Source organism: Parasteatoda tepidariorum, chromosome 9 (assembly GCF_982258835.1).
Source record: "Parasteatoda tepidariorum strain Cologne lab strain chromosome 9, Ptep-v5.0, whole genome shotgun sequence".
NCBI lineage: Eukaryota > Metazoa > Arthropoda > Arachnida > Araneae > Theridiidae > Parasteatoda > Parasteatoda tepidariorum.
The window spans coordinates 17,986,555-18,058,643 of NC_141763.1; the positions used below are offsets into that span (position 1 = coordinate 17,986,555).

At 31.0% G+C, this 72,089-nt stretch overlaps 1 protein-coding gene across 1 annotated transcript; it reads left to right on the forward strand.

Moving 5' to 3' along the window:
- The first annotated feature begins 1,131 nt into the window (after positions 1-1,131).
- Positions 1,132-8,389, forward strand: LOC139426661 (uncharacterized). Its single transcript, XM_087151262.1, has 4 exons — positions 1,132-1,226; positions 5,879-5,953; positions 6,418-6,525; positions 8,076-8,389. Exons 1-4 carry the CDS (start codon positions 1,132-1,134, stop codon positions 8,191-8,193), a joined length of 396 nt encoding a protein of 131 aa, XP_087007388.1. The 3' UTR covers positions 8,194-8,389.
- The last annotated feature ends 63,700 nt before the right edge of the window (positions 8,390-72,089 follow it).

Sequence of the window (72,089 nt, forward strand, 5' to 3'; positions counted from 1 at the left end):
CGTATTGCTTTTATATCTTTTTCCGGCAAATCTTAAAACGCTGTGCTTATAATGTTGGTGAAAATTTACTGCTCTTAAGAATCTATCTAGAATTTGTTCAGATATAATATTAAAAAAATGTTTTCATGTTAGTTGTAATAAAGTTATAAGTAAGGAAAATAATTTTTAATGTTATTAGAATTGACGGAAGATTTAAAATGCTGAGGAAAAAAACAAAAATTAAAATTTAGAAATTAAATATGATTTAGAATTATAGATCAGTTGTCATACTTTATATTAACACTTAAAATATTTAGTTAATCCGAGTATTGATCACGTATTAGTGTGTTATTGTGTAATTATGTGTGACTCTTAATGTATTTATGTTATGTGTTATTGTGTAATATGTAATTGATCATTAATGCATTACATATTCTAATTTTTTTATTAACAGTGAGTAGAATTTTGTGCTCAAAAAATATTTTTGAGTCCCTTATTTTTACTATTTTATTATTCCTGACTCTTTGCTTATGAAATTGATATCTCATCTGATTAACATAAAAAAAATATCAATATAAACAATTATTTATTGAATTCTATACCAAATTAAAAATTTAAAAAAATGTTCGTTTATAATTTCAGATATGATTCCCAGTATTGGGAGGATGAAACTGGTAACAGTGCTGAGCACATGAGGTAATTTACCTTGTAATTTAATAAATTAAATTTATTGTGTAAGAGATATATACTAATCTAAATACTGTTTATTATCAAATACAAAAAATCGCTCTTTCAAACTTAATTCCAATTAAAAAATTAGATAGACTGACAACTTTATGAATTTATGAAATTGTTTATGGCATAGTGGAGAGATCAATTACAGAGTTTTTTTTTTCGTTTTGGGTCGATAAATCATTTTTAAAAATTTTTTGTTGTTGTTGCATGAATTGAAAAAAATATTTTAAATAAAGCTAACTGACTTTAACTATAATGTATTCTAACATTAAATATTCTTAACTTTTAATTTAATAAATAAATTCCTTTATGGATGACATATTTAGAAAAAACTTAAATAATACAATTTATTTCATGAAACCTTTACTGAATAGTAAATTAAAAATGCTCTTTCATGATTTTAGCTTTGATCAAGTAATGTTGGATGATGAACTAGTGGATAATTTTGAGTATGATTATGATGGATATTTGGATTACCCCAACATCAGTAACGAGTTGGATGTTTTGCAAAGGTATTTTAGTTTTAAGCTAAAGTTCAACTTTACGTTTAAATTATTGAAATATATCGTGCAAATGATTCAAAATATTATTATAGATATACACAGGTGTGCAAAACTTAAGCAACAAGTGGTTTTTCGGCTACAGCTCCCCAACAAAGTATAAGATAGCCGTGAAATTGCAGTATAATATGCACGTAATTCAGTAGAAAGTTTATTTGCATGCAAATTTTAGAAATAAAACGTCGTAGGTGTACGTAAACCTTGTGGGTCGGCGCGCGCAGGTCAAAGCTGTGATAAAAGGATGAAGAGCACCGTAGTTAAAGATATTCGCTGAAAGTGCAAGTGATTTCTTTTGTGAAACATGTCTTCAAGAAATCATTTAGACGACTTTACTCGAGGAAGAATGATTGGGAAGCTTGAGGAGGGGTGTAGTGTGACCAGCATATATGGCAGTACTTTTACTTTCGTTACTTGTACCGCCGGTACAAGTAAAAAGTACGTACTTTTACTTGTACTTCGTTACTTTTGAAATTTAGTACTTTTACTTGTACTTTCGTTACTTTTTTAGGGAAAAAGTACAAGTATTTGTAACGAAAATATCGAATGAAATCGTTACTTTTTTCTAAAACTCGGTAAATTCGGTAAGCTTTGAAAAAAAAATATATTTAAAAATAATATTTATGTTTTTTTTTAATTTATAAAATTAATGTGCAATATATATGCATTAACAGCCAACTTCGTGTTTAAATACCTTCTGTTTCAACTTATACTGCACATTCAATTATTTTTTACTAGCTCAAAGGTCACAAAGCTAACTGAAACCCCGTGTTTGCTTTGTTTACGTTTGTGCTTTTAAAACGCGTTTCTAAAGAGTAAAACAATTTTAAATCAATGGTAATTTAAATAAATAAAAATAATAAACTAAAAATTAAAATCAATAGATAAAATTTCTTTTTCGTGCAAATCCATAAAAAGTTTGATATTAAAATTATATTTGATTTTAAAATTATATTATACGATTATATTATAAAATTATATTATAATATTCTTCCGAATTTAGAAATAAATTAATATCCATAACTTTCAAAATTAAAAATAATTAAATACATAACAACAATTTCGCAAAAACATTAAAGAACATAAGAATATTATGCAATAAAAGTTTAGGTTACTTTGAATTTTCGATTTCCTAGAAATGTACTTTTAAGTCGTTACTTTTTTTGTTCAGTACTTGTACTTTTACTTGTACTTTTTACTCGTTACTTTTTAAAATAAGAACTTTTTACTTTTTACTCGTTACTTTTTTTAAAAGTACTTGTACTTTTACTCGTTACTTTTTAAAAGTAACGTTGCCATATATGGTGGCCAGTGTCGCCGAAGAGTTCGGGATCAGCAAAAGTGTTGTTTCTCGTCCTTGGAATGCCTTTAAAACTACTGGTACAGCTGTTCGGAAGGTTGGTGGTGGCCGTCCAAGGAAAACAACACCAAGAGATGACCGTTACATTGTCCACCAGGCGAAAAGAAACCGTTTTCAGTCAGCGAGCGCCATATCTCAGCAACTGTGCACAGCCACAGGACGACAAGTATCAAGATTTACAGTGGCCAGACGCCTCCACAAAGGTGGCTTATTTGCTAAACGTCCTGAACACTGCATACCTTTAAAAGTTAGCCATCGGCGGCACCGTTTAGAGTGGTGCAGAGAACACGAAACCTGGACACCTCATCAATGGAGTCGCGTCCTCTTCACAGATGAGAGTCGTTTTAGTGCCACAAGCGATTCTCAACGTCAGTTGATCTGGAGAGAGGTTGGAGCTCGATTTCATCCCAATAACATCGCGGAAAGAGATCGTTACGGTGGTCCTGGAGGCATTATATTGAACGGGCGGACTGAGCTTCAGATCTTCGACCGAGGTTCTGTAACTGGAGACCGCTACTGCGATGAAGTAATCCTACCCCATGTGCGTCTGTTCCGAGGGACCATTGAACCAGACTTTATTTTTATGGATGACAATGCCCGGCAACACTGTACTGCTAATGTTCAAGAGCTACTGGAAAGTGAAGATATCACACGAATGGATTGGCCAGCTTACTCTCCAGATCTAAATCCCTTAGAGCATGTGTGGGATGCATTAGGGAGACGTCTTGCGACACGACAGTATCCTCCTGGTAACACCCATCAGCTGAAAGATGCATTAAAGGAGGAATGGAGACGTATACCCCAAGAACTCCTGGATAATCTGGAGCTTAGCATGGAGAGAAGATGCCAAGCAACAATTACAGTAAGGGGAGGGTATATCCCATACTAGGGAACATCTGCCAGTTGTACTTACGCTTCTTCAGGCAATCATGTGTAACGCCACTATATGTCAAATAAAGCCTTTTTTTGTTCCATACCCTACTTTAAGCTTTGTATTCATTTCTGCGCCATTATTCTTTTACCATCGTTTAAGTACAAAATAATGTACATCATATTCAAATTTCATGTCAATCGGATGATTTCTTGTAGAGTTATGACAAAAAACACACTTGTTGCTTAAGTTTTGCTCACCAGTGTAATATATTCAATCCAAATCGATTCTCATTTTTAACATTCGAAATTTTTTAATGTCATTATTAGGTAATGCTTCTTAAAAAAAATTAAAAAGTTGTGATTGTCATATTGCGATCACTGGTTACCCATTTGTTACCTATTGTTTTTTCTTTCTTAAATGACTCCGCTAAACGCCACAACATTTCAAATCATGGGTTGCAAAAACTGCCTCAATTGATGTTTGTCGTCGGATTGGTTTTCAAATCCTGCCCATGTACGTGTTTCAAGACGTCACAAAATACTTTTCCTTCTTCAACATTCATATTTATATTGAAAACACAGCGAAGCCAGTCATTATAAGTTAATAATGAAAGAATATAAAAATACTTTAAATTATTATTTTGTAAATACATTAAAAAGGCCTGCTAGTGGAAATAAAAAGGAATACAGCAGCGGTTGCCATAGTAGCGCATGAAATGACGACGCATGCGCAATGTTTACTATTACTCTTGAACGCAGTTGAAAAATGTGTGGACGCCATCAGATCCAAACCAAGACTCATTTCGCCAGTGGATGAAATTTAATTCTGTTTTATCTTATTTATCTTATAGCGTATGTTGTAAGAAAAAAATTGAGACTTAAGGCCCGGTTTCTTAGGACAAGGGCCTTATGTGGGCGTCAGCGTTAAGTTGATGTTACCCTGATGCCAACAAAATATTGGTTTGTTAGCTCAATGCCTTGTTTCTTAGGAGAAGCGTCTTAACTTGGCGACAGCGTTGATATAATTTTGACGCCATAAAAATACCTTTTTGTTAGCTCAGCGTGAGCAGTCGGTCCAACACAGACATTATCTTGCTTTGCGCATGCGTTAGTAGCGTAAACAAATATTTATTTTGAATTTGTATTGATTTTGTGATTGTCGACCAGTGCTTTAAAGAACAAATAATGACTTTGTCCAAGAAAAAACACATTATAGCTGAGCTAAATGAAGAAGAAGAGGAAAAAGAAGTTATGTTTAATGTTAAAATTAAAATCTTGGCTGATTTCAATGCTCTGTTGTTGGCTGTTGTCCACCATTGCTTCTGTTGTTAACGTCACATTGAAATCCAACTGCAGTTGATTTGGACGGCAGTTGTCGTTCAAGCTGAGAGTTCGATGACGTATGCTGTCAAACACATAAATTGACCAATCAGAGGTAAACGTTCGTTTCAAGCTGACGCCGACGTTTCCTAAGAAACCAGGCCTTTACGATCATTTCGTCAATTCTAAAGCAGTGTATGATTGTATAAAGAGAAATAGGCTGTTTAAAGAGGTGTCTTAATTTAAATTCCACAAAAGCCCTATCAATCTAAACAAAATGACTATCAAAAATATTAAATATTAGATGAAACTTATGTCAGATTAATCTGATTTTTCATGACGAATATTTTTTATTCGTACAAAAATGAAAATTACATGAAAAAAAGATAGACCATACAAAAGGTCGTTGGATTGCGTCGAAAAATTTCAGACCTGAGGGAGAGATGGCGAATTCTTCTGTCGAACCATTCAGGTTGGAGGAAGCGAATTCAGATCGTCTTAGCCTTGCACTAGGTTGCAGTGTTGATGAAGAAGGTTTTTTAATCGAAATTATAACAAAAAGGAGAAAAAAAAATTTTTTATTTTTAAATGTGCTTTTTTTTCAGTCGAGAAAATTTTAGAACTTTGGGTGCAGAGAGATGACGAATTCTTCTGTTGAAACGCTCTGATTGGAGGAAACAAATTCAGAACGCCTTTGCCTGTACTAGGTTGTAGTTTTGACGCAGAAGGGTTTTAGTCGAAATTATAATAATAACAAAAAAGAATAAAAAATATACGCAAATTTTTTGTTCTTATTAAGTGAGGGGAAATAACTAAACTTGAATAATACCTTAACAGGATTGTTAAATGCAATATTTTTAATAGAGCAATTTAGCTATGTTAAATTTTTAAATATAATTTAATCCTTAGTTTTATGTAAGTAAAACCATTCCTTTTTTTTCTAGTGATATATTTGTTAGGAATGTTTAAATGACTTTTATTTATATCATTAAAATGCGATAAAGTATAGAATTGTTTCATTGAAAAAGAATTAATTGCTTTATTATAATTTCAGTTCGGTCCACATTATTTATGATGATCAAAGTGGATTTGATTTGCAACTTGGAGATGGATACAAGGAAAATAAAACGTAAATTACTTAGTAAATTTCTTTGCATTTCATTAAATTTATTTTTAATATTTAGTTAGTGATTTAAAATTTTCTTTTAAGAAAATTTCATTACAAATTTATTAATAATCCAAAACAATTATATTTTCAATGGAAAATAAATTTTCGATATGAATAAGTACATATGATTTTTCAGATGTGATAATACTATTTTAATCAATTTACTTCCTTACGTGATTATACTATGTCAATAAAAAAAAATTCAATCACACTGACTAACTTTGACAAAAAAGTAATTAGCGTGTTGATTGCAATAGTTTTCCCGAACAGTCTTTTGTGCTTAATTTTATTATTAGTTAAACTCAGTGTTCATAAATCATTTTCTCTTTTATATTTATTAAAGACTATTTCAGAAGTTACATTTTCATCTCAAACATTTCTTACAATAATTTTCTTTTTTAAAAAATACACTTTTATAATTTTAGATCTAACCAAATCGTATTGAATGATGAAATGTTGGATGATTTTTACTTCGATTTCAATGCACATGGTGCCTATCCAATCATCAGTAACGAATTGAATGATATGAAAAGGTATTATTCTTTATGCTTTAAAATAATAATATTTACTATGCATATTTTTAAAGTGAATAAGTTTTTAATTCTCATGAATATTTTGCGTTAGTTTGAAATGCAAATTTATACAAAATGGATGATAAAAATAATGAAACTTGCAAAAATAAATTAGTCCTAGTTTTATCGGTTTACCAGGGTGCCTGAGGCCGAAGTGGCCCTTTACCATTTCATCGTGAGGTTAGGATCATTGAGGTGGTAAGCCTTCCGGTCCTTGTAGCCTAGAAATAAAAGTATCCTAGAGTTTGTAAGTGAGCACATTATCCGAGTAGATATCATCAGAGATGATGCAGATTTTACTTGGTAAATACTCATAAAAAAGATATAGATAATAAAAATTATGCTTCCTGTACGAAGTTCGTCAGTATAACAAAACATATAACTACTACACGTCATCTAAAGCTTCTTCAACAGTACAAAGTTAAGTCTAGTGTCACTTCAAATCAAGAAATCAATCTAAGTGCCATTTCAAATCAAGCTGATTTGTGTCAACGCTTTATAAATATTTATATTATATTTCAATTGTGTATTCTTATCGAATATCGTCTTATATATTACCATATAAATTATCACTATATACGGACCATGAACTGCGATGGCTCAGGGGATAGAGTCTTCGCCTTCTTATGAGGTGACCCGGGTTCGAATCCCAGCGATGGCTGATCGATGCAAATTTCGCTTGCACCGACCACAGTGCTGACAGGAAATATCCTCAGTGGTAGACGGATCATGGGTTAGAGTTCCTTTGCCGTCAGGCTAACTCTGGTAAGTTCTCGTGGTCTTCCTCTCCATGCAACTCAATTGCTGGTCAGAAAATCCTCCCCGAAGGCAAATTTCTCCCATGATACAGGTGTCCCTTTGTTTTCCGGATTGGGTTCAAAATTACAAGGCTACGGAGTTAAACATTAGTAGTGGTAAACCCAAAGATTGGGTCGACTTTTCAACGATGATTATAAAATAATATAAAATATAAACGCACCATTGAGTTAAAACTCAAATTGTCAATTTTGCATCACTTGTGTAACGAAGTGTTCAATCTACCTCAGGGAGTCTTCCTCTATGAGATTCTCAATATCGAAGTCTGAATTAAAGTTTACTGCCTTACAGTTCAATGCTTTGTCAAAGAAGTTTCGATTCAGTTTGTGAAAGTGGTGATCGTAACTGTCATTCTCTAGATTCATGAGATTAGCATTATTCCTATGGTACCATCTCGCATTCGTGATTTTTCTCAGAATTTTATTCTGTAGTACAGTAAGTTTCCTAATCTCACGCTACGATATGTTACACCATACAAAAATAACTTATTTCGCATAATGATCAAAACCTTGCTTTTTATTCAAATAACAGTTTATAAATTTTCTGAAAATAAAAACGTTTTGTTTGAAAGCGTATCATATAAATTTTAAAAAAGTATTATTATTTACTTACTGTGATATATTTTTCTTCTATATTTGTACACTGATGTAATATGCAGGAAAATTTTAATTTATAAAATGTTAATTGCTTTTCAGAAGTGCAAATGGGGAAGAAGAGAGCTTTAATCGTGAAATGGAAAAGAAAACTTTTAGCTCATTTTTAAGGTCTATTTGCTGGGCTTTCTGCTGTTGCTTCAAGGGAAAAGCTGATTAATTAATAATTTTGGCTGAACTTTTGCGACCCACTTTGCACTTTTGCGACAACTTTTGGCACAACTTTTGCGACCCATTTGGTTTCTTTTCTGCTGTTGTTAACAAAAAGTGAAGAATGCTCACTGAATAATAATTAAAATTTCAAGAACTGTATCCTAAATAAAAACTGTACATTCAGGAATTGAAACTTTAATAACTATCGTACTTTTAAGAAATGTAGCATGAATAATACCAATAACTTCAAGAAATGCAACCTCAATAAAAGTCTACTTTCCAAAACTGTAACTTCAATAATTACCGTAACTACCGTTATATCCAAATAGCCATACCTTCAAAAATTCAATACTAACCATACATTCAAGAATCGTAGCTTCGCTAACAATCATAGCTTCAAAAAATGTAACTTCAATAATGATCGTACCTTCTATAAAGGAAACCTGATTAATAGCCGTACCCTCGAGAACTTTAACTTCAATAATAGACGTTTCTTCAAGAATTATGACGTCAATAATTATTTTAACTGAGAGAAATGTAACCTCAATAAAAACCGTACCTTTAAGAACTATAACTTCAATACTCACCGTAACTGCAAGAACTGTAACTTCAATATCTGTACCTTCAAGGACTGCACCCCCAATAATCGTTTCAACTTGAAGAAATAATAGTTTTACCTGAATAAAAGTCGAACACACAAAAACTGAAACTTCAGTAATACCCATAATTTCAATAATTGTAACTCCAATAGTTATCGTATCTGCAAGAATTGTAACACGAATAATAAAAACATAATTTCAAGAACTGTAAGTTCATTAAAAATAGTGCATTCAAGAACTGTAAGTTCATTAAAAATAGTGCATTCAAGAACTGCAAGTTCATTAAAAATAGTGCATTCAAGAACTGCAAGTTCATTAAAAATAGTGCATTCAGGAACTGTAACTTCAATAGTAATCACACCTTTCAGAACTGTAACTTCAATAATTACCGTATATTTCAAGAACTTAACTTCAAGAATAACCATACCATGCAAAACTATAACAGCAATGCTAAACGTACTTTCAAGAACTTTAACTGAAAGAAAGGCTGTACTTTCAACATCTGTAACTTTAATAATAACCGTACCTTAAACAACTGTAACTGTAATAAATTCTATAACATCAATAAATTTCATGTCATTTAAATTTGTTATTGCTATTAAAATTTAAATACGAAAAATAGAATTAGATCTGGCATAATTTACTGTGAATTTTTAAAAAAAAAATTCAGTTTCACTATTCAAACATATTTATATTTATTTTAAATATTCACATTTAAGTAACTATTTCGTTTCAAAGTTCCGTAAAAAAAGCATATTGCCAGAAACTTATATTAGGTACCTATATCAGTATACATTGAAAACTCCAGAGAAAACCAACCCTTTGTAACGACCACCTCTATTTACGACCACTTTCGGGAGGCTCACAATTTTCTCCATAGACTTTGTTTTGAAGAAAATCTTTAGGAGAGACCATTAAAACCTCTCCCTGCGACCAAGCAAACATCGGTACCAAATGTGGAAAAAGAATGCGGAAAATTTGTTTGAGGGTCTTATTTAGAGAGATCTTTTTGACGATTGAAATAGTTTACGAAAAATCATGTACTTTCTATAACAAGTGTTACGTCAATCAAAGTCACCTCTAAGAACGACCAACCTCCATTAACGGCCATTTTAGTGTGAATGGAGGGTGATCGCTCCCGAGAGGTTTCGCAATTAGGAACCTGTTTCTACGATAATAATAGTTACGATATTCGCAATTGCTTCAGAATTTCTTTTGCCAATAACGGTGTTCTGCCCCTGAATTACTCTATTTTACTTTTGGATGAAAAAAAATTAATGAAACCAATTAGCGACAAACTATATTATTTTAAAATAAATTTTAAAAGCCGTGATGGCTGAGTGGTTAAAGCACTGCACTGTCATTATGAAAAACTGGGGTTCGATCCCCAGTGCTAGCTTGGAGCACACCCAACTTACGGATCCATGGGTAACAGCTTGATCGTAAAATAAAGTTGGCCTTAGCGTGCTATTGTTCACGAAATTGTGGGGCCTTAACACGCATGAACCCGTGCCCACATGGAGATGTTGCGGTAATATTTTCAGATGATTGTGTCTACCCCCCCCCCCTCTTTCGACTGTCAAGAATCCAATTCCTAATAATAGTTCTGGTTATTCAGAAAATACTTTTCAGAGTAACCCTCAGGTCGTTTAGTTATTCAGAAAATACTTTTCAGAGAAACCCTCAGGTCGTTTAGTTATTCAGAAAATACTTTTCAGAGTAACCCTCAGGTCGTTTACTTATTCAGAAAATACTTTTCAGAGAAACCCTCAGGTCGTTTACTTATTCAGAAAATACTTTTCAGAGTAACCCTCATGTCGTTTAGTTATTCAGAAAATACTTTTCAGAGTAACCCTCAGGTCGTTTACTTATTCAGAAAATACTTTTCAGAGAAACCCTCAGGTCGTTTACTTATTCAGAAAATACTTTTCAGAGTAACCCTCAGGCCGTTTACTTATTCAGAAAATACTTTTCAGAGTAACCCTCAGGTCGTTTACTTATTCAGAAAATACTTTTCAGAGTAACCCTCAGATCGTTTACATTGGGAATCACGACCCGGGGTGCGCTAATGATATTTCCTCTCTTCGTTTCTCATTTCCCATTCTCCTACTTCTTTCTTCTCCTTTCGCCTGGAAGTTGCCAAATTTACTGGTGAGGGCACGGACGTATATAAGGGGGGTGTCCATGGGGTCCGGACCCCCCCCTAGCTTGAGTTTTTTTTTAATATCCATATTTCCAAATATCTCATAGAACTTCTTACGTCTTGCCTCGAAAAATAATTTTTTAAGAAATATGTGGAAAAAAAATTTCGTTTGCACCTTACAAAAGCTGAAGAATCCCTGGCTTTGCATGTTTCATTGAGCGAAAAAACGAAAGTTTCATCGAGATAGCACCCCATCCACTCTTTCCTTCTCCACCCGCTAGCAAAATGGAACGGCTCTCTCCCAAGGAAGGAAGAAAGAAGACGTGCTGATGGTGGTAATTTCGCCTTGCGCAGACAGATTGAAAGCGGTTCAAAACGAAACTCTTTCCTCGTGTACTTATACTCTACATGTAGATAAGGATAATTGATATTGAATAATTAAAAAGTATTCAAAAATATGAAACGTACTACTCAACAACCCAAAAAAAACCAAGATAGATCTCTTGTTTTTTTTCTGAAAACGAAAGGCCCCGTGAACTTCCAACAAATGACAGTGCATTGCTACTCGTAATGAAAATTCCCAGCATGAAGAAATACCGGAAGAGGATGAATCGACCGATGTTGATAAACCTAAAAAAGGTAGGAATTCTTTATCTCAGTAATCCTCCGGACGATGATGAAGAAAAGCTCAAAGCGTTTAAACAGTGTTGGATCCCCCCCGGATACTTTCTAGTTTCCAGTCAATGGCAAAAAAGACTCTCTTTTCAACGTCATTGGACTGCTAGACATTCATGGCTTGCATATTCAATATGCATGCAGGGAGCATTTTGCAAATTATGCATTCTTCTTGAAAAATGGAAGGTGGTCGTGGCAGTCAAGAACTTGGATCCTTTGTTAGTAAGCCCTTTATGAACCGCTTTAGAAGCCTTTGATCATCATGCAAACACAAAATATCATAAATTTGCTATCGAGCCGGCAGCAAATTTTGTAAAGGTAGCGGAAGGCAAAGTGCTTGATGTTGCCGAATCAATCAATGTGGAAAACAGCAAAATTGCTCAAGAGAACAGGAAAAGATTAAAAGCCATTGTAGAAACGATTCTTTTATGCGGAAGACAAGAACTCGCTTTAAAGGGAAGCTGTGACTCTTGTGAAATTGGAATAAATGACCCCGCTCATAATGATGGAAACTTTAGAGCACTGCTTCGTTTTCGTGCTCGCTCTGGCGATGAGGTACTTAAGAAGCATTTACTAACACAGTCGAGCCATGTATACCTCATCACAGATTCAAAATGAAATAATTGAACTATCCGGTAAGACAATTCAAGATAAACTTCTAGAAAGGGTAAAAAAAGCAGGCTATTTCAGGGTACTAGCTGATGAAACACAAGATATATCACGACGAGAACAAATAGCTTTGTGTGTGCGACTGTTCATCTGGAAAAGCAGTTATCCGTGAAGATTTTGTTGAATTTATAAGCGTAGAAGATGTTTCTGCTCAAGCATTAGCAACGACCATTATAACACATCTTGTATCCTATAATTTAGGTATGCATAAATTTATAGGTCAAGGATATGATGGCGCTGCAATGATGAGTGGTCGATTACGAAGTGTGAGAACAATAATCGCAGAGCAGTATCCAAAAGCGCAATTCGTACATTGCGTGGCTCGTGTACTGAACTTAGTATTAGCTCATTCATGTGAAGTACCTATGATAAGGAACTGCCTAGGAACTATAAAATCCGTAATCAACTTCTTCCGAAAATCTCCACTACGGGATGGTCAATTAAAGAAAATTGCCGATGAAAGCAACTTTGAACATTCCACCCTTATCGGTCTTTGTGAAACACGTTGGACTGAAAAACATGTGGCTGTCGAAAGGTTCGCAGAAATGCTACCCGTTGCACGTGCAACGCTTGAAACACTTCAAAGCACTGGTAGTTCAAACGTGGCCGCACAAGCTTTTCAGCTGGAGACAGCTGTGATCAATAGCCAATTTATAGTATCTTTGATCATACTCAGAAAAGTGTTTTCGTATACTGTAAATTTGATTAAGGTGATGCAGAAGGTGAATGTTGATTTAATCGCCACTTGCAGTTATGCGAAAATTGTCAGAACAACCATAGAAAGCATTAGAAACGAGACACAATTCTCCATACTTTTCGAGGAAGCAAAGAGAATGAGCTCGAACGAAATAGTTGTCCCAAGAATGGCCGCAAAGACCATCCCAACGCAGCAATGCACCTGGAGAAACTGCCGAAATTTACTACCGGCGAAATGTGTTTTATCCGTTTATAGACCATGTGGTAACCGAACTAGGCGCAAAAGATTAAATTTATTACTTTAAGCAATTAACATTTTTCTATACTCTTTGATCATTGTTTTCCTTACAATAAACAAATATTTTACACACCTGTATGATTACTGAAATATTAGTAGCTTATATTATATATATATATATATATATATATATATATATATATATATATATATATATATATATATATATATATATATATATATATATATATATATATATATATATATATATATATATATATATATATATATATATATATATATATATATATATATATATATATATATATATATATATATAGTGGCGTACGCTAAGGGAGGGATTTAGGGGTTTAAACACCCCCCTTGATCTCAGACAAAATTGCAAAAATAAAAATTTTAGTAGAAATTATACGAGCTATTATTTTTTAAGACTATATATTTTTATTTACCTTATGCGTACTTTTTTTTCCTCACGGTATTTCAATCTAGACGATATATTATCCAATCTAATTTGTCTTTATAAAACCTGATGACATGTTAATAACCAATCAAACAATAAGGATCACGCAACGTTTATAAACAAATGCGAATGCGCCATTGAACTTAGGCTTAACGTTATATATATATCTGTGTGTGTGTGTGTGTGTGTGTGTTTTTTTTTATGTTTTTTTCTTTTTATTTTATTTTATTTTCTGTTTTTACATGTTATTTTTACTTATTTTTGCTTTTTGTGTTCTATTTTATTTGTTGTAATTTATACAAAAAAAATTTTTGAGTGCTCCTCACACTATTGTATTAATATATTTTGCTTTCGCTTTGTTGATACAATATCAGAAAGCACTCTGTTTTGCGGATATAATCGTGTGGGCTGATGAAAAGATTATATCTCTTTTTTTCGGTTTTTTAAATAAAATTTCATTTTTTTTAAACTGTTGTTTGTTATTTTTTTAATTATTATTCCCCCCCCCCTCTTTTTCATATGTCTATAATTTAATTTTTCGTTGATTATTCTTCATTTTGAACTTATCTATTGAGTTCTGTTTACTTGCAGCTTAAGCGCAATAAATGAAACTTATTGTTTTTCTTAACTTTCTTCGTTTTTTCTTGTATTTATTTATTTATTTATTATATATATATATATATATATATATATATATATATATATATATATATATATATATATATATACTCATATTTCATAAAAAAAGACTCACCAATTCAAAATCTTCAAGAGGGAATCTTCATACGCAATAAGACACTCAAATACATCAAACATATCCACCAAAATAAAAAATTTACTTTAAAACTTGAAAACTTCAAATCCGATTTTAAAAAAAAGCGTCACGCACACGTGTTATTTGAGGAACCTCTTCAAAGTAACACTTGTAACGTTTTACTTTCGATTCATCATATTTTAATCATTTGCCCGTGTTATAATCGACGTCGTCCTACCTTTTTTTAATAGTTCTGTTTTTTTCTATGGAGCATTCGTTTGGTGATCCCCATTATTCTAACATTTCTGCTTCTATGCATGATTTTGGCATTTAAAATTCTATGTAAGTATTAATCTTTTTTCCCCCAATGACAGGCACTGAGTTGTTGCTCATTTTGCGTTACCCAGTGGGCACCTGTGAACCAAAGTCACGGAGGCGAGCAACATTGCCCACGCCACACTGCCACAAACCCGTTTATAGGGTGGGCCACATTCACACATCATACACACACAACAGAGAACAGCACAAAGAGAGAGAAAGAGAAACATCCATGCCCAGAGCGGGATTCGAACCTTCAGCCTATGGCTACGCAGTCAGGCACGCTAATCACTCGGCCACCAGGCCGACTGTAAGTTTTAATCTATTTATTATTTATTCACTATTAGAAGTATATTCGTAGCTTTGTACCATTTTTATCGATTCAAACATTTTTTTATTGTAATTTCATTAAAAGCTGACTTCATTTCATTATCAGCTTCGACTGTTTTTGTACAATTTTATAAAATTTTAATGTATTTTAAACGTTTTTTTTTTCTGACACAATGTGTCCGTATTTGTATCTTGTGATATAAAACCTTACATGAAATTAAATTTAAATTCTTGTCAGGGTATTGTGAGAATCATTTTGTCTGATTCAATGACGTAATTAAGAATTAGCATTAAGTGATTTTTATTATGGGATAAACCGATCACTAGAAACGAATGTTATTTAGAGTGATAATGTTTTCTCGCACTGTCTATTGGGGGTGCAAGGATTCCGTTACCCCCTACCTCCTACACCTGATGCATGTCTGCTGCTACTCACTTATAAACTTTCTGTAATCAAACTGTCCAAAATTCTTTTCGTAAACATACATTTGAAAAGTTCCAAAATTATTACTTTTCAACAATGTTGTAAGTTACGATTACAACATTTTTGTTTATATTTATGATGCGCATATTTTGACGTTTTTATAATCAACAGGTAAGTTATTCATAATTTTTAGTGACTTTTTGTCGCCATGAAAAGGATTCTATATCTTTCCCTTCCTCTTACAAACGTATGAGCTTTATAAAAAAGAATTTTTTTTTGCTGAGAACAAAACTATATAAAATATCTTCAATAATAATACATTTTGTCATTCTGTTTATTTATAAACAAATCCTTACTTTCTGAATTGTATCATCATTTTTTTTTAAACTTACTCGCAATTATCTCAATTACTAAGACAAGTGATGATATAACATAACCGAAAAGTAATATTATTAAAACACCAGATATATCATGTAGTCTTAATGGTTGGTTATCTTCCACGGAAGGTTTTTTCGGTTCTTTTATATACTTTTGAATCTGAATGTCTCTCGGTATTTTTTGATATATCCCACTTTGCCAAATCCGCGATATAAAAGTATTAATTTTATGCTTCAGGCAAAAGTTTTTACCCATGTATAATGCAATCATACTGGGTGAAATTCTGTCGTCTGACACGAAAAGGTCGGGGTTCGATCCGAACTTCAAGTCCAGGAAAATATCTTCTCTAAGAATTGCATTAACTTTAGAAAGCGTTTCATCGTAATCAAAGTTTGTATCCTGATAAAAAGTGTTTGCTTTCTCAATGTTTTTATATAGGGTCCGAACATAATCATAAGAGGAGTGCTTCAGTGCATTTCTGATAGCATATGAATTGAAAGCATAGCATTTGTGAGTACCTTTTTTTACGGCTTCGGACAATTCTTTGAAATTCCGCACTGGTGGGTTTTTTAAGGGATTCACCATAAAGGAGAAAAAAACTGCAGAAAAGCTGAAAGAGACCACCAACGAGAAGAAAAAGAATGCAGTGAAGAACAATCTGCTCTTGAAAGATATCATCGGAAACTGTAACCCTTGCTTTAATAGGCTGCTCAACATCTGCAAGCACATATTTACATAAGTTATTTTAATGTCCAGCATGAGTACAGCAACAATAGGAAGTAATAAAAATGCAAACAGGAGTCCCAACCACGTGTTAAGAGTAAATGGGTAGAGAAATGCAAATTTTGTCGATAATGGCACAGATCTTTTTACCACAAATGTAACATGAACAATGTTATAAGGAAAACTCATAGAGGCTTTTGTAAATCTGTCGTAATTCAAAAGAATTTGTCCAAATACCATATGTGATATGTTATAGTCAACGTATGCTAAGGGAGTATCGAAGCGTGGAAAATCATAGAAGTTTGTAATTTTCACTCTTAAACCCAGATAGTCTAATAAAATTTGTAGAAAAATTCCTTCATAGCCACTGCACACATATTTTCCATCCGAAATTTCAGTAGCATTCATTATATCTTTAGAGAATGCCGTTAAAACTATTAGATATTCAAAATCACACATTTTTTCTAATGTTTACTGGCAAAACGGCATATAGTTTAATTTATAATTATAATAAAATACGTATTCAGAAAATGCATATTACTAACGAAAACATTATAATTATACACATCATTAACACTTGTTAAAGTTATATAAATAATAATTTTTATAATTTTAAACAATATCCGCCAGAATAATATGTGTACCAGCATCAGTGTGTGAATTTGAAGAAATTTATATGATAAGGTTTTCTGTAACTCATTTTATATACCCAAAATATATATTTTATGTATGCATATAGACATACTTTTACACGCAATATTGACTGAATTGCGTAAATTCTGCTGATATTGTTCTTAAAACGTATTATCTTTAAATGGGGGAAAATATATTTTTTTAAGTATAGTGCACAGTTAATTGTAAACTTCTTAATATACTCTGCATTATTTCCCCCTCCCTAAATTATGCTTTAATGTTTTTCATAAATTAGTTTCGCTGCATTAAATAAATTGCGTGCTTGTCTACAATTGTTTTGCTCAAAATTTTCAGTGAATTCATTTCTATCATCTATACATAATAATAAACTCGGCTGTGTGTGTGTCTGTCTGTAATCACAATATATCCCCCCAGAAGCCTCGCCCAGGCACGAAACTCGACACATAATTGTGTTTTGACGTAATGAAGAAGTAATTTTTTTCTTTTTCAAAAATTTGGATTAGTTTTTTAGTTATCAGTCATTTTGTAAGAAAATCTATGCTTTTTCGTCTTCAAAGAGCCATATTCAAAAAACTATTAAGAAATGCATATACTTTTCTCCACTCTTATAAATGTATGCTAATGCGAACCTTACAATTGAAATATTAATTTTCGACAACTTAAACTAATAATTTACGAAGGTATTAATAATTTAATTGTAAGGTTCGCATTAGTTTACATTTATCAAAGTGGAGAAAAGTTTAACTTTTGTATTAAAAATGTGGCAACATATTTGATACGTAAATAGAACGCTTCGCTTTGATATATTTGTCGCTGTTCATAATTGTTATAATAAGTTTTTCTTCTTCTTTCCACGCTCTATTTTGTTTTCTTAAGCAAAGACGATAATTTTTGTAGCGATATAGAAATAGAAATTGATACCATAAAAAATTATCTAGAAATAGAAATCGATACCATAAAAAATTAATTCGTTTTCGTGTTCTTTTCATGTATTTAGCATTTTAGTTTTTTTTTTCTTAAGCGTTGTAGCTATATAATTTCAAACATCCTCAAGAGCTATAACACATCTGCAGCACAACTGGATATGAAGGCAAAATTGCAGGACAGGAACACTTTAATTGTCCACTAATCTTCAGATTTCCTGCTATGTTTTAAAAAACTTTATTTGTGAAAACCTTTAGTGTGGCGGACAGCTGGCCGCCTTAGGCGGCTAGTGAATAAATATTTCTTTTGGTAAATACCGATTTTGTTATTATGTCTGATTCTGTTTATTTAAATATAAAATAATACGTATCTCTGACTTCCAGTAGTGCTTGCACAGGCAATTCGTTTAATCCGCCGTTAATAGTAGTATTTTATTATTTGAAATTAGAAAGCAACTTTAAATATAATTATAAATTAACTGGTATAGAGAGAGAGAATTATGGATTAAAAACAATAAAAATGTTAAAATTTTCAGTAAAATTAAATTTTTTAACTGGAAGAGTTCTATTTATGCAGCTCTAATGGGACTACACGAAAATAATACTGCAAAAATGAATAAAAGTACCGTACTGAATTGAAATACATTGGAGTGCTTAATTTATTGCGTGGCATTCAGATGTAAATACAGAACATACTGAAAGCTATTCAGTCTCTGAGGCGCATGTAGTTAGAGATCTTTTAAAATAATGTTAAAATATGATTATCGTTCTGAATGATATCTGAAAATTAGTTTGTAAGTAGTAGCAGTTCCCGTTTCTGTCAAATGTTTGAATATATCCATAATTAAGAGAGGAACGACTTTCCAAAGTAGCCTTGAGTCAGTCGCAGAATTTTTTCTCATACTATTGTATTTATATATTTTGCTTCGGCTATATTGATGCAATGTTAGAAAGCACTCCTTTTTGCGGATATAACCGTGTGGGCTGATGAAAAGATTATATCTTTTATTTTCCGTTTCTTTTTTTTCTTTTTTTTATAAATTTTATCCTTTTTTTTTAAATCAGTTGTTTGTTATTTTTTTTCTCATTATTATTTCCCCCCCCCCCCTTTGCATATGTCTATAATTTTCCCTTATTTTATCTTCATAAGAGTTTAATACTATCTACTATTAACTTTCTTTCATTTTCCTTCTGTTTTCGTTTTTATTTCCTTTTTCTAATTTCCTGCCTTTAGGACGTTACGAGTGTATTGGACGTTGCTCTATGAGCCAATTTTTATGGATTTAAACAATTATAACAATTTAGCGCCTGGTAAAAAATGTGTTCAATATTTAAATTATTCTTCATGTTGTATCCAGTACGAAGAGCCTGAATAAGAACTTCGGATCGACATCCTGCTACTCTGAAAGTAAAAGCGAAAGCAAACGATTCTTTGAATTACATTCTATTCCCGAAACTTTTCTGTCCTATAAAGCGTGTGGTGACAAAAGATGCAAAACTTGCCCTAATATTGACAAAAAACATACATTACTTTATAACGTTAGCTCCAAATCTTTTTGTAAAATTAAAAATGTTATTTATATGTTAACTTGTGGTTTCTGTAATATGAAATATGTTGGACAAACCAGTAACTCACTTAACATTCGAATTAATCAACACCGTTCTGATATAAACAGTAATAAGGCTATCAATAACCTGTAATTGAATCATTTCAGAGTACATAAATTTAACAGTGTCAAAATTAATATTTTAGATATTGTAGAAGATTTAGATTTAAGACTACAGAAAGAAAATTACTACATGCTTATATACAAAACAATTTTGCCGTATGGGCTAAACGATACCTTCCAAAATTCCTTTAATAACTCCTCAACTTATTCACTTTTTCATATTAAAGAATAAGCGTAAACGGGGTTCAAGAAGTAACAGAAACTCTCTTAATAGTGACAAATTAAATATAAATTTTCTTTCTAATACGGAAAAAGATTTTAATAAACATTATAACTTTAAACCAATTAAAGATGTTGTCTTCTCTCTTACGAATTATGATGTATATAAGTTCTACGATCTTATTATTAACTTTTCTTTTATTAATTTACATTTCAAAATTCCTTGTTTCGATCTTATAACGCCAAAATGAGCAAAATTTTGCCTAATAAAAAGAAAAGTTTAGATAATTTATATTTCGTAATTAACTTTCGAAATCCTATTTTCGATAAGATCAAATTTCACAGCATTTTTGAAAATTTTAAAGCTTTTTTTCCATTAAAAGATTTTAACTTATTTAAAAGTTTTAAACATAACAGATCTCTTGGTAGAACCATATTTAACTATAATGATATTAGCAAAAATTTAGGGAGTATTAATATATCCAATTATGAATGTCACTGTGAGGAAGAGAAATATTTTGATTTTGTTGATAAACATCATAAACATATTATTACTGGTAATTTAAATATTTCAGAAAACTTGGAACTTAGGAATTTAATGATTAAAGGCACAAAATTTAGACCCATTTACCATACATCAATCAATAAAATTCTAAAATACTTTCCTAATGATCTCAGTAGTTTTTTCCATGTATAATTTTTCCATGTGCAATTATATAATTTTTCCATGTGCAAATCCATTTCGGGCAAATCCGTGGTCAAAATTATTTACTAAAAAATTCCCTTACTAAAAAATTTCCTTTGTTAATTTATATAATTTTTCCATGTGCAAATCCATTTCGGGCCAATCCGTGGCTAAAATTATCTACTAAAAATTATTTTCTTTGTTAATTTTTATAATTTTTCCATCATGTGCAAATCCATTTCGGGCAAATCCGTGGCTAAGATTTTCTACTAAAATAATTCTTCTTTGTTAATTATTATAATCTTTCCATGTGCAAATCCATTTCGGACAAATCCGTGGGTGAAAATTTTTACTAAAAATTTCTGTATTAATTTTTCCATGTTCAAATCCATTTCGGGCAAATCCGTGTTAAAATTATCTACAAAATTTTTTTTTCTTTGATAATTTATATAATTTTTCCATGTGCAAATCCATATCGGGCAAATTCGTGGTAAAAATTATTTACTAAAAAATTCCTTTACTAAAAAATTTCCTTTGTTAATTTATGTAATTTTTCCATGTGCAAATCCATTTCGGGCCAATCCGTGACTAAAATTATCTACTAAAATTTTTTTTCTTTGTTAATTTTTATAATTTTTCCATGTGCAAATCCATTTCGGGCAAATCCGTGGCTAAAATTTTCTACTAAAATAATTCTTCTTTGTTAATTATTATAATCTTTCCATGTGCAAATCCATTTCGGACAAATCCGTGGGTGAAATTTTTTACTAAAAATTTCTGTATTAATTTTCCTATGTTCAAATCCATTTCGGGCAAATCCGTGTTAAAGTTATCTACAAAAAATTTTTTTCTTTGATAATTTATATAATTTTTCCATGTGCAAATCCATTTCAGGCAAATTGGCGGAAAAATTATGTGAAAAACAGGCAATTCATATTTCTTTCTCTTTTCTATTTTATATTTTTTCTCTTAAATGGATATTTACTTTCTAATATTATTTATGGTCAACTATTTAAATTATCCAGTATAATATTACCTTGCGCACATCCATGTCGGACCCATCCTTGGTAACTAACAAGTCAATGCACAGCATAGCAAATCACTTCAGCAATGCAGTAAAAACGGCACTTTAAAATCCTCTAGTTACACTCAACTTGAGCTTTTGTTTTCATATTTTGCAATCTGATCATCTTGTTGCGAAAATATTTTTAAATCATTCTTGAAAAATTTCCCGTTCATGTAAGTACATCTGATTTCGCTACTCGCTTTAAAGTTTTTGTTTTTTTTCTATACTGTTTTTTCCTTGTATTTTATTTTATTTTCTGTTCTCACGTGTTATTTTTACTTATTGTGCTCTATTTTATTTGTTGTAATTTATGTAAAAAAAAATTTTCAGTGCTCCTCACACTATTGTATTAATATATTTTGCTTTGGCTATATTGATACAATATCAGAAAACACTCTTTTTTGCGGATATAATCGTGTGGGCTGATGAAAAAATTATATCTTTCGTTTCTTATTTTTTTCATTATTATTCCCCCCCCCTTTTGCATATGTCTATAATTTTCATTTGTTTTATCTTCATTTTGATATATATATATATATATATATATATATATATATATATATATATATATATATATATATATATATATATATATATATATATATATATATATATATATATATATATATATATATATATATATATATATATATATATATATATATATATATATATATATATATATATATATATATATATATATATATATATATATATATACAGAGCTATAAGCTAGGAAATTGTCACTCATGTATCTTTAAAATATGTGAAAATTGATTCGTTAAATTTAAAACAATGGCCTAGCACTTCAGAAAATTCCATTTCGTTTTTCACTCATCCTGCAAGAACGATTTGTCGTAGAATGTTCTAATGTTGACAGTGACCTTCCTCGTGCTTGAAACTATCTGTATGCCATCTGTATTTGTTTGGTCTGTATGCCAAATTTCATCACTTTCTGTCAGATGGTTTAGGTGTCTATAAAGGACATGCACACAGACATTCATTTATATGTATATATATAAATAGATAGTTTTGTGAAACTAAAAACGAAATTTTAACCATTGAATTTTTATTTAAATTCATACATACCTGGGTATTTATAAATTTTGAGTATTCCTTCAGAATCAAAAAAACCTTACTTTATTCTACATCTATTATTACATTATGGTCTAACCATAAGTGTTTTATGTGCACTTACACCAATACTTACAATGTTTCAAATTCAATCATGCCACTAAAAAGTGTCCCTTTCTGCTAACTAAATGTTACTAACGTAAATTTATAAAGCAACTAAAAATTAATCTTTAAGAAACACAAATTAATACTGTTATTAGAAGCTTATATTTAATTAATTACAAAATTACAATATTTTCTTTTTCTTTAAAACAGCAGTAAAAGTTAGAATAATGCTATTGCATATTATTAACGTACTAGTTATAAAATGAGATTTGAGAAAAGAGATCTTTATTCCATAAAATAGATCTGTTTTCTTATTTAAAATAAATAATATTTATAAACTAACAACTGGTATTCTTTTAAGCACAAGTAAACAGCTTTATTTATTTTTAAATGAAATCATTGTGAAACTTTCTTTGATGCAATTCGAAATTAGTATGCACCATAAAAAATATTTATTGCCATCTATAAGAAAGTAATTGTTATATTTAATAAACAACTTCTATTAGAGTAAATGAGCAATTCTACAAATAAACGCCAATTAGGCGGTCAAAAAAAAACTTTTTTTTTGGGAGGGGCACACTATTTCTACATGAATTTTCTTCTTTTTTACACCCTAAAAAGGCAAGAAGAAATCATGAACATGAAATTTTTTCTTTGTGACATACTTTAAATGTGATATACACTTTCTGACATACTCAGATAAATCTGAGCCATTTATTCAGATAAAACGATTTTTACATAAATATAACATTATTATAAAGTCTCTCTCTAAAATGTATTTATGGAGATTTCATACTAAAAGATTACATTTTATATAAAAATTGGCGTTTATTTGTAGAATTGCTCATATGAGCAATTCTACAATTAAACGCAAATTAGGCGGCCAAACAAAAATTAATTTTTTTTTTGAATGGGGGCACGCTATTTCTACTTGAATTTTCTTCTTTTTTACACCCTAAAAAAGCAAGGAAAAATATTGAACATGAAATTTTTCTTTGTGACATACTTTAAATGACAAAATACCAATTTTAAATTTTTCCCGATTTTTTCAATTTACGAACTTTGATTAAATTTTTTATTTTTGTTTTTTATACTAAAATATAATCTTATAGTATGAAATCTCAATAAATACATTTTAGAGAAACACTATAATAATATTATATATATGTAAAAATCGTTTTATCTGAATAAATGGTTCAGATTTATCTGAGTATGTCAGAAAGTGTATGTCACATTTAAAGTATGTCACAAAGAAAAAATTTCATGCTCACGATTTTTTCTTGCCTTTTTAGGATGTAAAATAGAAGAAAATTCATGTAGAAACAGTGTGCCCCTCCCCCCGAAAAAAATTTTCTTTGACCGCCTAATTGGCATTTATTTGTAGAATTGCTCATATTTATTTTATGAAAAGAGCCTGCCTCCTCACAAACTGAAATATCATTATGCACCAAAAGAAAGAAACTAATAATCATCACCATTAATTTATCATCAACACGCAATCCATTAAGTGCAATTGTTAATGCACCTTCATTTTTTATTCCATGCTATGACAAAAATTTTTATAAATAAACATGTTATTTCTTTTCAAGTTATTATATACTAATAAGAACACAATCCAAAAAACGTTAGGTATAAATATTTTCTAATATCTGCTTTGAACTGAAATTGGCTGAATTGAGCTTTGACTGAATTGAGCAGTATAATAATCATTTTTAGGCAATGTTTTGAAACGAGCGATTCAAACAGCCATTTAAATAAAACCATTATTTCTGAACAAGGTTATAACAGTTGAAAAAAGATTTATACAACAGATTTGTCGACTAGCCGTGACGTGCAAGTGGTAAAATCAGTCTAATAAGTGCTCTGTACGGTTGAAGGTATTGTTTATTCATATCTCGACCCGCCCTATTCAAGGGCACACGAGAGTAGAAGATACATTCTATATAAAAAACATACATTAAACATACATAAAACACAAATAATTACATCAACAGGAAGTATAATACGGTTGAAGGTATAAAAAAAAAACGCTTACCGGATTAGAAAAACTTTCTGAAATTCGCGATCGCAATGAACTATAGGGGGCGTTGTTGTATGAGACTAATACCTGGGATTTCTATATGAACAGTCATTCATTTACTCTAGAGACGTCGTTAATGTAGCACGTAGCATTGCAACGTTCTTTTTTTATCGTGGCTAATTAAATTTAAAAAAGAAAAATGTTTAATATCCTTTCTTATGCAAACGAAAACAAAATGGTATCTCCTTTTTTTTAGAGAAGGAACATCCAAAACACATCAGAAAAATATTTGCACATTAACAGAAAAAAATATGTATATTCTTATAAGAGTTAAAACCTAATGCCCGAGAAATATTTGTACTAAATTTAATGATATAACATGAAAGGCCTATTTAAACTTTACATTCCATAGTTTTATGAATCATATTACTTCAAAAATTAAAATGAACAAAAAGTATACATAAGCCTCATAATTTAATGAAATTTAATTTTGTAAGCAAAGCTTTTTGACAACAATTTTTATCAAAAAATTTCAAGTTTCAATAAAAATCCTTATTTAGATACTAAGAAACGTAAAATAAAGAATGCTGACGAAACAAAAACAAAAAATCAATTTTTTTTTTGTCGCCATTTTTAGTGCTACGAAAATTCGTCTTTGGGATTTGCCAAAAACAAAACAAGATGCAATTTTATTTTTTCAGGAGGGAAATATTTTATCGAAAAAACGAAAATGTACCAATTCCCACAACATGAAACTTTATCTTGGTAAACGTACGTTTTGGAAATGTTGTTTCATTTGGAATCTTATTTATCAGAGTTCATATGGCGATATGATTGTTTTGAATTTATGCTAAACTCTATATCGGCTCATTTTCCACCGAAATCCGATTGACTATTTTGATCTTAAATAAAGTGTTTTATTTTAAGGAGTTGTCGCAAAAATTTTAAGTGTAGATTGGCGGCACTTAAAAACCGCCAAATCTGTAGCGGCGGTGGCGTTAATACGTAAGTACCGAATTTTTATTCCATACTTTTCTGAATCATATCACTTCAAACATTGGAATATACAAGAAGTATACATAAACACATAATGTTATACCATTTAATTTTTCAAAAAAAGTATTTTGAGAACAATTTTTATCAAAAAATTATAAACTGAAAAACGGAAAATAAAGAATTCTTAGGATAAAAAAACGATTTTAAGAATTCATTACATTGAAATAAAACTTTCATATTGTTTCTTTTTTTATTATTCTTATAGTTCTTAATCAGACGTAAGAAACCATTCTGTAGAAAACCATCATCAAATGAAAAAAAAACATTTACAAGCAAATTTTTTATTGTAAAAATCATTGCACTTACCTGATTTATAATTCCCGGAGAATTCCAAAATGATAAGTTCCTTGTTTGAAAACTTTATTCTCAAATAATAGATACATAGTTTATCCCTTCAATACTTTTAGATAACATACTACACAGCGAAATTTTATAATTGATATGAATTTGAATATGTAGCTAAAAGCAGAACAGCTGAATTCTAGTTGAACTTATTCTTTCAAAACTAAAAAATATTTACCAAGAAAACGATAAAAATCAATTAAGAATCAGCACAAATGGCACTATTTCAAGTAACTTGGCTAATTTTTTATTGTTGTTTTCCGAATTATATGGATACAGAAATATATACTATTCCATAACGAAGAAGAATATGCTATAACTATTACAATTCTATTGTATGTTCTGAATTCATATTTATTCACTGGAATGACGAAAGCAATGTTGACTTCACTTTAATTCGTAATGAATTGAAGACAGAAGAAATGCATTTTACCTTTATACACACATCTGTAACAGTATCCGAAATCGGAAGTCATCAGTTGCAAGTTTGTTGATAATAGAAATTAAAAATTACTGAGGAATTTTTCTTCAAATGTTTGGCGTGTTCTGTTCCTGAAAGATGTACTAATATTCTGGAGATTTTTTTCAAGTTCTTCGGCCTTTTCCTTAGGGAAATTTTGTTTCTTATTTGCTGCTAAAAAATGGCGTCTTATTCAGTCAATGATTTTGATGGAACTAAATGAAAACGTGATAAATTAATGTCTGATATATACAGGCTCCCGCTAGACGGCGTACTCGAGCGTTGCGATCGCGAATCACGTCTTTAATTTGTTTATTGTTAAGCTTTTAAAACGCATTTCTATAAATCTGAATAACATAAAGTAAACGGCAACAGAAATAAAAAGTTAAGAGTGCCAATTTATCGGAAAATTACGCGATTGTGGTTGATCTTGATTATTACGCATTGGCAGCGATTAATAGCGTCATTTTTGGTGTCGAATAATTAAGTATTAAGTTAACTGTTTTCTTTTTAATGATAAGCTGAACTTTTTCTTCTAATAATGTTAAGCTGCTCGGAAAAGCCACAAATAATAATTTGAAATGATTTTAGTGTTTCTTAATTGTCACGATTTATGTCTTTTAATTTTGTTGTTGTTGTTGTCTTAATTTTGCGCATGATTGCACTGGGTTAAGAAATACCTGCCTTTTTTCACCTCGTATAAAGAACGGTCATTCAACTAGTCTGTTAAATTATAAATAACACATTTTCTACATAGAATTTTAAAAAAATATCGAAATTTTTTTCTGTACTGCAGTAAAAATATAAATATTTAAGATAAATGCGCCAGTAAAAGGATTATTCTACAAATATTTTATGCATTTTAAAAACATTTTTTAAGCATTTTAGAGTCTTCAAAGGATGGGTCAAATTATTTTCTTTATTTTAAAGGAAAACTAAAGAAAAAAAATGCTCTAACTTGGAAGACTGCTTATTTACTTATTAATTGTAATGAAGAAAAGGATAAAATTATTTTAGCCGTTTTATTTTGCTGGAAAAAAAACAATTTTTTAAAAAAAGAATTTCAGCAATGAATCGATTATAATTTCATTTTTAAAAATTCAGTGAAAAAAAAATTGGAATTTTATTTTCAGATTATTTAAACAGAAAAATGACAGTTATGTGATTGTTCAAAGCATCCTAATCCCATAATCACTATTTATAACATTGCCATACCAGTTGCGCCGGAAGTAAAATTTTTAGGTGTCAATTTTGACCGAAAACTCACTTTTCTGCCTCATATTTTATATCTTAGAAAACGTTGTGAGAAAACAATAAATATTTTACGCGTTCTCTCTAATACCCTATGGGGTGCGGATCGCGTAGCTTTACAAAGAATCTACAAGACGTTAATCCTTTCAAGCATAGATTACGCTTCTACTGTCTATGGCACTGCAACAGCTTCAAATCTGAAGAGTTTAGATACGGTGCACCACACTGCTTTACGAATATGTTGGTGAGCATTTCGAACATCTCCAGTCGGAAGTTCGTACGCCACCTGTCATATGTTACCTCTTAATTTCCGACGAATGCAACTATAGCATTATACCCTTACGAAAATTAAGTTATATTTTTGAGGTATCGAGATAGTTTTGAGCTGTATATGAAATAGATTTAAGGTTGCTGAGAAAGCAACAATAAAAATTATGCCTCGAAAATGTTGTAATTAAGGTGTACGAGGTTGTTTTATATACACATCAGCTCATTTTGAGGTTGTTTAAAATTCATTTCAAATCAACTAGGCTGATGAGGTTATTTTCAAGATATACAAGCTGTTTTTCTGATACTTATCACAAAAAAGGTATTGATGAGGTTTAAAAAAATTTCCTTTTTCCAACTAAAGAAAGTGAGGTTTTTACTGAGGTGTATGAAGTCATTTTATTTATACCTAAGCTTAATTTGAGGTTGTTTTAAATACACTTCATATCAACCAGATTGAGAAGATGATTTCTAAGGTATATTAAGTTGTTTTTCTGACACTTGTTACAAAAGAGGTATTTATGAGGTATAAAATTTCCCGTTATTTCAACTAAAGGGAATCAGGTATTTATTGAGGTGTATGAAGTCAATTTTGTCATACCTAAGCTTAATTTGAGGTTGCTGAAAGTACTCTTCATATTAACTAGTTCACTTCCCAGAGTTCCGTGCGAGCCGGCAGATGGCGTGCGTGTTGACAATCGAAAGTCTATTCGAAATTCGGTAAGTGTGTTTGACATTTATTAATTTAGTTTGATCACTTTTAATCAAATATGCTTCAATTTTTAAACTCAAATTATATTATTTTTGTTTAAAGACACGCGTCCTGATCTTAAATAATTTAAGTCGGAGGATATTCTTAGAGGCTATTGTTGTAGATTTAGCATAAGACAGAACAATCGAAATATTTCTCGTCGCTGTTTAGGGTAACGTGACTGGACAATCGATACAGTTGGTTACTCACAGTATATTTTATTGTTTATTATTTATTCAAAAATTACTATTTTTTTTATTTTGCTTAAATGTATAGGTTTTAAAGTAGCAGTAAGCAAGCTGATTAATTGAATAAAATGTTCATAATCTCTCTTATAAATAAATAATTGAAAATTGAAAGATTTTAAAATAGCAATTTCGCTTTGAAATTCTACAACAGCTGTATGCTGATCGTTTGCTTGGATGGTATGCGAAGTTTATATTGTTGTTTATGAGTTAAAATATGTATAATAACACTGAATTTTAAATCTGATTAACATGCAATTTCTTTTTGTGACATATATATATATATATATATATATATATATATATATATATATATATATATATATATATATATATATATATATATATATATATATATATATATATATATATATATATATATATATATATATATATATATATATATATATATATATATATATATATATATATATATATATATATATATATATATATATATATATATATATATATATATATATATATATATATATATATATATATATATATGGGTGATTCTTTTTAAACATGACAATTTGGATAAAAAAATTTCTTCAAATTTAAAGTCTTAAAAATGATCAAAATTTTTTTTGTGTACTTCTTTAGTTACACTTATTAATATTTTAGAGACAGCAGTGTAGTTTATTGACATTTTCTCGAGAAAAAATAATAAAATAGAAATTCACCAAATCTTGAATGCCAGGAAAATGACATATTAGCTTAGAAGTTAATAAAAGTTCAAAAAGTCATTTTAAGTTAATAGTAAGTAACTCAACTTAAGCCTTTATGGACCATAAATTGCTTAAATTAATTCTTTTTATCCACTGTAGAAAGAATCAAAAAGAATATTGTTGTTGATATGTACAGAATAGAATTGTGTATAATAATCAATCATTAAATAAATAAATGACTTTGATTACATCCAAGCATATTACAATCATATATAAACTTGGTATTAGGTAAATATTTGCTTTCCCTCCTTACAGTATTGGCAGTTAAAAAAATTTCTGGTAACACTTCGATGTCCTGGCATTCATAAGCCAGGAAAATGACTGCCTGGATAATGAAAAATTCGCCATTTTATAGCATATAATTTTACTTTAATTTAATATTTTGGTCTAAGACGTTTATATTCTGCAGAAAACAACAGAATTTCTTAAAATAACTCAGATGAATCTATGTAGTTTATGTTGTTAATGATTTCAAGATGCCAGGAAAATGACAACACAAAAACCTACTCACCTTGAAAAAATTTTTGAAATAGATTTTGAACCAGAAAATTGGTTTTTTTATTCATGCAACAAGACATGTTCATGTAGGAGAATATCTAATCAATCTATTAACATAAGATATTGATTGCTGGCTCTATCTATTTTGGTTACAAACCACTAAATAAAAGTAGCCAGGAAATGACATATTTTCTTGGGACAAACAAAGTATTGACAGAAAAAATTATTTTAAACGAAGTTTTTGTAAATAATACCCTCTGCGTATATTCTAGAAATGCTTACACCGGTTGAGATAAGAAAATTAGATATTGAAACATTTATGCGAAGTTTCGAAGCTAGTTATTATTGGAAACATTGTTTGGGACATGCCAAAAACATGAAATTTTGAAGTTCAATTAAATTTTTTAACTATACAAAACAGTCAATGCTAGTTCAAAGTCATTTTAACATGCTAGCAGCAATGCAATTTATTAAGTTTGTTAAAAAAAAGTTCTTTTAGTATTATAGTATTAGATCTTGGATCAAGGGACAGTGAATTGTCATATTTCGTGAGAATCACCCATATATGCTAGCAAGCACTGCTCAGCCTTCCCCTGGGATATATTTCCGAATTTATACTAAAAAGAGAAAGTAATCTCTCATAATAAATTACAGAATTTATGCAATTATTGATATCAATAGTTTGCCAGATATTCGATAATTGCAAACTAGTAACTGTACTAGCTCACTTTTTCAAGTTTGATCAAAAAACTACTATTTTTTACTACATGTTATTTTTTCGCAGTTTACCTGTGTTAATTATTTACTAAGCAGATTGTTATTACTTATTAGAATATTATGCAGAATTAAATAAAACCTGAATTCAAGTTTATATGACAATTTCTTTCAAGGTAATGGGCATTTTTATGCAGCTGTTTATAGTTCACTACTTCACAAATTAGCAAATTTCGGAAATCTTACATTTTTTAAAAATAAGTCAATTTGGTTTCTTATGCAATTTTAATGCTGAATGAAGAAAAATCAATTTCAAATAAAAACATTTATTGTTTGAAAGTTATATGCATTTTTTTAATTTTATCCTATGGGATATGTTTTTATATTTGAACAAATTAACAACTATCTATTAGTTTTATTCTGCTCAGTATTATAAGTTATATGGGGATATTTTACTCAACTTCTCTTAATATTATTATTTCAAATCATAATTATCTATTCAAATATAATCGAAAATATCTCTCTTAGATATTTTCCTCACATAAAATTCACACAACTTTAAAAAAAATGTTCCTTATCAGCTTGTAATTAGTTCTATTCGATTAAGTGTAAAAAACGCATAAAAATTGGTATATAACTTTAAAATTTTAATTTATAAAACGATTGTTGATTCTTGATAACATTAATGAAAAAAATATTAAAATAACTATTTTTTAAGAAATTCTTTTGTGATTGGCAGTAACGAAAATTCTTTTCTGAATCTGCGTCAAAAATTGATAAGAAAAGCTATTAATTTCATGAAATCTGACAAAACGTTTAAAAATATAGACTAGGTTTATTGAGTTTAAAGATTTGTAAGAGAAAAAAAAAGAAAGAAAATCTAGTTATCAAACTTACAAGTACCATAATGATGCCAGATGTATAGGAAAATAAAAAGTGTTAAAATTGCATAATAAGATTGGAGTTATATATTTGAATTTTTGTAAATGTTGTTAATCAGGGGTGTCAAACTCGCGGCCCGAGATGAACATTTTTGCTGCCCAGTCAATATATCCGACTAGGTGGACCGTATAACACTTCACTTTTGGGAATTATTACCTTCGTAAGTATTAAAAAACAGCTTTAGGTTGAGCTATATCAGCCTGAAGTGCAAAATGTCTCATCTTAGGTTGATAAATTAATACTTCTAAAAATACAAAAATATATACTTGAGGTTACGAAATAATAACCTAAGGTATATTATGGAACACATGACGTTAATAAAAAATAACCTTTCCAAGTGTCGAAAAATACACTTAAGGATGATTTATAACAAACTGAAGTGTAAAACTGCGAACCATAGGTAGATAAATAAATAAATCTACAAGCATAAAAATCTGTGCTTGAATAGGTTGAAAAATAATTACCTGAGGTCGAACATAATACACCACACGTTAGCAAAATATTTCCTTTCCAACTGTTAAAAAATACACCTGAGGTAGATTTATAATAACCTGAAGTGTTAAATGAAACACCTTAGGTTGTAGAATAAATACTTCCGCAAGTGTTAAAAAATGTACTTCAGGTTGATAAATAATAACCTAAGGATGAAAATGAAACTCCTTAAAGTAGTAAATATCTACCTCTCCACAGATGTAAAATTAAACCCCTCAGTTTGATAAATATATACCTTTGGAGGTATATTTGAGGTATTCATTTGCACCCTTTTCAACCTAATGACGTATTTAAATAACAACCTCCATTATGTCTTTGAAAAACACCTCATTTATACCTCATGCATACCTCGACTTTTTCGTAGGGGTACTTCTGCATCTACCTCTCACCCACTTAGTTTTGAAGTCATTCCATTAAGCTTACAGTGCTCATATGACTCACGGGCATCATTAATACCACCTCTCAATGCTCGTGTGCGCACATTCATGCAGAAGTTCGGCTTTTGTGATTCACAATCACTGTCTGTAAATAATTTTCTCATCCGACACAGGACCATTTCAATATATCATTTTGAATCTCGATATTTGTCATACTCCAAATCTAATGTCACACCTAGTGTTTTTCATCAGCTATTCACCTCACATCGACACCAACATTCACAATATGTAGCAATTTTTACCGATGGTTCAAAATCTCCTGGACATGTTGGGTGTGGGATCACTATAGCTGATTGAGCCTATGATTATACCATTCCTGCCACTTGTTCCATTTTCACTGCTGAAGCAGTTGCCATTCTTCTTGTTTTAACCCTTTTGAAGGCCGTGGTAAGTATACTTACCACCACGTTTTACCACTTTTAATTTAGGTTTACATTTGTATAAATTCAGCTTTCTTGAAGTGAGTTTGAATAAAACTGGTAGCCATTCCTCACTTTTAAAAAAACGCATAAAAGTTATAAAATACATAATTCCTTTTGAAGTTTGTAGCATTTAAGGAATTTATTTTATAAATAAAGAAAAATAAAAGTCAGTAAGTTCCTAATAAATATTAATGCAATATTTTATAAATTAAAATTCATAATTTGCAAATGTTGTTTTTCATAACTTTCTCAATGTATTGTTATTAGAAACATTATATTTTCTTTCGAAAAATGCCATTTTGATTTCATGAGATTTTACTAGAAATAATTTCACATGTTCAATCGAAATATTTAGATTATTTGTATTATATATTAAATTTCTAGTGTTTTATACAAAGTGATTAAATTTATTGAATAGCGGAAGATGGTATTGCGTAACAGCATTGCATAATACCATCTTCCATAGTACCATCATCAATTTATAGCCCCATGAATAATTTGAAAACATGTGTACTTGTTTTCGCTATTATTAAAGAATAAACAAATGATAGTTCTGTTATCAAAAGTAACCTTATACTGAAAACTGAACGGGATTAGAACTCACTGTGACTCACTTCTTCTCTAAGCTTTACTGAAAAGCATCTTATGCAAATGGTAACAAATGGTAATACAAAAGAACACGAAGAAAAAAAAGAAAAACAATAAGTTTTTTTAATTGCGCATAAGCTGCAAGCAAATAGAAGTCATAAAATAAGTTCAAAATGTAGATAAAACAAAGGAAAATTACAGAACAGTGAATAAAGGGGAAAAATAAAAATAACAAAACACTGGAAAGAAAAAAAAATCCGAAAAATGGACAAAATTTTTTTAAAAAATCTGGAAAATGAAAGATATAATCTTTTTATCAGCCCACACGATTATATCCGCAAAAATGAGTGCTTTCTAATATTGTATCAATGTAGCCAAAGCAAAATATATCAATGCAATAGTGTGAGGAGAACTCAAAAAAGTTTACAACAAATAAAATAGAACACAATAAGTTTAATTTTATATTAAAATTTTTATTTACTTATTGTGCTCTATTTTATTCCTTGTAATTTTTTTGTAAAGTTATATAACTGTAACCAGTGAACTCGTGACAAACATGTACAAATATTTTCTTTTTAAAATTTGCTAGCTTAAAATCTGTTTGACACCTTGGCGATTGTATTTGGCGCCACAAATCGGGATATGAAAATATCCCCTCCAAAAACCTGATAAAACAAAATCTATTTATGAAATAAATTTTTTTGTAATGCTTAGCCAATAAAAAAAGAAATCCGAATATATATATATATAAAAATTTCAAATGTAATTTTTTGGTATCTTTACGGCTATTTTTCTTTAGCATGGCGGTATAATCATTTTGCAAAACACTGGTATCCTTTAAAATTAATTTTTAATTCGATTCTTGTGATGTCTTACCTAGGATTTCCATAATTAATTGCCGCTTGAAGTTCTTTTTAAAGTTAGCGATAAGTAGGCGTTACTTTTCCTAGTTTAACCTTGTAACTAGCGCATAGCAGAGGTCGAACAACTTGGACAATCAAAAATAAATCGTGCGGCATTACACCAGGTAGCCGATGCTTATGCCATTATGGGTCTCATCCCGGGCCGGATTAACCTATAGGCACACTAGCACACTAGGCTACGAAATTCAGGGGCCTACGAAAAACTTGGGAGAAAAAAATTTGTTGACAAAAATAATTTAGCTTTAAAAACAACAAGTGTATTTTGCACAAAATTATGAAGATAGAAATTAAAATATAATATTTTTCGGTAATAAATTATTTTGCAGAATCTTATGATATTACTTTTTTGCGATTTTTGGATTCAACGAGTTATCGATCGAGCTAATCATATTGGTATTATCGATATCAACTGCAATATCGGCAGTATGTCGGTATTGCAGATAAAGTTCGATAAACAAATTCGCAAATTAAAATCCATGTTAATAAAAATGTAAAAAAAAATATGCAAGAAAATTTTAGCATATATTTTGAAAAGAGGGGAGGAGTGGGGGAAGGAGGGAAGGGCCCAAAAACGGCTATGCCTAGGGCCTACGAAAGGTATAATCCGTCTCTGGTCTCATCTTGGCCTAAGACCTTGTTCGCCAAGGGTCTCATCATATTATAACATTTCGAGTGTCAGTCGTTCGTTGATCGATCAGATTTCGCAATTTAATTACGGCTACTTTTGCCTTCTTAACAAGAGAAATATGATTGATGAAAGCAAGATGTTTAATTAGAACATGAACAGTTGTCGGAAATACTACATCATTTTTGTAGTTTACTGCATCTATAGCTATTTTTTTACAAATGTAGTTAACTATAGCGGCCACTACTTTTTTTTTAGATGTAGTGACTACAAAATACTTTCTGTTCATTAATTACTTCAAACATTAAATTAAGCAAGAAGTATTAATATAAGCTCATAATTTTATGCAATTTACTTTAGAAAAAAAAAAATTTTGACAACAATTTGTATCAAAAAATTTTAAGTTTCAATACAAATCATTATTTAGAAAAAAAAATATAAAGTAAGGAATGCTTACGAAAAAAAAAACGATTCTAAAAATTGTTAATGTAATGTAAATTGTAATAAAAAAGGTAAAATTTTAATGCAGAATTTAAAAAGGAAATTTAAACGTCTTTAATTTAACTCAAATTTTTTATTAAATAATAAAGCAAGAACAAAGTTTCTCTAATAATTATTTGAAAATATGCCATCATTCTATTTAGTTTAGCATAAATGAGCATCTCGAAATAAAATTATTTTTAATCAACTAAAAATAAATTTTTGTAAGACAGTCCGATATATATTTGTCCAATATATCCTACAACACACTAGTACGTAAAGAAACAACTCAGTATCGCTTATTAGGACAAAACCGTGAAAATATATTTTAAAAAAATTTCAGATATATTTTTAAATCATAAATTTATTAAATGATATCAGGTTAAGAAGAATTTTAAATCTTTAAAAAAATGCATTAGAGAGAGTACAAAAAACATTAATCTTTTACTCAAATTGTGACAGTTTATTTTTTGAATAAAAATTGCATTAATTTTTTACTTTTCAGGCTATTTAAAAATACACTTTTGCCATATTTTAAGTTTTGATCAATAGGGCATTGTGAGGATTGGGACAGCCTGTTTCTTCTCTTACTAAATCTCACATTCAATACAATCAAAATTAATTTAATCTGATCACTGCAGCACGCAAAATTTTTTGATATAAGTAAGAGCAAAATCAAGCCAATTAAAAGTGATAAAGCATTGTCACAGTTTATTTAAATTCAAATTTTTAATTAAATAATAACGCGAAAAAATGTCATCAATCAATGTGGTTTAGCATAAATGAGCATCTCAAGATCGAATTATTTTTAGTCAATTAGAAATAAATTTCAATTGACTAGTCAATTAATAATTTTCAGTCAAATATACATTTGACCTTAAAAAATGAAAAAAATAAAAAAAGTGGTAACATATTTTTAATATAAGTTCATTAAATGATATCAGCTTTAATTTACAATAAAAAAAGCAGAAAAAAATATTCATATGTTTCTCAAACTGTGATAATTGTTTTTGAAAGAACTTCCTTCCGTTTAATTAACAAAATCTATTTTGGCTCTTTATGTGCCCCCTAATTAGTGTATAAAAATTCTCTTTGGTACGATTGTTTGGTATATAAAACTCTAATTTCCGGCAGAGTTTGAAAATTATAAGTTAATATTAAAGGGAGTTACGGAGTGAGTGGTGTGCCTAGCTCCGGAGTCGAAATTTATCCTTTTTTCAGCTATTAATCCCTCTTTCCCAAAGAAAAATAATTATTTTTATATTTATAACACTTTATTCACGTTAAAATATCGAAAAATAAATTTTAAAAAATAAAATAAAGTAAATAGAAAAAATTTAAAATTAATCCGTGACCAGCACCGAACCCCTGACCATCGGGTCAACAAACCTCTTTACCCATAGAGCTACCAACCACACCACGACTCACATGATGCTTCCACGAATATATAGCTTAAAGGACTTCCTTTCGGGTAATTAACAAAATCTATTTTGGCCCTTTATGTGCCCCCTAATTAGTGTATAAAAATCCCCTTTGGAACGATTGTTTGGTATATAAAACTCTAATTTCTGGCAGAGTTTGAAAATTATAAGTTAATATTAAAGAGAGTTACGGAGTGAGTCTTGTGCGTAGCTCCGGAGTCGAAATTTATCCTTTTTTCAGCTATTAATCCCTCCTTCCGAATGAGAAATAATTATTTTTATATTTATAACACTTTATTCACGTTTAAATATCGAAAAATAAATTTTAAAAAATAAAATAAAATAAATAGAAAAAAATTTAAAATTAATCCGTGACCAGCACCGAACTCCTGACCATCGGGTCAACAAACTTCTTTACCCATAGCGCTAACAACCGGACCATGACTCACACGATGCTTCCACGAATATATAGCTTAAAGAACTTCCTTCCGTTTAATTAACAAAATCTATTTTGGTCCTTTATGTACCCCCTAATTAGTGTATAAAAATTCTCTTTGGTACGATTGTTTGGTATATAAAACTCTAATTTCCGGCAGAGTTTGAAAATTATAAGTTAATATTAAAGGGAGTTACGGAGTGATTGGAGTGCGTAGGTCCGGAGTCGAAATTTATCCTTTTTTCAGCTATTAATCCCTTCTTCCGAAAGAGAAATAATTATTTTTTTATTTATAACACTTTATTCACGTTTAAATATCGAAAAATAAATTTTAAGAAATAAAATAAAGTAAATAGGAAAAAATTTAAAATTAATCCGTGACCAGCACCGAACTCCTGACCATCGGGTCAACAAACCTCTTTACCCATAGCGCTAACAACAGGGCCGCGACTCACACGATGCTTACACGAATATATAGCTTAAAGAACTTCCTTCTGTTTAATTAACAAAATCAGTTTTGGTCCTCTATGTGCCCCCTAATTAGTGTATAAAATTTCTCTTTGGTACAATTGTTTAGTATATAAAACTCTAATTTCCGGCAGAGTTTGAAAATTATAAGTTAATATTAAAGGAAGTTACGGAGTGAGTTGTGTGCATAGCTCCGGAGTCGAAATTTATCCTTTTTTCAGCTTTTAATCCCTCTTTCCCAAAGAAAAATAATTATTTTTATATTTATAACACTTTATTCATGTTTAAATATCGAAAAATAAATTTTAAAAAATAAAATAAAGTAAATAGAAAAAAATTTAAAATTAATCCGTGACCAGCACCGAACTCCTGACCATCGGGTCAACAAACTTCTTTACCCATAGCGCTAACAACCGGACCACGACTCACACGATGCTTCCACGAATATATAGCTTAAAGAACTTCCTTCCGTTCAATTAACAAAATCTATTTTGATCCTTTATGTGCCCCCTAATTAGTGTATAAAAACCTCCTTTGGAACGATTGTTTGGTATATAAAAGTCTAATTTCTGGCAGAGTTTGAAAATTATAAGTTAATATTAAAGAGAGTTACGGAGTGAGTCTTGTGCGTAGCTCCGGAGTCGAAATTTATCCTTTTTTCAGCTATTAATCCCTCCTTCCGAAAGAGAAATAATTATTTTTATATTTATAACACTTTATTCACGTTTAAATATCGAAAAATAAATTTTAAAAAATAAAATAAAGTAAATAGAAAAAATTTAAAATTAATCCGTGACCAGCACCAAACTCCTGACCATCGGGTCAACAAACCTCTTTACCCATAGCGCTAACAACCGGACCACGACTCACACGATGCTTCCGCGAATATATAGCTTAAAGAACTTCCTTCTGTTTAATTAACAAAACCTATTTTGGTCCTCTATGTGCCCCCTAATTAGTGTATAAAAATTCTCTTTGGTACAATTGTTTGGTATATAAAACTCTAATTTCCGGCAGAGTTTGAAAATTACAAGTTAATATTAAAGGGAGATACGGAGTGATTGGAGTGCGTAGCTCCGGAGTCGAAATTTTTCCTTTTTTCAGCTATTAATCCCTCCTTCCGAAGGAGAAATAATTATTTTTATATTTATAACACTTTATTCACGTTTAAATATCGAAAAATAAATTTTAAAAAATAAAATAAAGTAAATAGAAAAAAAATTAAAATTATTCCGTTACCAGCACCGAACTCCTGACCATCGGGTCAACAAACCTCTTTACCCATAGCGCTAACAACCGGACCACGACTCACACGATGCTCCCGCGAATATATAGCTTAAAGAACTTCCTTCCGTTTAATTAACAAAATCTATTTTGGTCCTCTTTGTGCCCCCTAATTAGTGTATAAAAATTCTCTTTGGTACGATTGTTTGGTATATAAAACTCTAAATTCCGGCAGAGTTTGAAAATTACAAGTTAATATTAAAGGGAGTTACGGAGTGATTGGAGTGCGTAGCTCCGGAGTCGAAATTTTTCCTTTTTTCAGCTATTAATCCCTCCCTCCAAAAGAGAAATAATTATTTTTATATTTATAACACTTTATTCACGTTTAAATATCGAAAAATAAATTTTAAAAAATAAAATAAAATAAATAGAAAAAAATTTAAAATTAATCCGTGACCAGCACCGAACTCATGACCATCGGGTCAACAAACTTCTTTACCCATAGCGCTAACAACCGGACCACGACTCACACGATTCTTCCACGAATATATAGCTTAAAGAACTTCCTTCCGTTTAATTAACAAAATCTATTTTGGTCCTTTATGTACCCCCTAATTAGTGTATAAAAATTCTCTTTGGTACGATTGTTTGGTATATAAAACTCTAATTTCCGGCAGAGTTTGAAAATTATAAGTTAATATTAAAGAGAGTTACGGAGTGAGTCTTGTGCGTAGCTCCGGAGTCGAAATTTATCCGTTTTTTAGCTAATATTCCCTCTTTCCCAAAGAAAAGTAATTATTTTTATATATTTAACACTTTATTCACGTTGAAACATCGAAAAATAAATTTTAAAAAGTAAAATAAAGTAAATAGAAAAAGAATTAAAAATTAATCCGTGTCCAGCACCGAACCCCTGACCATCGGGTCAACAAACCTCTTTACCCATAGAGCTACCAACCACACCACGACTCACATGATGCTTCCACGAATATATAGCTTAAAGGACTTCCTTTCGGGTAATTAACAAAATCTATTTTGGCCCTTTATGTGCCCCCTAATTAGTGTATAAAAATCCCCTTTGGAACGATTGTTTGGTATATAAAACTCTAATTTCTGGCAGAGTTTGAAAATTATAAGTTAATATTAAAGAGAGTTACGGAGTGAGTCTTGTGCGTAGCTCCGGAGTCGAAATTAATCCTTTTTTCAGCTATTAATCCCTCCTTCCGAATGAGAAATAATTATTTTTATATTTATAACACTTTATTCACGTTTAAATATCGAAAAATAAATTTTAAAAAATAAAATAAATTAAATAGAAAAAATTTAAAATTAATCCGTGACCAGCACCGAACTCCTGACCATCGGGTCGACAAACCTCTTTACCCATAGCGCTAACAACCGGACCACGACTCACACGATGCTTCCACGAATATATAGCTTAAAGAACTTCCTTCCGTTTAATTAACAAAATCTATTTTGGTCCTCTTTGTGCCCCCTAATTAGTGTATAAAAATTCTCTTTGGTACGATTGTTTGGTATATAAAACTCTAATTTCCGGCAGAGTTTGAAAATTACAAGTTAATATTAAAGGGAGTTACGGAGTGATTGGAGTGCGTAGCTCCGGAGTCGAAATTTATCCTTTTTTCAGCTATTAATCCCTTCTTCCGAAAGAGAAATAATTATTTTTATATTTATAACACTTTATTCACGTTTAAATATCGAAAAATAAATTTTAAGAAATAAAATAAAGTAAATAGAAAAAAATTTAAAATTAATCCGTGACCAGCACCGAACTCCTGACCATCGGGTCAACAAACCTCTTTACCCATAGCGCTAACACCCGGGCCGCGACTCACACGATGCTTACACGAATATATAGCTTAAAGAACTTCCTTCTGTTTAATTAACAAAATCAGTTTTGGTCCTCTATGTGCCCCCTAATTAGTGTATAAAATTTCTCTTTGGTACAATTGTTTAGTATATAAAACTCTAATTTCTGGCAGAATTTGAAAATTATAAGTTAATATTAAAGGAAGTTACGGAGTGAGTTGTGTGCATAGCTCCGGAGTCGAAATTTATCCTTTTTTCAGCTTTTAATCCCTCTTTCCCAAAGAAAAATAATTATTTTTATATTTATAACACTTTATTCATGTTTAAATATCGAAAAATAAATTTTAAAAAATAAAATAAAGTAAAAGGAAAAAAATTTAAAATTAATCCGTGACCAGCACCGAACTCCTGACCATCGGGTCAACAAACTTCTTTACCCATAGCGCTAACAACCGGACCACGACTCACACGAGGCTTCCACGAATACATAGCTTAAAGAACTTCCTTCCGTTTAATTAACAAAATCTATTTTGATCCTTTATGTGGCCCCTAGTTAGTGTATAAAAACCTCCTTTGGAACGATTGTTTGGTATATAAAAGTCTAATTTCTGGCAGAGTTTGAAAATTATAAGTTAATATTAAAGAGAGTTACGGAGTGAGTCTTGTGCGTAGCTCCGGAGTCGAAATTTATCCTTTTTTCAGCTATTAATCCCTCCTTCCGAAAGAGAAATAATTATTTTTATATTTATAACACTTTATTCACGTTTAAATATCGAAAAATAAATTTTAAAAAATAAAATAAAGTAAATAGAAAAAATTTAAAATTAATCCGTGACCAGCACCGAACTCCTGACCATCGGGTCAACAAACCTCTTTACCCATAGCGCTAACAACCGGACCACGACTCACACGATGCTTCCGCGAATATATAGCTTAAAGAACTTCCTTCTGTTTAATTAACAAAACCTATTTTGGTCCTCTAGGTGCCCCCTAATTAGTGTATAAAAATTCTCTTTGGTACGATTGTTTGGTATATAAAACTTTAATTTCCGGCAGAGTTTGAAAATTACAAGTAAATATTAAAGGGAGATACGGAGTGATTGGAGTGCGTAGCTCCGGAGTCGAAATTTTTCCCTTTTTCAGCTATTAATCCCTCCTTCCAAAAGAGAAATAATTATTTTTATATTTATAACACTTTATTTACGTTTAAATATCGAAAAATAAATTTTAAAAAATAAAATAAAGTAAAAGGAAAAAAATTTAAAATTAATCCGTGACCAGCACCGAACTCCTGACCATCGGGTCAACAAACTTCTTTACCCATAGCGCTAACAACCGGACCACGACTCACACGAGGCTTCCACGAATACATAGCTTAAAGAACTTCCTTCCGTTTAATTAGCAAAATCTATTTTGATCCTTTATGTGCCCCCTAGTTAGTGTATAAAATTTCTCTTTGGTACAATTGTTTAGTATATAAAACTCTAATTTCTGGCAGAATTTGAAAATTATAAGTTAATATTAAAGGAAGTTACGGAGTGAGTTGTGTGCATAGCTCCGGAGTCGAAATTTATCCTTTTTTCAGCTTTTAATCCCTCTTTCCCAAAGAAAAATAATTATTTTTATATTTATAACACTTTATTCATGTTTAAATATCGAAAAATAAATTTTAAAAAATAAAATAAAGTAAAAGGAAAAAAATTTAAAATTAATCCGTGACCAGCACCGAACTCCTGACCATCGGGTCAACAAACTTCTTTACCCATAGCGCTAACAACCGGACCACGACTCACACGAGGCTTCCACGAATACATAGCTTAAAGAACTTCCTTCCGTTTAATTAACAAAATCTATTTTGATCCTTTATGTGGCCCCTAGTTAGTGTATAAAAACCTCCTTTGGAACGATTGTTTGGTATATAAAAGTCTAATTTCTGGCAGAGTTTGAAAATTATAAGTTAATATTAAAGAGAGTTACGGAGTGAGTCTTGTGCGTAGCTCCGGAGTCGAAATTTATCCTTTTTTCAGCTATTAATCCCTCCTTCCGAAAGAGAAATAATTATTTTTATATTTATAACACTTTATTCACGTTTAAATATCGAAAAATAAATTTTAAAAAATAAAATAAAGTAAATAGAAAAAATTTAAAATTAATCCGTGACCAGCACCGAACTCCTGACCATCGGGTCAACAAACCTCTTTACCCATAGCGCTAACAACCGGACCACGACTCACACGATGCTTCCGCGAATATATAGCTTAAAGAACTTCCTTCTGTTTAATTAACAAAACCTATTTTGGTCCTCTAGGTGCCCCCTAATTAGTGTATAAAAATTCTCTTTGGTACGATTGTTTGGTATATAAAACTTTAATTTCCGGCAGAGTTTGAAAATTACAAGTAAATATTAAAGGGAGATACGGAGTGATTGGAGTGCGTAGCTCCGGAGTCGAAATTTTTCCCTTTTTCAGCTATTAATCCCTCCTTCCAAAAGAGAAATAATTATTTTTATATTTATAACACTTTATTTACGTTTAAATATCGAAAAATAAATTTTAAAAAATAAAATAAAGTAAAAGGAAAAAAATTTAAAATTAATCCGTGACCAGCACCGAACTCCTGACCATCGGGTCAACAAACTTCTTTACCCATAGCGCTAACAACCGGACCACGACTCACACGAGGCTTCCACGAATACATAGCTTAAAGAACTTCCTTCCGTTTAATTAGCAAAATCTATTTTGATCCTTTATGTGCCCCCTAGTTAGTGTATAAAATTTCTCTTTGGTACAATTGTTTAGTATATAAAACTCTAATTTCTGGCAGAATTTGAAAATTATAAGTTAATATTAAAGGAAGTTACGGAGTGAGTTGTGTGCATAGCTCCGGAGTCGAAATTTATCCTTTTTTCAGCTTTTAATCCCTCTTTCCCAAAGAAAAATAATTATTTTTATATTTATAACACTTTATTCATGTTTAAATATCGAAAAATAAATTTTAAAAAATAAAATAAAGTAAAAGGAAAAAAATTTAAAATTAATCCGTGACCAGCACCGAACTCCTGACCATCGGGTCAACAAACTTCTTTACCCATAGCGCTAACAACCGGACCACGACTCACACGAGGCTTCCACGAATACATAGCTTAAAGAACTTCCTTCCGTTTAATTAACAAAATCTATTTTGATCCTTTATGTGGCCCCTAGTTAGTGTATAAAAACCTCCTTTGGAACGATTGTTTGGTATATAAAAGTCTAATTTCTGGCAGAGTTTGAAAATTATAAGTTAATATTAAAGAGAGTTACGGAGTGAGTCTTGTGCGTAGCTCCGGAGTCGAAATTTATCCTTTTTTCAGCTATTAATCCCTCCTTCCGAAAGAGAAATAATTATTTTTATATTTATAACACTTTATTCACGTTTAAATATCGAAAAATAAATTTTAAAAAATAAAATAAAGTAAATAGAAAAAATTTAAAATTAATCCGTGACCAGCACCGAACTCCTGACCATCGGGTCAACAAACCTCTTTACCCATAGCGCTAACAACCGGACCACGACTCACACGATGCTTCCGCGAATATATAGCTTAAAGAACTTCCTTCTGTTTAATTAACAAAACCTATTTTGGTCCTCTAGGTGCCCCCTAATTAGTGTATAAAAATTCTCTTTGGTACGATTGTTTGGTATATAAAACTTTAATTTCCGGCAGAGTTTGAAAATTACAAGTAAATATTAAAGGGAGATACGGAGTGATTGGAGTGCGTAGCTCCGGAGTCGAAATTTTTCCCTTTTTCAGCTATTAATCCCTCCTTCCAAAAGAGAAATAATTATTTTTATATTTATAACACTTTATTTACGTTTAAATATCGAAAAATAAATTTTAAAAAATAAAATAAAGTAAAAGGAAAAAAATTTAAAATTAATCCGTGACCAGCACCGAACTCCTGACCATCGGGTCAACAAACTTCTTTACCCATAGCGCTAACAACCGGACCACGACTCACACGAGGCTTCCACGAATACATAGCTTAAAGAACTTCCTTCCGTTTAATTAGCAAAATCTATTTTGATCCTTTATGTGCCCCCTAGTTAGTGTATAAAAACCTCCTTTGGAACGATTGTTTGGTATATAAAAGTCTAATTTCTGGCAGAGTTTGAAAATTATAAGTTAATATTAAAGAGAGTTACGGAGTGAGTCTTGTGCGTAGCTCCGGAGTCGAAATTTATCCTTTTTTCAGCTATTAATCCCTCCTTCCGAAAGAGAAATAATTATTTTTATATTTATAACACTTTATTCACGTTTAAATATCGAAAAATAAATTTTAAAAAATAAAATAAAGTAAATAGAAAAAATTTAAAATTAATCCGTGACCAGCACCGAACTCCTGACCATCGGGTCAACAAACCTCTTTACCCATAGCGCTAACAACCGGACCACGACTCACACGATGCTTCCGCGAATATATAGCTTAAAGAACTTCCTTCTGTTTAATTAACAAAACCTATTTTGGTCCTCTAGGTGCCCCCTAATTAGTGTATAAAAATTCTCTTTGGTACGATTGTTTGGTATATAAAACTCTAATTTCCGGCAGAGTTTGAAAATTACAAGTAAATATTAAAGGGAGATACGGAGTGATTGGAGTGCGTAGCTCCGGAGTCGAAATTTTTCCCTTTTACAGCTATTAATCCCTCCTTCCGAAAGAGAAATAATTATTTTTATATTTATAACACTTTATTTACGTTTAAATATCGAAAAATAAATTTTAAAAAATAAAATAAAGTAAATAGAAAAAAAATTAAAATTATTCCGTAACCAGCACCGAACTCCTGACCATCGGGTCAACAAACCTCTTTACCCATAGCGCTAACAACCGGACCACGACTCACACGTTGCTTCCGCGAATATATAGCTTAAAGAACTTCCTTCTGTTTAATTAACAAAACCTATTTTGGTCCTCTATGTGCCCCCTAATTAGTGTATAAAAATTCTCTTTGGTACGATTGTTTGGTATATAAAACTCTAATTTCCTACAGAGTTTGAAAATTATAAGTCAATATTAAAGGGAGTTACGGAGAGATTGTAGTGCGTAGCTCCAGAGTCGAAATTTATCCTTTTCTCAGCTATTAATCCCTTTTTCCGAAAGAGAAATAATTATTTTTATATTTATTAAACTTTATTCACGTTTAAATATCGAAAAATAAATTTTAAGTTATAAAATAAAGTAAATAGAAAAAAATTTAAAATTAATCCGTGACCAGCACCGAACTCCTGACCATCGGGTCAACAAACCTCTTTACAAATAGCGCTAACAACCGGGCCGCGACTCACACGATGCTTACATGAATATATAGCTTAAAGAACTTCCTTCTGTTTAATTAACAAAATCAGTTTTGGTCCTCTATGTGCCCCCTAATTAGTGTATAAAAACCCCCTTAGGAACGATTGTTTGGTATATAAAAGTTTAATTTCTGGCAGAGTTTGAAAATTATAAGTTAATATTAAAGAGAGTTACGGAGTGAGTCTTGCGCGTAGCTCCGGAGTCGAAATTTATCCTTTTTTCAGCTTTTAATCCCTCTTTCCCCAAAAAAAAATAACTATTTTTATATTTATAACACTTTATTTACGTTTAAATATCGAAAAATAAATTTTAAAAAATAAAATAAAATAAATAGAAAAAAATTTAAAATTATTCCTTGACCAGCACCGAACTCCTGACCATCGGGTCAACAAACCTCTTTACAAATAGCGCTAACAACCGGGCCGCGACTCACACGATGCTTACATGAATATATAGCTTAAAGAACTTCCTTCTGTTTAATTAACAAAACCTATTTTGGTCCTCTATGTGCCCCCTAATTAGTGTATAAAAATTCTCTTTGGTACGATTGTTTGGTATATAAAACTCTAATTTCCGGCAGAGTTTGAAAATTATAAGTCAATATTAAAGGGAGTTACGGAGAGATTGGAGTGCGTAGCTCCAGAGTCGAAATTTATCCTTTTCTCAGCTATTAATCCCTTCTTCCGAAAGAGAAATAATTATTTTTATATTTATAACACTTTATTCACGTTTAAATATCGAAAAATAAATTTTAAGAAATAAAATAAAGTAAATAGAAAAAAATTTAAAATTAATCCGTGACCAGCACCGAACTCCTGACCATCGGGCAACAAACCTCTTTACCCATAGCGCTAACAACCGGGCCGCGACGCACACGATGCTTACACGAATATATAGCTTAAAGAACTTCCTTCTGTTTAATTAACAAAATCAGTTTTGTTCCTCTATGTGCCCCCTAATTAGTGTATAAAATTTCTCTTTGGTACGATTGTTTGGTATATAAAACTCTAATTTTCGGCAGAGTTTGAAAATTATAAGTTAATATTAAAGAGAGTTACGGAGTGAGTCTTGTGCGTAGCTCCGGAGTCGAAATTTATCCGTTTTTTAGCTAATATTCCCTCTTTCCCAAAGAGAAGTAATTATTTTTATATATTTAACACTTTATTCACGTTGAAACATCGAAAAATAAATTTTAAAAAGTAAAATAAAGTAAATAGAAAAAGAATTAAAAATTAATCCGTGTCCAGCACCGAACCTCTGACCATCGGGTCAACAAACCTCTTTACCCATAGAGCTACCAACCACACCACGACTCACATGATGCTTCCACGAATATATAGCTTAAAGGACTTCCTTTCGGGTAATTAACAAAATCTATTTTGGCCCTTTATGTGCCCCCTAATTAGTGTATAAAAATCCCCTTTGGAACGATTGTTTGGTATATAAAACTCTAATTTCTGGCAGAGTTTTAAAATTATAAGTTAATATTAAAGAGAGTTACGGAGTGAGTCTTGTGCGTAGCTCCGGAGTCGAAATTTATCCTTTTTTCAGCTATTAATCCCTCCTTCCGAATGAGAAATAATTATTTTTATATTTATAACACTTTATTCACGTTTAAATATCGAAAAATAAATTTTAAAAAATAAAATAAAGTAAATAGAAAAAATTTAAAATTAATCCGTGACCAGCACCGAACTCCTGACCATCGGGTCAACAAACCTCTTTACCCATAGCGCTAACAACCGGACCACGACTCACACGATGCTTCCACGAATATATAGCTTAAAGAACTTCCTTCCGTTTAATTAACAAAATCTATTTTGGTCCTCTTTGTGCCCCCTAATTAGTGTATAAAAATTCTCTTTGGTACGATTGTTTGGTATATAAAACTCTAATTTCCGACAGAGTTCGAAAATTACAAGTTAATATTAAAGGGAGTTACGGAGTGATTGGAGTGCGTAGCTCCGGAGTCGAAATTTTTCCTTTTTTCAGCTATTAATCCCTCCCTCCAAAAGAGAAATAATTATTTTTATATTTATAACACTTTATTCACGTTTAAATATCGAAAAATAAATTTTAAAAAATAAAATAAAATAAATAGAAAAAAATTTAAAATTTATCCGTGACCAGCACCGAACTCCTGACCATCGGGTCAACAAACTTCTTTACCCATAGCGCTAACAACCGGACCACGACTCACACGATGCTTCCGCGAATATATAGCTTAAAGAACTTCCTTCTGTTTAATTAACAAAACCTATTTTGGTCCTCTATGTGCCCCCTAATTAGTGTATAAAAATTCTCTTTGGTACGATTGTTTGGTATATAAAACTCTAATTTCCGGCAGAGTTTGAAAATTATAAGTCAATATTAAAGGGAGTTACGGAGAGATTGGAGTGCGTAGCTCCAGAGGCGAAATTTATCCTTTTCTCAGCTATTAATCCCTTCTTCCGAAAGAGAAATAATTATTTTTATATTTATAACACTTTATTCACGTTTAAATATCGAAAAATAAATTTTAAGAAATAAAATAAAGTAAATAGAAAAAAATTTAAAATTAATCCGTGACCAGCACCGAACTCCTGACCATCGGGTCAACAAACCTCTTTACCCATAGCGCTAACAACCGGGCCGCGACGCACACGATGCTTACACGAATATATAGCTTAAAGAACTTCCTTCTGTTTAATTAACAAAATCAGTTTTGGTCCTCTATGTGCCCCCTAATTAGTGTATAAAATTTCTCTTTGGTACGATTGTTTGGTATATAAAACTCTAATTTTCGGCAGAGTTTGAAAATTATAAGTTAATATTAAAGAGAGTTACGGAGTGAGTCTTGTGCGTAGCTCCGGAGTCGAAATTTATCCGTTTTTTAGCTAATATTCCCTCTTTCCCAAAGAAAAGTAATTATTTTTATATATTTAACACTTTATTCAAGTTGAAACATCGAAAAATAAATTTTAAAAAGTAAAATAAAGTAAATAGAAAAAGAATTAAAAATTAATCCGTGTCCAGCACCGAACCCCTGACCATCGGGTAAACAAACCTCTTTACCCATAGAGCTACCAACCACACCACGACTCACATGATGCTTCCACGAATATATAGCTTAAAGGACTTCCTTTCGGGTAATTAACAAAATCTATTTTGGCCCTTTATGTGCCCCCTAATTAGTGTATAAAAATCCCCTTTGGAACGATTGTTTGGTATATAAAACTCTAATTTCTGGCAGAGTTTTAAAATTATAAGTTAATATTAAAGAGAGTTACGGAGTGAGTCTTGTGCGTAGCTCCGGAGTCGAAATTTATCCTTTTTTCAGCTATTAATCCCTCCTTCCGAATGAGAAATAATTATTTTTATATTTATAACACTTTATTCACGTTTAAATATCGAAAAATAAATTTTAAAAAATAAAATAAAGTAAATAGAAAAAATTTAAAATTAATCCGTGACCAGCACCGAACTCCTGACCATCGGGTTAACAAACCTCTTTACCCATAGCGCTAACAACCGGACCACGACTCACACGATGCTTCCACGAATATATAGCTTAAAGAACTTCCTTCCGTTTAATTAACAAAATCTATTTTGGTCCTCTTTGTGCCCCCTAATTAGTGTATAAAAATTCTCTTTGGTACGATTGTTTGGTATATAAAACTCTAATTTCCGACAGAGTTTGAAAATTACAAGTTAATATTAAAGGGAGTTACGGAGTGATTGGAGTGCGTAGGTCCGGAGTCGAAATTTATCCTTTTTTCAGCTATTAATCCCTTCTTCCGAAAGAGAAATAATTATTTTTATATTTATAACACTTTATTCACGTTTAAATATCAAAAAATAAATTTTAAGAAATAAAATAAAGTAAATAGAAAAAAATTTAAAATTAATCCGTGACCAGCACCGAACTCCTGACCATCGGGTCAACAAACCTCTTTACCCATAGCGCTAACAACCGGGCCGCGACTCACACGATGCTTACACGAATATATAGCTTAAAGAACTTCCTTCTGTTTAATTAACAAAATCAGTTTTGGTCCTCTATGTGCCCCCTAATTAGTGTATAAAATTTCTCTTTGGTACAATTGTTTAGTATATAAAACTCTAATTTTCGGCAGAGTTTGAAAATTATAAGTTAATATTAAAGGAAGTTACGGAGTGAGTTGTGTGCATAGCTCCGGAGTCGAAATTTATCCTTTTTTCAGCTTTTAATCCCTCTTTCCCAAAGAAAAATAATTATTTTTATATTTATAACACTTTATTCATGTTTAAATATCGAAAAATAAATTTTAAAAAATAAAATAAAGTAAATAGAAAAAAATTTAAAATTAATCCGTGACCAGCACCGAACTCCTGACCATCGGGTCAACAAACCTCTTTACCCATAGCGCTAACAACCGGACCACGACTCACACGATGCTTCCGCGAATATATAGCTTAAAGAACTTCCTTCTGTTTAATTAACAAAACCTATTTTGGTCCTCTATGTGCCCCCTAATTAGTGTATAAAAATTCTCTTTGGTACGATTGTTTGGTATATAAAACTCTAATTTCCGGCAGAGTTTGAAAATTACAAGTTAATATTAAAGGGAGATACGGAGTGATTGGAGTGCGTAGCTCCGGAGTCGAAATTTTTCCTTTTTTCAGCTATTAATCCCTCCTTCCGAAAGAGAAATTATTATTTTTATATTTATAACACTTTATTCACGTTTAAATATCGAAAAATAAAATTTAAAAAATAAAATAAAGTCAATAGAAAAAAATTTAAAATTAATCCGTGACCAGCACCGAACTCCTGACCATCGGGTCAACAAACTTCTTTACCCATAGCGCTAACAACCGGACCACGACTCACACGATGCTTCCACGAATATATAGCTTAAAGAACTTCCTTCCGTTTAATTAACAAAATCTATTTTGGTCCTTTATGTGCCCCCTAATTAGTGTATAAAAACCCCCTTTGGAACGATTGTTTGGTATATAAAAGTCTAATTTCTGGCAGAGTTTGAAAATTATAAGTTAATATTAAAGGGAGTTACGGAGTGAGTCTTGTGCGTAGATCCGGAGTCGAAATTTATCCTTTTTTCAGCTTTTAATCCCTCTTTCCCAAAAAAAATAATTATTTTTATATTTATAACACTTTATTTACGTTTAAATATCGAAAAATAAATTTTAAAAAATAAAATAAAGTAAATAGAAAAAAATTAAAATTATTCCGTAACCAGCACCGAACTCCTGACCATCGGGTCAACAAACCTCTTTACCCATAGCGCTAACAACCGGACCACGACTCACACGATGCTTCCGCGAATATATAGCTTAAAGAACTTCCTTCTGTTTAATTAACAAAACCTATTTTGGTCCTCTATGTGCCCCCTAATTAGTGTATAAAAATTCTCTTTGGTACGATTGTTTGGTATATAAAACTCTAATTTCCGGCAGAGTTTGAAAATTATAAGTCAATATTAAAGGGAGTTACGGAGAGATTGGAGTGCGTAGCTCCAGAGTCGAAATTTATCCTTTTCTCAGCTATTAATCCCTTCTTCCGAAAGAGAAATAATTATTTTTATATTTATAACACTTTATTCACGTTTAAATATCGAAAAATAAATTTTAAGAAATAAAATAAAGTAAATAGAAAAAAATTTAAAATTAATCCGTGACCAGCACCGACTCCTGACCGTCGGGTCAACAAACCTCTTTACCCATAGCGCTAACAACCGGGCCGCGACTCACACGATGCTTACACGAATATATAGCTTAAAGAACTTCCTTCTGTTTAATTAACAAAATCAGTTTTGGTCCTCTATGTGCCCCCTAATTAGTGTATAAATTTCTCTTTGGTACAATTGTTTAGTATATAAAACTCTAATTTCCGGCAGAGTTTGAAAATTATAAGTTAATATTAAAGGAAGTTACGGAGTGAGTTGTGTGCATAGCTCCGGAGTCGAAATTTATCCTTTTTTCAGCTTTTAATCCCTCTTTCCCAAAGAAAAATAATTATTTTTATATTTATAACCCTTTATTCATGTTTAAATATCGAAAAATAAATTTTAAAAAATAAAATAAAGTAAATAGAAAAAAATTTAAAATTAATCCGTGACCAGCACCGAACTCCTGACCATCGGGTCAACAAACTTCTTTACCCATAGCGCTAACAACCGGACCACGACTCACACGATGCTTCCACGAATATATAGCTTAAAGAACTTCCTTCCGTTTAATTAACAAAATCTATTTTGATCCTTTATGTGCCCCCTAGTTAGTGTATAAAAACCTCCTTTGGAACGATTGTTTGGTATATAAAAGTCTAATTTCAGGCAGAGTTTGAAAATTATAAGTTAATATTAAAGAGAGTTACGGAGTGAGTCTTGTGCGTAGCTCCGGAGTCGAAATTTATCCTTTTTTCAGCTATTAATCCCTCCTTCCGAAATAGAAATAATTATTTTTATATTTATAACACTTTATTCACGTTGAAACATCGAAAAATAAATTTTAAAAAGTAAAATAAAGTAAATAGAAAAAGAATTAAAAATTAATCCGTGTCCAGCACCGAACCCCTGACCATCGGGTCAACAAACCTCTTTACCCATAGAGCTACCAACCACACCACGACTCACACGATGCTTCCACGAATATATAGCTTAAAGGACTTCCTTTCGGGTAATTAACAAAATCTATTTTGGCCCTTTATGTGCCCCCTAATTAGTGTATAAAAATCCCCTTTGGAACGATTGTTTGGTATATAAAACTCTAATTTCTGGCAGAGTTTGAAAATTATAAGTTAATATTAAAGAGAGTTACGGAGTGAGTCTTGTGCGTAGCTCCGGATTCGAAATTTATCCTTTTTTCAGCTATTAATCCCTCCTTCCGAAAGAGAAATAATTATTTTTATATTTATAACACTTTATTCACGTTTAAATATCGAAAAATAAATTTTAAAAAATAAAATAAAGTAAATAGAAAAAATTTAAAATTAATCCGTGACCAGCACCGAACTCCTGACCATCGGGTCAACAAACCTCTTTACCCATAGCGCTAACAACCGGACCACGACTCACACGATGCTTCCGCGAATATATAGCTTAAAGATCTTCCTTCTGTTTAATTAACAAAACCTATTTTGGTCCTCTATGTGCCCCCTAATTAGTGTATAAAAATTCTCTTTGGTACGATTGTTTGGTATATAAAACTCTAATTTCCGGCAGAGTTTGAAAATTATAAGTCAATATTAAAGGGAGTTACGGAGAGATTGGAGTGCGTAGCTCCAGAGTCGAAATTTATCCTTTTCTCAGCTATTAATCCCTTCTTCCGAAAGAGAAATAATTATTTTTATATTTATAACACTTTATTCACGTTTAAATATCGAAAAATAAATTTTAAGAAATAAAATAAAGTAAATAGAAAAAAATTTAAAATTAATCCGTGACCAGCACCGACTCCTGACCATCGGGTCAACAAACCTCTTTACCCATAGCGCTAACAACCGGGCCGCGACTCACACGATGCTTACACGAATATATAGCTTAAAGAACTTCCTTCTGTTTAATTAACAAAATCAGTTTTGGTCCTCTATGTGCCCCCTAATTAGTGTATAAAATTTCTCTTTGGTACAATTGTTTAGTATATAAAACTCTAATTTCCGGCAGAGTTTGAAAATTATAAGTTAATATTAAAGGAAGTTACGGAGTGAGTTGTGTGCATAGCTCCGGAGTCGAAATTTATCCTTTTTTCAGCTTTTAATCCCTCTTTCCCAAAGAAAAATAATTATTTTTATATTTATAACCCTTTATTCATGTTTAAATATCGAAAAATAAATTTTAAAAAATAAAATAAAGTAAATAGAAAAAAATTTAAAATTAATCCGTGACCAGCACCGAACTCCTGACCATCGGGTCAACAAACTTCTTTACCCATAGCGCTAACAACCGGACCACGACTCACACGATGCTTCCACGAATATATAGCTTAAAGAACTTCCTTCCGTTTAATTAACAAAATCTATTTTGATCCTTTATGTGCCCCCTAGTTAGTGTATAAAAACCTCCTTTGGAACGATTGTTTGGTATATAAAAGTCTAATTTCAGGCAGAGTTTGAAAATTATAAGTTAATATTAAAGAGAGTTACGGAGTGAGTCTTGTGCGTAGCTCCGGAGTCGAAATTTATCCTTTTTTCAGCTATTAATCCCTCCTTCCGAAATAGAAATAATTATTTTTATATTTATAACACTTTATTCACGTTGAAACATCGAAAAATAAATTTTAAAAAGTAAAATGAAGTAAATAGAAAAAGAATTAAAAATTAATCCGTGTCCAGCACCGAACCCCTGACCATCGGGTCAACAAACCTCTTTACCCATAGAGCTACCAACCACACCACGACTCACACGATGCTTCCACGAATATATAGCTTAAAGGACTTCCTTTCGGGTAATTAACAAAATCTATTTTGGCCCTTTATGTGCCCCCTAATTAGTGTATAAAAATCCCCTTTGGAACGATTGTTTGGTATATAAAACTCTAATTTCTGGCAGAGTTTGAAAATTATAAGTTAATATTAAAGAGAGTTACGGAGTGAGTCTTGTGCGTAGCTCCGGATTCGAAATTTATCCTTTTTTCAGCTATTAATCCCTCCTTCCGAAAGAGAAATAATTATTTTTATATTTATAACACTTTATTCACGTTTAAATATCGAAAAATAAATTTTAAAAAATAAAATAAAGTAAATAGAAAAAATTTAAAATTAATCCGTGACCAGCACCGAACTCCTGACCATCGGGTCAACAAACCTCTTTACCCATAGCGCTAACAACCGGACCACGACTCACACGATGCTTCCGCGAATATATAGCTTAAAGATCTTCCTTCTGTTTAATTAACAAAACCTATTTTGGTCCTCTATTTGCCCCCTAATTAGTGTATAAAAATTCTCTTTGGTACGATTGTTTGGTATATAAAACTCTAATTTCCGGCAGATTTTGAAAATTATAAGTTAATATTAAAGGGAGTTACGGAGTGATTGGAGTGCGTAGCTCCAGAGACGAAATTTATCCTTTTCTCAGCTATTAATCCCTTCTTCCGAAAAAGAAATAATTATTTTTATATTTATAACACTTTATTCACGTTTAAATATCGAAAAATAAATTTTAAGAAATAAAATAAAGTAAATAGAAAAAAATTTAAAATTAATCCGTGACCAGCACCGAACTCCTGACCATCGGGTCAACGAACTTCTTTACCCATAGCGCTAACAACCGGACAACGACACACACGATGCTTCCACGAATATATAGCTTAAAGAACTTCCTTCCGTTTAATTAACAAAATCTATTTTGGTCCTTCATGTGCCCCCTAATTAGTGTATAAAAACCCTCTTTGGAACGATTGTTTGGTATATAAAAGTCTAATTTCTGGCAGAGTTTGAAAATTATAAGTTAATATTAAAGAGAGTTACGGAGTGAGTCTTGTGCGTAGCTCCGGAGTCGAAATTTATCTTTTTTTCAGCTTTTAAACCCTCTTTCCCAAAAAAAAAAAATTATTTTTATATTTATAACACTTTATTTACGTTTAAATATCGAAAAATAAATTTTAAAAAATAAAATAAAGTAAATAGAAAAAAATTTAAAATTATTCCGTGACCAGCACCGAACTCCTGACCATCGGGTCAACAAACCTCTTTACCCTTAGCGCTAACAACCGGACCACGACTCACACGATGCTTCCGCGAATATATAGCTTAAAGAACTTCCTTCTGTTTAATTAACAAAACCTATTTTGGTCCTCTATGTGCCCCCTAATTAGTGTATAAAAATTCTCTTTGGTACGATTGTTTGGTATATAAAACTCTAATTTCCGGCAGAGTTTGAAAATTATAAGTCAATATTAAAGGGAGTTACGGAGTGATTGGAGTGCGTAGCTCCAGAGTCGAAATTTATCCTTTTCTCAGCTATTAATCCCTCCTTCCGAAAGAGAAATTATTATTTTTATATTTATAACACTTTATTCACGTTTAAATATCGAAAAATAAATTTTAAAAAATAAAATAAAGTAAATAGAAAAAAATTTAAAATTAATCCGTGACCAGCACCGAACTCCTGACCATCGGGTCAACAAACTTCTTTACCCATAGCGCTAACAACCGGACCACGACTCACACGATGCTTCCACGAATATATAGCTTAAAGAACTTCCTTCCGTTTAATTAACAAAATCTATTTTGGTCCTTTATGTGCCCCCTAATTAGTGTATAAAAACCCCCTTTGGAACGATTGTTTGGTATATAAAAGTCTAATTTCTGGCAGAGTTTGAAAATTATAAGTTAATATTAAAGGGAGTTACGGAGTGAGTCTTGTGCGTAGCTCCGGAGTCGAAATTTATCCTTTTTTCAGCTTTTAATCCCTCTTTCCCAAAAAAAATAATTATTTTTATATTTATAACACTTTATTTACGTTTCAATATCGAAAAATAAATTTTAAAAAATAAAATAAAGTAAATAGAAAAAAATTAAAATTATTCCGTAACCAGCACCGAACTCCTGACCATCGGGTCAACAAACCTCTTTACCCAAAGCGCTAACAACCGGACCACGACTCACACGATGCTTCCGCGAATATATAGCTTAAAGAACTTCCTTCTGTTTAATTAACAAAACCTATTTTGGTCCTCTATGTGCCCCCTAATTAGTGTATAAAAATTCTCTTTGGTACGATTGTTTGGTATATAAAACTCTAATTTCCGGCAGAGTTTGAAAATTATAAGTCAATATTAAAGGGAGTTACGGAGAGATTGGAGTGCGTAGCTCCAGAGTCGAAATTTATCCTTTTCTCAGCTATTAATCCCTTCTTCCGAAAGAGAAATAATTATTTTTATATTTATAACACTTTATTCACGTTTAAATATCGAAAAATAAATTTTAAGAAATAAAATAAAGTAAATAGAAAAAAATTTAAAATTCATCCGTGACCAGCACCGAACTCCTGACCATCGGGTCAACAAACCTCTTTACAAATAGCGCTAACAACCGGGCCGCGACTCACACGATGCTTACACGAATATATAGCTTAAAGAACTTCCTTCTGTTTAATTAACAAAATCAGTTTTGGTCCTCTATGTGCCCCCTAATTAGTGTATAAAAACCCCCTTTGGAACGATTGTTTGGTATATAAAAGTCTAATTTCTGGCAGAGTTTGAAAATTATAAGTTAATATTAAAGAGATTAACGGAGTGAGTCTTGTGCGTAGCTCCGGAGTCGAAATTTATCCTTTTTTCAGCTTTTAATCCCTCTTTCCCAAAAAAAAATAATTATTTTTATATTTATAACACTTTATTTACGTTTAAATATCGAAAAATAAATTTTAAAAAATAAAATAAAGTAAATAGAAAAAAATTTAAAATTATTCCGTGACCAGCACCGAACTCCTGACCATCGGGTCAACAAACCTCTTTACCCATAGCGCTAACAACCGGACCACGACTCACACGATGCTTCCGCGAATATATAGCTTAAAGAACTTCCTTCTGTTTAATTAACAAAACCTATTTTGGTCCTCTATGTGCCCCCTAATTAGTGTATAAAAATTCTCTTTGGTACGATTGTTTGGTATATAAAACTCTAATTTCCGGCAGAGTTTGAAAATTATAAGTCAATATTAAAGGGAGTTACGGAGAGATTGGAGTGCGTAGCTCCAGAGTCGAAATTTATCCTTTTCTCAGCTATTAATCCCTTCTTCCGAAAGAGAAATAATTATTTTTATATTTATAACACTTTATTCACGTTTAAATATCGAAAAATAAATTTTAAGAAATAAAACAAAGTAAATAGAAAAAAATGTAAAATTAATCCGTGACCAGCACCGAACTCCTGACCATCGGGTCAACAAACCTCTTTACCCATAGCGCTAACAACCGGGCCGCGACTCACACGATGCTTACACGAATATATAGCTTAAAGAACTTCCTTCTGTTTAATTAACAAAATCAGTTTTGGTCCTCTATGTGCCCCCTAATTAGTGTATAAAATTTCTCTTTGGTACAATTGTTTAGTATATAAAACTCTAATTTCCGGCAGAGTTTGAAAATTATAAGTTAATATTAAAGGAAGTTACGGAGTGAGTTGTGTGCATAGCTCCGGAGTCGAAATTTATCCTTTTTTCAGCTTTTAATCCCTCTTTCCCAAAGAAAAATAATTATTTTTATATTTATAACCCTTTATTCATGTTTAAATATCGAAAAATAAATTTTAAAAAATAAAATAAAGTAAATAGAAAAAAATTTAAAATTAATCCGTGACCAGCACCGAACTCCTGACCATCGGGTCAACAAACTTCTTTACCCATAGCGCTAACAACCGGACCACGACTCACACGATGCTTCCACGAATATATAGCTTAAAGAACTTCCTTCCGTTTAATTAACAAAATCTATTTTGATCCTTTATGTGCCCCCTAGTTAGTGTATAAAAACCTCCTTTGGAACGATTGTTTGGTATATAAAAGTCTAATTTCAGGCAGAGTTTGAAAATTATAAGTTAATATTAAAGAGAGTTACGGAGTGAGTCTTGTGCGTAGCTCCGGAGTCGAAATTTATCCTTTTTTCAGCTATTAATCCCTCCTTCCGAAAGAGAAATTATTATTTTTATATTTATAACACTTTATTCACGTTTAAATATCGAAAAATAAATTTAAAAAAATAAAATAAAGTAAATAGAAAAAAATTTAAAATTAATCCGTGACCAGCACCGAACTCCTGACCATCGGGTCAACAAACTTCTTTACCCATAGCGCTAACAACCGGACCACGACTCACACGATGCTTCCACGAATATATAGCTTAAAGAACTTCCTTCCGTTTAATTAACAAAATCTATTTTGGTCCTTTATGTGCCCCCTAATTAGTGTATAAAAACCCCCTTTGGAACGATTGTTTGGTATATAAAAGTCTAATTTCTGGCAGAGTTTGAAAATTATAAGTTAATATTAAAGGGAGTTACGGAGTGAGTCTTGTGCGTAGCTCCGGAGTCGAAATTTATCCTTTTTTCAGCTTTTAATCCCTCTTTCCCAAAAAAAATAATTATTTTTATATTTATAACACTTTATTTACGTTTAAATATCAAAAAATAAATTTTAAAAAATAAAATAAAGTAAATAGAAAAAAATTAAAATTATTCCGTAACCAGCACCGAACTCCTGACCATCGGGTCAACAAACCTCTTTACCCATAGCGCTAACAACCGGACCACGACTCACACGATGCTTCCGCGAATATATAGCTTAAAGAACTTCCTTCTGTTTAATTAACAAAACCTATTTTGGTCCTCTATGTGCCCCCTAATTAGTGTATAAAAATTCTCTTTGGTACGATTGTTTGGTATATAAAACTCTAATTTCCGGCAGAGTTTGAAAATTATAAGTCAATATTAAAGGGAGTTACGGAGAGATTGGAGTGCGTAGCTCCAGAGTCGAAATTTATCCTTTTCTCAGCTATTAATCCCTTCTTCCGAAAGAGAAATAATTATTTTTATATTTATAACACTTTATTCACGTTTAAATATCGAAAAATAAATTTTAAGAAATAAAATAAAGTAAATAGAAAAAAATTTAAAATTCATTCGTGACCAGCACCGAACTCCTGACCATCGGGTCAACAAACCTCTTTACAAATAGCGCTAACAACCGGGCCGCGACTCACACGATGCTTACACGAATATATAGCTTAAAGAACTTCCTTCTGTTTAATTAACAAAATCAGTTTTGGTCCTCTATGTGCCCCCTAATTAGTGTATAAAAACCCCCTTTGGAACGATTGTTTGGTATATAAAAGTCTAATTTCTGGCAGAGTTTGAAAATTATAAGTTAATATTAAAGAGATTAACGGAGTGAGTCTTGTGCGTAGCTCCGGAGTCGAAATTTATCCTTTTTTCAGCTTTTAATCCCTCTTTCCCAAAAAAAAATAATTATTTTTATATTTATAACACTTTATTTACGTTTAAATATCGAAAAATAAATTTTAAAAAATAAAATAAAGTAAATAGAAAAAAATTTAAAATTATTCCGTGACCAGCACCGAACTCCTGACCATCGGGTCAACAAACCTCTTTACCCATAGCGCTAACAACCGGACCACGACTCACACGATGCTTCCGCGAATATATAGCTTAAAGAACTTCCTTCTGTTTAATTAACAAAACCTATTTTGGTCCTCTATGTGCCCCCTAATTAGTGTATAAAAATTCTCTTTGGTACGATTGTTTGGTATATAAAACTCTAATTTCCGGCAGAGTTTGAAAATTATAAGTCAATATTAAAGGGAGTTACGGAGAGATTGGAGTGCGTAGCTCCAGAGTCGAAATTTATCCTTTTCTCAGCTATTAATCCCTTCTTCCGAAAGAGAAATAATTATTTTTATATTTATAACACTTTATTCACGTTTAAATATCGAAAAATAAATTTTAAGAAATAAAACAAAGTAAATAGAAAAAAATGTAAAATTAATCCGTGACCATCACCGAACTCCTGACCATCGGGTCAACAAACCTCTTTACCCATAGCGCTAACAACCGGGCCGCGACTCACACGATGCTTACACGAATATATAGCTTAAAGAACTTCCTTCTGTTTAATTAACAAAATCAGTTTTGGTCCTCTATGTGCCCCCTAATTAGTGTATAAAATTTCTCTTTGGTACAATTGTTTAGTATATAAAACTCTAATTTCCGGCAGAGTTTGAAAATTATAAGTTAATATTAAAGGAAGTTACGGAGTGAGTTGTGTGCATAGCTCCGGAGTCGAAATTTATCCTTTTTTCAGCTTTTAATCCCTCTTTCCCAAAGAAAAATAATTATTTTTATATTTATAACCCTTTATTCATGTTTAAATATCGAAAAATAAATTTTAAAAAATAAAATAAAGTAAATAGAAAAAAATTTAAAATTAATCCGTGACCAGCACCGAACTCCTGACCATCGGGTCAACAAACTTCTTTACCCATAGCGCTAACAACCGGACCACGACTCACACGATGCTTCCACGAATATATAGCTTAAAGAACTTCCTTCCGTTTAATTAACAAAATCTATTTTGATCCTTTATGTGCCCCCTAGTTAGCGTATAAAAACCTCCTTTGGAACGATTGTTTGGTATATAAAAGTCTAATTTCAGGCAGAGTTTGAAAATTATAAGTTAATATTAAAGAGAGTTACGGAGTGAGTCTTGTGCGTAGCTCCGGAGTCGAAATTTATCCTTTTTTCAGCTATTAATCCCTCCTTCCGAAAGAGAAATAATTATTTTTATATTTATAACACTTTATTCACGTTGAAACATCGAAAAATAAATTTTAAAAAGTAAAATAAAGTAAATAGAAAAAGAATTAAAAATTAATCCGTGTCCAGCACCGAACCCTTGACCATCGGGTCAACAAACCTCTTTACCCATAGAGCTACCAACCACACCACGACTCACACGATGCTTCCACGAATATATAACTTAAAGGACTTCCTTTCGGGTAATTTACAAAATCTATTTTGGCCCTTTATGTGCCCCCTAATTAGTGTATAAAAATCCCCTTTGGAACGATTGTTTGGTATATAAAACTCTAATTTCTGGCAGAGTTTGAAAATTATAAGTTAATATTAAAGAGAGTTACGGAGTGAGTCTTGTGCGTAGCTCCGGATTCGAAATTTATTCTTTTTTCAGCTATTAATCCCTCCTTCCGAAAGAGAAATAATTATTTTTATATTTATAACACTTTATTCACGTTTAAATATCGAAAAATAAATTTTAAAAAATAAAATAAAGTAAATAGAAAAAATTTAAAATTAATCCGTGACCAGCACCGAACTCCTGACCATCGGGTCAACAAACCTCTTTACCCATAGCGCTAACAACCGGACCACGACTCACACGATGCTTCCGCGAATATATAGCTTAAAGAACTTCCTTCTGTTTAATTAACAAAACCTATTTTGGTCCTCTATTTGCCCCCTAATTAGTGTATAAAAATTCTCTTTGGTACGATTGTTTGGTATATAAAACTCTAATTTCCGGCAGATTTTGAAAATTATAAGTTAATATTAAAGGGAGTTACGGAGTGATTGGAGTGCGTAGCTCCAGAGACGAAATTTATCCTTTTCTCAGCTATTAATCCCTTCTTCCGAAAAAGAAATAATTATTTTTATATTTATAACACTTTATTCACGTTTAAATATCGAAAAATAAATTTTAAGAAATAAAATAAAGTAAATAGAAAAAAATTTAAAATTAATCCGTGACCAGCACCGAACTCCTGACCATCGGGTCAACGAACTTCTTTACCCATAGCGCTAACAACCGGACCACGACACACACGATGCTTCCACGAATATATAGCTTAAAGAACTTCCTTCCGTTTAATTAACAAAATCTATTTTGGTCCTTTATGTGCCCCCTAATTAGTGTATAAAAACCCCCTTTGGAACGATTGTTTGGTATATAAAACTCTAATTTCTGGCAGAGTTTGAAAATTATAAGTTAATATTAAAGAGAGTTACGGAGTGAGTGGTGTGCGTAGCTCCGGAGTCGAAATTTATCCTTTTTTCAGCTATTAATCCCTCTTTCCGAAAGAGAAATATTTATTTTTATATTTATAACACTTTATTCACGTTTAAATATCGAAAAATAAATTTTAAAAAATAAAATAAAGTGAATAGAAAAAAATTTTTAATTAATCCGTGACCAGCACCGAACCCCTGACCACCAAGTCTGCAAACTTCTTTACCCATATCGCTAACAACCAGACCACGACTCACACGATGCTTCCACGAATATATAGCTTAAAGAACTTCCTTCTGTTTAATTAACAAAATCTATTTTGGTCCTTTATGTGCCCCCTAATTAGTGTATAAAATTATCCCTTGGTACGATTGTTTGGTATATAAAACTCTAATTTTCTTTAGAGTTTGAAAACTATAAGTTAATATTAAAGAGAGTTACGGATTGAGTGGTGTGCGTAGCTCCGGAGTCGAAATTTATCCGTTTTTCAGCTAATATTCCCTCTTTCCCAAAGAGAAATAATTATTTTTATATTTATAACACTTTATTCACGTTTAAATATCGAAAAATAAATTTTAAAAAATAAAATGAAGTAAATAGAAAAAAGAATTAAAAATTAATGCGTGACCAGCAACAAACCCCTGACCACCGAGTCTACAAACTTCTTTACCCATAGCGTTAACAACCGGACCACGACTGACATACGAATATACAGTTTAATATATAAGCTATATATAATAAGCTATATATAACGAATATATAGCTTAAAGATCTTCCTTCCGTTTAACTACCAAAATCTATTTTGGCCCTTTATGTGCCTATTAATTAGTGTATGAAAATTCTCTTTGGTACGATTGACGACAGACCACGACTCACACGATGCTTTCACGAATATATAGCTTAAATTAAAAGAAAAAGTATGCATTAAGTGTTTACTTGAGTAGTTATTTAACAAATATAGCTTTGTTGTAATTTAAGTATGGATCTATAAGACATAGTAAGGTTTTGGATATCCTGTTTCATGTTTTACTAAACCCCACATTCAATCTAATTAAAGTTAAAGTAATCTGACAGCTGTAATACATGAAATTTATATAAGAGTAAAAACAAAATCATGCCAAATAAGAGAGTGAAAAAGATTTAAGTCAACGACACAGTTAAGGGATTTACGAATTCTTGACCAATGGCATTTTGTGTGTGGTCACTATCGTGCGCTAAATCACGTGGTCGCATTGAAAAGAAAATTAATATTAATAAAAAAAAAGTTCATTTTAAACTGTTAAATAAAGGTATAAATTTAATCACTTGGCAACTTCTAAACTAGTCTATAATTTGGGATAGCAACAATAGGGAAAAGTTTAAAAAGTTAACAAGAAACACTTTGGATTACATATGGTTTCGACTAACTCTTATCTTTCGAAATATATTTGTAAATTAAGCAAAACTGTGTGTAGATGTTAAAATTAACTAGTTTAATTTCTGAAATTTAATTGAAATTAAAAGGTTTTTCAATTTTCAAAAATCTTATAAATCTTTTTCCACCACGTATATTTTTCCCATTTCGGCCATACTGATACAGTAAAGCATATTCTTTTTCTGAGTGAGCATATTCTTTATCAGTGATGACTTCTATACGAATAATGATGTATACTTAAAAAAACGTTGACGAATTTTCTGTTGTGTTGACTAGTGGTGAAAGAAGAGAATGTTTGGTAGGTCACCTTGGTTAGCTCCTATTTATTAAATAATACTTCGGACTGAAATTTCATAAGAAAAATCTGTTGCATCATTTAAAAAAATGGGAGCTTTAAACCCCTCCACCGCGATAAGGTGGGACCTTTCGGAGGGGGTTGTGTTGAAAGTGTGCGGACAGCTAAGGTTCCCAAGCCGTGTTGACATTGTCGTGGGTATCTAAGGTTCCCAAGCCATGTTGACATTGTAGTGGGCATCTAAGGTTCCCAAGCCGTGTTTTGTCTTTGTGTAGGGCATCTAAGGTTCCCAAGTCGTGTTCTGTCTTTGTTATGGGCATCTAAGGTTCCCAAGTCGTGTTCTGTCTTTGTTATGGGCATCTAAGGTTCCCAAGTCGTGTTCTGTCTTTGCTATGGGCATCTAAGGTTCCCAAGCCGTGTTCTTCAAATTTTCTTCAGACTTATATAGCTTTTAAAAATATAAAATAGTTTGAAATATTGCATGGCTCGATACCCATGTAAAAAAATTGGTAATATATATGGTTTGAGAATAATGTTGCGGCAACTTAGACTTAGGAATAGTAACTGGCTTCATAGGACTTTTTATGGCAGCAAATATATAAAATTGATGAAGAAATTACATAGAAAATGGAGCTATAGAAATAACTTATGAAGCCAAATTTTTGACAGTTATAGAAAATGGTTTAAAAACTTACTTGTCCATCGAACCGTAAAAGAGGATTTGGGAATCGTAAGGAATAGCTTGGAGAATCTAATTGCTTTAAAAACTTCTTTGGGAATAATAGAAGAGAACTGGAGGTTATACATAATTTGGGAATCATATAAAGAGGTTTGAGAATCTACATGGCTTGAGAACTATTCTTTTCAATTAACAATTTTAATTGGAATTCTAGAGTGGAACACTTCTTGAACAACTTCATTATTTATAAATAAAAACTTCTTTGCAAAATATCGTAGGTTGGCATCATTGAGGTATACATCCATGCGCAGTTACATAAATACACTGTGAATGCTTTAGTTGAAATTTGTCAATGTTTTCTAATTTAGAGAGATTCTGTAGAATGATTTAACTTTATAAATAGTGGTTTCAATCTCAAGCAAAAAATTTGGGTTTTAAGTAAATGTAAAAGAAACATTTCATTATGCATGTTAAAAGAATGTAGTTCAGTATAGATTAATTAAAAATGAAGAAAAGGTTTTTAGTATATATTTTTGTTTTGCCATACATCAAATTAAAACACCAAAAATTCTTCTATTTTGAGAGTTGTTTACAGTGATCCAGTTATGGAAATATTGCTGAGCCTTGCACTCCGTATATACTCCATTTGAATCATTTCAACATCTATTTAAAACTAGTTATTAAAATTGATCCAAATTAAAATTGGTTCAGCATTTGTCAATGCAGCAGAAATAAGCCATTTCAAACTTATCTCAACCAAACAACACGTTTTAAAAGCCACGCAAGTTGTTTTCAGAGAAAGTGAATGTGAAAATTAAACTTGAAATTCCCTGACAATTTTGTTTAAAAGAAACAGTGCTGTGCTTAATGTTATAGAGTGGAAGTTATTTATAGATACGGAGATTATGATGTTCAATTAAGCAGAAAAGAGGGATATAGTAGACATTTCCTAAATTTCAAGAGAAGAAATAGCAAACATTATAAAGTTACAAAAAACCTACAATTATTCTGCAAAATCGAGAGCTGTATAATTTACTTATACAGATATTAATTTAAATTTTTTCACTTCATGCTATTTTAAGGTATATATATATATATATATATATATATATATATATATATATATATATATATATATATATATATATATATATATATATATATATATATATATATATATATATATATATATATATATATATATATATATATATATATATATATATATATATATATATATATATATATATATATATAATATATATATATATATATATAAAAGATATATATGTGTGTGTGTAATATAAGAGAGTGAAATGATAACACGCACATAGCCAATCACAGAATGCGGTTACTAACGCACAAAACAGGCAACCAAAATTGGGAGATGCGTGTGAAAAGGTAATAACTTTCAATAATGCTGCCTACTGAAATATTACAACTAAATTCACCAGCTAAACCCTGTTGCGATTTTTATTCTGTTTTAAGTGATGGTATAGCTGTTTTCCATTGTTGTCCGTGCATTTTTATTGAAGTGGACTGATCGTTAAGACACGGTTCCCAGCAGATCACCGAAGTCAAGCATCACTGGCTGTAGTCTGGGTGCGGGTGGGTGACCACTTGGATTAGTCTGCGTAGGGACCGAGGATATGCGGTATTGATTCTCGTTAGACTGTTCTACCGTAAAGTGCTCGACTTCGCGAGCAGGTCGTCGGGCTACCGAAGCGGGGATGCCATCCCCTCTGCAGAGGATCAAAATTGTGATGGCATGTCTTCGGATCATACTCAGGGATGTTTCCCAGGCTGTCGCCAATAGCCCATTGTGCAGCTCTAGTGCGACGTAAATGAACTGCAACAACAACAATTTTATTGGCCTGAAAATCACGTGGTACGATCCAGTTTTTCCTCATTCCATGTTGCAGTTTTTCCTCATTCCCATCACTTCCATGTTGCTTTTGTGAAACTACATTTTCAGTTAGGAGAATTATTAAAACAAAACATCGAAATCAATTTAATTCTTTATCTGTTATATGTGTTGTTGTAACTAGATTTGACACCTGGAATTAACATATTAGTCTGCAACAAATAACTACCAAAATTAGATTAAATTCATTTATTTATGTTTGAAAGTTTATTATTTTATTTTTTTCGTATTTATTTATAGTACTTTGCTACCCACTCATGGTTTCATAATTTCATTTCGCTCTTTTGTTATTAGAATAGAAAAATTAATTCTTGTATTAGAATTCATATAAATTTTATTTATATTTAAATAGGTTTCGGCCTTAACAATTTAAAATTGTAAAGAGTTTGTGATTGATCAAAAAGAAATAGGTCAGAAATTTGTTTCAGTGCCACAATGTGATAGTAGAATGGGTATCTCAATCCTGATTGATTGCTCAAACGTGGCATTTGCTTACGTTAGCAACTCTTCCTTCCATTCTATTTCGAGTAAGCAAGTCCGTCAAGCATCAGTTCTCTTAAATGGCACATTATATATTATTACACAAAGGTTTTTTTCGAGAAGATTTCAATTCTTTCACTATATATTTACAGAGAACATGGCATAAAGCCAGGCTTAACATAAATAACCTAATTATGCAAAATGCCAGGAACCAAAATCCAAATTATATCACTGTTACAATAAAATACATAAGCATATAAAAAATATAATCTAAATAAAAAACGTGAACGAGAAAGATTTATATTTTAAAAAATTCGATGAGCGACACTTTGCTGTATTTAATTAACTTTGCATTAATTAACATTCTAACTTTCATGGAGAAACTTAGCTCAACTTTAACACGCCATTTTGTTCATGAACTATCCGCTGTCGCTGACGTCATAGGTCACATGTGTAAGAATCCGTGATTTTCTAATTCTTGAAGTGCAAGTACCTAATTATGTTTAGGTGAAAATGAAGCTAATATTCCAACCTAAATGGTCTGCAATAAAACTGTAAAATATTTTACCGATTATTCGAATAAATTGGATTCAGAAACGCTGATGCCGAGTTTGATAAATTAATGTTAATTCAAGTATTTTTTAAAACATGTGAGGCCTTAGCAATAAAATAGTTTCCCCCAAAAATGAAAAAGAATAACAAAAATATTACGTTACACGTTACTGTTAAATTTAAATTGTGTTTTAATAAAAAAAATAACTATCTATTTAATTGGTAAGCAGCAGCATAAATTTCCACATTTATTGTCTAGCAAATATATCAAATCAGCAAGAAACATCTAAACTCTCATATTCTAAAATCGCCATTTTGAACTGAATGATTTGACATTTTAAGCTTTAAGGCGAATCTCACGTTTTGAAACAAAGTGAAATTAAATATTATTCAACTTATTCTTAAGATGAAGGTTCTCAAGTGGATAAGGAAGACTGTGTAAGTGTTATTTTTAATACAACCCTATATAGTTTAATTTCTTCTAGTTCTGAGATAAAAATATTCTTCGATTACAATTAGCTTGATTTTATATTAAACAATTTTGTATCAGCATACCGCATTCTAATTTTTTAACTCTAAAACGTTTCTGATGTATTTTTCTTACAAAAACTGTATTGATTTTGTACTACTGAATAAACAGTTTTGTATTACATAATGTAAATTTGTGTCTTAATTTCAATAAAAGAAAGCTTGAAATTTCTTTCCTTGTTTCTATTGCAAAACATTTAATTTGATTTTTTATTAAAATAAATCATATTTGATATGATTATTTAAGATAAGACTAAATACTAAGTACTTTGAAGTATTCTGTAGCTCACAAAATTTGACGAATTAACAAATTCGAAAACATATTTGTTAATTTCAATTTCTGCTTTGAGGGGCAATTTTAATAGCGTAAAAATTTGAAACTGAAGTAAATAATATCTGTTATATGTAGAAATTGGGTAAAATTCTAGAATAGCCCACCTCTTGGCAACTTTATGAAATCTCGTCAAGTTGGTGATTACTGGTATCAACGTAGCTTTTTGAGTATTGAAAAAAAATTAAATTATTTCAAGCTTATTAAAGTATTTTTAATGGAATAAAAAATAACATATTTTTATAAAATGATTGTAAATTAAATAATATGGTTAAAAACTGAAATAATATTCATGATTCTAACAGCAAGAGATCAGAAGCATAAAGGGTTAAAAAATGAGACCCTTTACCTCTCCTCTAACGAAATCACGTAGGCATTATACATATCAAATAACCTATCACGTATAAGAATTATGGTGGAAATTAAAAGAATTCTCTCCGAAATATCTTCCGGAAATCGAGATTTTAAAAAAAATCGCCAAGGAATGGGGTATTTTAGGATCCACCCAAAAATTTAATAAATGCTTAATCCATTCGCGGTAATGATTTGTGCGTTTATTTTAAATAATAGGTTTAATTAAAACCATGATGCAAATCAATTGCCAAGAATGAAATAAAATCTAAAGTTGTGCGGGATTACAAAAGACAGCATACATAAAACTTTTCACATTTTGAGTGTTACCTGAATTCAAAGGTACTATACTTTATCTAAAGAGCAGTAAAACAACTCACTTAAATATTATTGACACCAGTTATGTGTAATTTATAGATTCTGATAATAGATAGTGCTCATAAAGTCATGATAGCTTATAGTAATAGATACCTGATGTACTAATATAAGTACCGCGGTAATTTTTTTTCTGCAGCGAAACGGAATAGTACATATTTGAACATATTAATTACCGCATAACAAACCAACCTAAAAGCTTTTTATCCAATATTTCATAGCATAATTACGTAAAATTTCAATTGCGTTGAACTTAACCATTTCCAGTGCAGTTTAGCCAGCCTGGCAGCACAATTTTAACAAATGTTACAAACTACTAGAATTGTAAAACTAAGAACTTTAAAATGTTTAGAAACCATTATTCTATAAACTGTAAAGAGTATGACGATTTGCTTAGAATATACTGTCTAAGGTCGCACTTGCTAGAGTCCTGCCGTCTAAATCGAAAATTGCAGTTTCAGAAAGGATTTAAACAAACAAACAAACAAAAATTATACAAAGTACTTATTTTAGCAAATTAGGTATCGATTACACATTTATAATTAGTTTCTGAAGTCAATAATTGTTTGACGACTTGGTCTGATAATATTTTGAAAGTGTCTTTTGGATTATCGCCAATTTGGTCACCAGGGTAAGCGATGTTGTGAATTAAATGTAATTCTGCGTGAAATAAATTCATAAGCTTTAAGATACCTATGATAGAAATTTGCTTCTTTACTCTCAGTGTATCTTTACTCGCAGGGTTATTATTATTGTTGAAAAATCAAATTTAGAAAACACGCATTTTTCTTAAACCTCTTGCATGATGACTTTTCTTGTCTATATGCCAATCTAATATGTGAATTAAATTGAAAAATGGTAACAAATGTGTGTTTAAACTGGATAATTTACATTTAAACCCTTAAAAAACAAAAAATACCATGGAAACTTAGCGAATTACTAATGAGGAAGTTGGGATTGAAAACATCAAAACCTCTTTGATTGTCGAGGAAAAAAGGATAGATTTGAAAGGCGATAATTAGAAACTCTTCCAAATTCCACCAGATAATCTAACTGAGAATGATTTTTCAAACTGTTTTACTGAACGGGGGATAAGGACAGTTAAATTACTAATCTAGTTCAGCTATGGTGGTGTAAAGATTAAATACACAAAGAAGAATTGAGAGTGCGAAGTTTTAAAAACTTGAAAAGTTTCAAAAACTGGAAAAGTTTCAAAAACTTGAAAAGTTTCAAAAAGGTTATCCAAAAATACAGAAATAAATATATTGTTAATGAAGTTTATGTAATAGTTCAATGAAAAATGAGCAAGTTATTTAATTGGCACACATCAGCATGAAATGCCACCTTTATAGACTTGACTTTTCAATCAGTAACGAACATCTCAACTCTCATGTTCTAAATTCACCATTTTGAACAGATTGATTGATGTATAAATTTAAAGGCGGATATTAAGCTTTGAATTTGATTGAACTTACTTTCGAATTATAATAACGATGAGGGTATTTAAGTGGATAAGAAAGACTGTGTAAGTTATTTTTTTTATATATATAATTTCATCTAGTTTTACTTTATACCCGTCGAGAGAAAATATTAATTTTCTAATATTATAATTTGCTTATTTTAATATTAAAATACTTTTTTACAAGAATATCGCATTTTTATGTTTTGTTT

Coding starts and splice junctions, on each gene's coding strand:
- LOC139426661 (XM_087151262.1), top strand. CDS start 1,132: ATGTTGGATGATGAACTAGTGGATAATTTTGAGTATGATTATGATGGA. Junction 1,227..5,878: donor GAGTTGGATGTTTTGCAAAG/GTATTTTAGTTT, acceptor TTATAATTTCAG/TTCGGTCCACATTATTTATG. Junction 6,526..8,075: donor GAATTGAATGATATGAAAAG/GTATTATTCTTT, acceptor ATTGCTTTTCAG/AAGTGCAAATGGGGAAGAAG.